The sequence below is a fragment of the Ambystoma mexicanum genome, chromosome 5q (genome assembly GCF_040938575.1).
Source record: "Ambystoma mexicanum isolate Mex_15411 chromosome 5q, UKY_AmexF1_1, whole genome shotgun sequence".
NCBI lineage: Eukaryota > Metazoa > Chordata > Amphibia > Caudata > Ambystomatidae > Ambystoma > Ambystoma mexicanum.
This window is the reverse complement of record NC_090933.1, coordinates 354988043-355060131: the sequence shown is the minus strand read 5'-3', so window position 1 is coordinate 355060131 and position 72089 is coordinate 354988043.

Here is a 72089-nt window from a genome sequence, read left to right as displayed (position 1 = left end):
GTGGATTCACTTTTCCTTGTCGCCAGTGAAATTAAGTCCCTTACACATGTAAATGTGTCATCAGGAATCTTTATTAAGAACTTCAGCACAGCAACCCCCTGCACAGGTGGTAGACAACTCTTCCATCTCCAACTGACACTTTCCTTTCACCAACACTCTAGGTCTGGAATGCATGACAGTGTTCCACCCAAAGGTTCAATGACCATGGCACATTACATAACACAGAGAAGGACCCAATATAACAATAATGTTAGCAAAAATGTTACTGAATGAGTCCAATAAAGATATGGGATAATAATTTGCTGTTTGTAATCTATCCCCTCCTTTAAAAATCAGAATCAGCACAGCACATTTCCAGGATTGAGGAATAACGTGGATCTTTAAACGTTCTTAAATAGATTTATCAAAACTTTGGACCATAAATAGTGATCAGATTTTAATATCAAGTTTGAAAGCCCATCGGGGTGTGGGGCATTCGACCTTTTACTTTTAATAATAAAATGAAGAATTGAATCCTCCTCAATCCGAATAAAATCAATCCAATTGGTTTTACCCAGATGTCTTCCCTTATTGGTTGTGCCTGCATAGAAGCGTCGGAGCCATACGGTTTAACAGGATTCCAGGCGGTGTTAACATTTTTGCCGATTATACTCTCAAACATTTTCTTGGCATCTTTGAAAATAATCTAATGCCTATGCAACTTCAACCAGATGGAATTTTTCAATTTTAATTTAGTAATTCGGTTTGCTGACTGAGGACCCTCGTTTGTGAGTTGTCTGATGTTCCAGCACATGCAACTTCATCCAGTTGGAATTATTCAATTTTAATTTAGTAATTCATTTTGCAGACTGAGGACTCTCGTTTGTGAGTTGTCTGATGTTCCAGCGCAAGACTCTTATCCTTTCTTGAATGGCTGCATCAAATGCCTGAGCTTGGGAGTGCCCATGAATATTCTTCCTTAAATGTTTGACTCTTGTCAAACCATACAAAATTGAGTTCAGAGAGGGGGCAAGATTAGTAGAAATAGTAGGATTATCTTCTGTCAAGTTTATGATGTTTTCTTTTTTACATATTTATATAAACAATAAACAGTAACAAATGGCATTGTACAAACAGAATTTCCTGGAGAGACCCCACCCTCCCTCTTTCTCAAATTGCAAACCAGTGGAAGGGAACACAGGGCCTCATTCCAACCTTGCCGGTATCCTGGTGGTAAATCTGCCACGATACCAGCAAAGGCTGTTACCGTTTCCGGCACTCAGTCCGACGACATTGCTGCCAGATTACGAGTGCTGGAGGGATGGAGTTAATCCCCATTCATGTAGTCCTATAGGACTCCATGATGGGATTTGCCGGTGCCCATGAGAGATTTCTTTGCCTGTAGGTGGCCTGGCTTACCTCTGCCTTTTAGCTGGAGGTAACCCAGGTGCCCCACCGGTAATCCCATAGACTGGTGGTCCGCTAAAGTGCTGGTATCCATGAATACCGCCACTTTTTTACCAGACTGCCCAACATGGAATGTGGCTCACAAAATGGCTACCGAACAAATCAATCCAATATCCAGTGATCAAAGTTAGCGGCAACGGTTGGGAGCGGTGTTCCACTACTTATCATTTTTTCTGTTTGCCATTCCGCTACTTTTTACGCCCATATTCACCATTCTATATGGAAGATTTGTCCATTCATGTCAACTGTAAAGTTGTAATAGGAGCCTTAGTTACTAGTCAATTAGACTATTTAAATGCCCGGCCGCGCCATCTTGTCATATGTTGCACTATGCTTCTGCCTACCCTCTCCCCTGCCAGAGACCACAGTTCCACTACTTTTTTCAGCACACCTCTACCACTGCCAATATCATATCAAGTTTGAGTAGAATGCATACTCAAAATTGACTCTGCTTCAATGGAAAGGGCTCATGTATTGTTTTCATTGAACCTTACTGAATGGCTTTTTTTATTTGGGATGCATAATTTATGCAGCTACTAATCAAAGTCATCCACGTCTCCTGACCCTGATGGATTTCCCAAAAATGTCTTTTAAATTTTCAATTGCATTGGATTGAACCAATTACTATCTTCTTGGACTGATTTGCATTTTGGTCTCTTTTTACAAGAAGGGAAATATGGAGGCTCCCCAAAACTACTGTTTGATAGCCTTAAAGAATTCAACAAGTAAACTGTTTTTTTGAGGAACTCACTGAATGGGTCCAAAAGTTAAGAATATAATGTCCGTTCTAAACAGGGTTTAGGATGGGTGCTTTGGTTACTCCATGTTGTTAATTATCCTGAGTGATAGAGCCTGCCTGGAAAGAAAAGCCTGTTTATATATTTAATTCACTCCAATTCTGTTTATTTTGACTCAAAATACTCATACAACAGATCAATCACAATAGAAATACTAAGATATTGAAATAAGATGATCATTAATAGCATGTGTAAATCAAAGATTTGATTTGTATACAGCAAAATACAAAGTGCACTAACAACAGTTACACACCAGTAACACACTATGATTATACATCCTAGAATAAACCAAATATGTCTTTAAAAAGAAATATATTAAAACAGCAAAACCAGCATGCTATTAATTTATTTTTTATATTATTTTATTGTGGATTTGTAATGCGCTTATAGAGCAAGAAATGTGTTTCAAAGCACCCACAGGGCTGGGGAGGGAACATGGGACAAAGGCAATAGAATACAATAATGAACAGGATAGAGGTGGTCCTACTAGGCATTGTGAGCATTCAGATCGTGCAGAGAGAGAGAAGGGGCAGGGGAAGGAGGCGGGGGAGTAAGTGCTAGGAAATTCTGCAAAGGGGGAAGTGCCAGGGAGTAAATTGCCGGGAAACAGGTAAGGGCTTGGCAGAGGTCAAATGGTAAAGTGTGGTTGTCTGACGATACAATAAGTGCAGTCCTGTGAGGGAACACAGGCAGTGGGTGCCCAAGGGCAAATTCTGGGAAACGGGAGGGCTGAAGGTTATTGGGAGGAAGGCCAGGACCCAGAAGTACATATAAGGGCCAAGGCCACAAATCTCAGTGCCTGAGGGGTTTAGCACATGAGGGAGAGGTGTAAGGAGAAGGTGAAGAGGAAAGTCTTGATGCGCTTCTGGAATTTGAGGAGATCTGGCTCAAGACGGGAGGGAGGGGGAGGTTGTTCCAGAGGAAGGAACCAGCCGAGGAAAGAGATCGGCTTCCAGCACACTGCTTAGAGATGCACTTGACACACAGAGAGTTACAGCCGAGCAAAAAGAACGTAAAGACCTTGAGGGAGAGTATTTGGTGAGAGCAAGTTGTAGATAGTGTAAGGGATCTCTTTGGCTATATTTTTGGCATTTTGTGGTATTTGTTGTAGTATAGTGGTATAATTGTTCTTATACCAGAATCACTAACAGTAAGCAAATACTGCACTTAGTACACTCTAAACAATGAACTCATCTCCTCCTGTGGTATTCTATCTACAATACCACATTATGCCCTAGTAGATTTACAAGAAATGCGATGTTTAACCGTGAAATCAGAAATTGTTCAGGAAACTGTTCTTGGTGAAGGGAACTTCCATCCTCGGTAGGTGGGACTTCCTTTTGGGGTCATCATCTTCACTAGCTTTTTCGGTCCAGGGGACTCCTTTCCAGTGGCATCCTCCAGAGATCTGGGGTTTCCAGGGATCCATCGAACTCTAACTCCCAGAGCGCTAACGGGATAATTACTTAGTTTCTAAGGCAATGAGAAAAAGACATACTTAAGAATCAAGTACATAAATCCATTTACTTTTCCCTTTTCATTTGGATAACTGAAATCAAAATGAATCATGCACACAAATAAACAAAATACCACATAAGGCACCAAGGACATCTCTTTAAGACCATCTGAAAATAACATAAATTAAACACACTAATAAAACACAGCACCTTTTCAGGCAATTTTTTCAAACACATCATATAATAAAAATCATGCAAATGTATTAAGCCTTTACCTATTAGTTATTTATATATTTTTACTAATTTGATTTATCTTTTCCCTTTTTATTCTTTTAGACCCTGATTTGACATTTTTGAACTAATTACACCTATTTACCTGCTATGGTAAGTCTATTTTATATGTAAGCGCTTTATTTTCATAACATCACATGTTTCACTACCTGTTAGTCTCAATTTGCTCTAGCCTTTTCTCCTCATGTTTCGGGCGGAAGGCCTTAATCTGATTAACATGGACAAATTGCTCCACTGTTAATTCGCCCTCCTTTTAAGCAACTCAGTAGACCACAGGTGAAACCTTATCTACAATTCTATATGGCCCGTGCCATGCTGCAAGAAATTTAGAGTTTTTATGCTTACCTTTTCCAAAGTTAAATTTGTAGACCTCCTATCTCATATTCTCTCACAGATGTGTTCCTATAGTAATATAACGTTGCACTTGTCAGTGACCTTTTCCAAATTTTGCTGCGCAAATGCAAAAACATATTGCAAGTGATTTCTCAGTTCTTCCTCATATTCATGGATTGTCTATGCATTTACAAGAACCTGTTCATTTGTTCTGTAGAGCAAGTGTTGCGACAAAACCATTTTCCTACCTGTCAAAACTTCATGAGGCTGATATGTGTTGATTTAGATGGTGTCGACCTGAGCGCCATCAATACCAAATTAAGCTTCTGATCCCTGCTATATCCTGCTTCTGCTACAAAAATGTTCAACATGTTAACTATTGATCTGTTACACTGTTCCACTCCCCCTGCAGAGGTTGGCCAGTAAGAAATGTGTAGCTTCCTCTTCACACCTAAGATTTGCCATATTTTTGTCATTACTGCACTAGTGAAATGAATTCCACGGTCTGATTCTATTCTTTAAGGTAAACCAAATCTTGAAAAAATATGATTCACAGGTAAAGTGGCCATTGTTTGCGCGCTGCTTTCTGGAGCTGGAATGCACTCGACCAATTTAGACATTAAACATATGACCGTCAACATGTACCTGTTTCCCCTTGCTGATCTTCAAACAGGCATTATGAAATCTACTTGTAGATCGGATCATGGGAGTGTCAAACCCCTTTTCATTCATGGGGCTATGTGAGCTGGTGACGCAGTTGAAACTGTGCACACACAAAACACCCTCTGGTGTAGAGCTCAACATCATGATACATGTGTGGCCAATAGGCATAATCTTTCAAAATGTCCAATGTTTTCTCTGAACCTCTGTGGCCTAAAGTTATGGCATCATGGGCATGATGTAACATCAATCCCCGAAATGAAAAAGTCACTACCCATTGGATTTGGCCTGTCACGGATTCTCTAATCATCAATTTATCTTGTAACCTAATTCTCTTTTTGTTTTTCAATAACACCCTCAATTCCTCTTTCCCTCTGAAGTCCTCTTCAGTCAGAGGATTTTGTTCTGCATCCCGCAGAATGGGCCTATAATGAGATCATTCTTTTGTGACTTAATCAAGTCTTGATCTGGAGTAGCAAAACTCCATTGTGCCACAGACTGTTGAACTGTTTTCGGAGCTTTGGAGCATGTTATCGCATTGACCTATATTTCACTAAGCAGGTTTTCAATAGAAAATAACTCCCCCATTACAGCTCCAATTTTGGCCAATTGTTCTGCCTTATCATTTCCTTTTTTATCCTCACCTGGTGTTTTCAAATGACCACGTATTTTCCTCTAATGGATTAGCTCTTTTTCTAGCTTGAATCATCTTGCCATGTTTAAGTAGCTTCCTGTTATATGTGAGCATACCTTTCACCTTCCAGCCAAGTAAATACTCCACAAAACTATTTCGCGCATAATCAGAATCAGTAACTAATACTATTTCTTTCAGTCTATTTATTACTGCTGTAGATATTGCCTTATAAATGGCAGCCAATTCTGCAACTTGACTGGTTTTGGTGCATATCCTCATGCTCAGTCTTGGAATGCCATCGCATTTAAACCACACATTTCCTATTCCCGCTGTAAGTTCTTTTTCAGTATAATTTTCTAAGTGGTATGCGCATCCATCTACATACACAGTTGGTAAATCCTTACATGTTTATTCATTGAAAGCCTTGTGTGGAGATTGCTCAAATTCATTTAAACTTGTCTCCAGCTCTGTGTCATCAGGTGCACAAACAGCTGCACAATCTTGCAATTCTGCCAGCCCTTGAGCTACTGGGCTCTTTTTATTTTGTCTATATCTCACTTCTACTGGAAATCCCTGAAGTGCTAATGTCCACAAAGTGATTCTTGACTGGGCCAAATTACCTGATCTTATCCTTTTTACTTTGCAAAAAATGCAGAGACTGGTTATTTGTTTCAACACCTGCTCTCCTTGAATTATGGGACGGAAATGTTGTAATGCCCAGACAGTGGATAGAAGCACCTTTACACATTCACTAAATTTGGTCTCTACTTGTGACAATGCCTTGCTAGCATACACAGTGGTTTTGTTTTTTGCATCATGTTTTTCATATAACACTGCTGACATACATTGATTTGTGAATCCTAATTCTACAAAGAAATCCTGTTTTATCATTGGATATGCCAAACATGGCGCTTTGATTAGACACCCTTTTAACATGTCCAGTGTCTCACTTTGTTCCTGTTCCCATTTCCAGGGTACACCCTGCTTCAGCAATCTTGTCAAAGGTTGTGTAATCTCTGCATAATTTTCAATACACTTTCTGTTGTAACTTGTCATTCCTAACAAACTCTTTAAACTTTTCAAGTTAGTGGGACGTTTTAGTTTCTGAATCGCTTCCACCTTTTTCTTTTGTGGGTTTAATCCATGCTCTGTCACTTCATGGCCTAGGAAGTTTACCCTTTTTCTGAACCACTGTGCTTTCTGTAAAGATACTTTTGCCCCAGCCTTCTGTAGCTGACTGATTACATGTCTAATCTCATTGAAATGGCTTTTCAAATCCTCATTTTTGATTAGCACATCATTCACATAAACTATTGTTCCTCTCTCAGCTGGATCCGGGAGTGCCTTGCTCAGGAATATCCCAAAATAACTCCCAATATTGACATACTCAAAAGTGGTCCAGGACCATGCATAATGTGATTTGTCAAATGAAAATGCAAAGACATTTTGAATGTCTCCAGCTAGTGGCACACACCAGTATCCCGGTGTAAGATCTAAGGTGGTAAACACCTTTGACCCGTGAACCTGTGCAAGGCCCTGATCAATAAATGAAAGGGGTTACCTTGAAAAAAGGTACCTTTTTGTTTAATTCTCAGATCTGCACACAAGCGCAATTGCCCATTGGGGTTTAGCATACCTAATATGTATTTGATGTACTATGAATAGGCCTAATGATTCATCTATATTCTAAATGTTTCATTATTTCAGCTAGTGACTCCAGACACGCCAAGGGCAAACTATATTGCTGCACAAATACTGCCTCCCTACCATGTCCTTCTGGTGGTATGGTAACATGCAAATCGGTCAGTCCACATTCATAGGCAAAAACCTATTTGAACTCCATAAATATTTTCCTCAATTGGTCTTTTTCTTCTTCATTTGTGCAAGCATCTGCAGCTTGAATCTGCCCCTCTACCATTTTAGAAAACTCTGGTAAATCCTCCAAAGGAGGAACCTCTGTACTTTCCTCTAACCATGTGGCAGTGTCTCTTTGGAGAGTTCTTACCATCAAATATTTTGGAATATCTACCTCCACTTCAATGTGCTTATTTTCTCTTTTGGATTCAACTAATTCGAATAGGATACAATCATCCCGATGACAGCATACCTTTTAACTTGTCTCATAATGGTACACAGACTGAACTTTAAAGATTCCCTTTGGCCTAGACTCCAATGATTCTGGTAATTCACCCTGTGCAGTCACATAGCTTTCAGGGATATTCCCGATCACTGGGTTACTGAGATCAGCAGTGTAGTAAGATGTCTGTGCTGCCGTTCCTAATGCTGTATTTTCTTCCAAATGAATGTCTTGACACCCGTTACTGTCCACCAGGATTTGAATGCGTCCATCCAGAATCTCTACCAATGGTGTATATTCGCATTCTAATACTTGCTGCTTTATGGATTCATGTAGGCACACAAAGGCAACAGAATCATTTATCCGTTGTCCTTTCCGGTAATTTAATGCTACTGTAAATTGTCTGGTAAATGCAGGAATGGTAACATCCTTTTTCACTTGAAGCTTAATTGCATATGGTGTCATTTGGGCACAATGGTAAGCTTGTCTCTTGTCTTCAAATTCAGGTTCAGCTCCACCCAATCTGGACCAGACATTTTGATTTAAAAAGTGTAATACCATACACATTCTGTGCATTATGTCATTTCCCAAATAGAATTTGTTTTGTGTTCTGCTCACGATCCACACATTGTGATGAATGCTTTTAGAGCCAATTGTAATCTTTAGCATGCATCTCCCTACAATTCTTTGTCCCAATTCAGGGTAATTGGGACAAAGTCGTGTTGGTTTTTTATTTTAAATTTTCTGACCTTTCTGTCAAGTATTTGCCATAGTACCTTTTCACTAATGAAACTCCTTTCATGCTGAAGCAGCAAAGTGGCCTCAATCATCTCAGAATGCCCACCGACATGGATAGGGATCCATGGCTGCCCTTCTTCCATGTATATTTCTGCAATTGTTGAAATGCGTTTTTCCTGATCTGACTCTGGAGTAATATTTGGTTTGCATTTTTCTTCATCTAGATAAAAACGCAATGTGTTTTCATCTATTTCTGTTAGCCAGTTTTTCTTAGGGTCCAAATAAATCTCCAAAGACTGCTTCTCTTTTTCTCCTAGTATTTCAGCCTGAAACATGTGAATGACAGTGACGCCGGGCACACAGCCATACTGAAGATATACTTCCACTGCACTTTCTGATTTAGCAACATTGTGGCCTTCTTTTACACTGTTTCTTTGGGTCATTATTTTCTTAGGTTTTAATGGCTTTTTAGCTAAGGACCACAGTGCCCCCTTTACCCCATCAATGAGGGGTGATAATTTCCTCAGGCAATGTGTCCCTATGAGGAATGGTATTTCATCAATGGGTGTGATCAACACTTCCTGTCTCATCCAATGCTTCCCTATCTTTATGTCAACCCCAGTAATACCTTTGATAGGTATTTCCCCCCTTGGAAATTGTGCACAGAGCCTTCACTTTGCCTCACATTTACATGATTTTTTGGGGATCCCCCTTCATTGATACTTTTCACCAGTTCTTTTGACATTATTGTTGCTTGGGCACCTGTGTCAATCATTGCAAAGGCATTACATTTTTCTTCAATAGTGATGAGCACAATACCTATACTCAACCTCTTCTAGTATGCATACAAAATTAGAATGTTTACTAATTTCAGGATTTACTCATCTAAGCTCATTTTTACTTTTTGCTAGGCAAATAAGCATATGAAATGGCATTTTACCAACCTTGTTGCCCACTTCATTTTGAATTTCTTTGTCTATTCTCCTGGGCTCAGAACCCATTTGGAGTGTAGCCACTGAATGCCTCTCTGACCTGGGACCACTAGTGTTCACACCCCAATTTCTCACTGTGCCTTCCTTATTGTCTGGGTCTTCTCTCCTTTCTTCCACATTGCATCCTATTGGCTGTGTATTTTCACAAGTGTCATGTGACAGCATGTCAGTTTCTGTTGTGTGATACCTACCTCCATTTTGTACGGAGCCTGTCATTTCTGTCCCTTGGAACATCTGTGGCTCAAAATACTCCTGACTGACCTGCACCAACCTTTTGGGCAATTGTTTTCTCTGTGGGGGTATCAACAGTATTTTGATCCTAATTCTTCATTTTGTGTTTCATTTTCACATTGGTTATTCTTTTTAAATCTGCTTCTCTGTTCTTTGGATTTTTCTTGTTAATGTTCCCCTTTTTGCTCTTCATCTTCACACACCTGAATGGTCTGGTTCAACTCCAAATAAAACCACACTCTCTTTTTGTGCGTGTTATAATTCCCTCTCTCACTTTCATTCATTTGTTTTCTTGTTTCTAAATCAGCTAGCAATTCAGTATTTTAATTCGAAGGTGATTCATGGGCATCTGTGTTTTCATCAGTGCAGAGGTGATTAGCTAGTCCCTTGTTGTTGCTATGTACAAGATCACTCCTATGACCTTATGCACCTTCACTTGGTTGTTGCTTTTGAACTGCATATCATTTTACTATTTGCTCAGACAACATTTTGACTTGGGCCTCTAAGCATTGAAACCTGTCCATGTCCCTGAATTCCATTCTCTGTGGTCTGGGCCAGTAATGATTACACTTGCCCTAATTAGGCCTGTTCTGGTATCTTTCAGGAGATTGATTTCTGTATGGGTTACCCCTGAATTCACATGACACAGGAGGTGGAGAATGTGGAGGGACCATCCTTTGACCATGGTCAACCTTTGGTAGGGATTGATTATATTGGCGAGGTACATTATACATATTTTGTCTTTCCTTGATGGGAACTGTTCCCTGTGCTGATTTCCATTCAATGAATCTATCCACATATCCTGGTCTTTCTTGGTGGCCATACAACATTGTGTTAGGGTCAAATCTACTTTGGGACTCTAATGTCTGGTATGGGCCGTTGTACATTTGATTTTTAATGTTATTTAGGCCTGGCATATCATGGCAAAACCCCACTCTGGGAGAACTACCAAGGTATCTAGGATTAATATAAGAACTTCTGTCACTGGGATCAATGGATTGGAACATAGGCGTCTGGGTTATTGTCCTCTGTGGAGCCACGCCCCTTTGATTAGGTGTCATGTCGTTCTTTGCCTGAGTTTGGGCTGATTCTAGTGGCTCTTTACAGACGTTACCTCCAAAATCGCTGGTGTGGATTCCTTAGACATCGGTTTTGCCTCTTTATTCTTAGGCCCCTCCTCTTTCTGACCAAATATCACTTCATGCAGTTTTGTCCCCTGTTCTATTATCCATTCTAGTGGGTTTTCCCTATCAAATTCATGGATTAATTGGGAGACAATTATTTTTGGAGCCCATAAAAGTATGCAGTTTTAAACTCTGCTGAGTTAGGGTTAAGGGTCACATCAAAATGTGAAAATGCTCTTTTTAAGTTTTGAAAGAACTGGTTAGGGGATTCATTTTGTTGGGCCACCATACTATAATCAGCTGTCTTGGATTACTGTAAAGACTGATAGGGTGGGAATTGGTGTCAAATCTATTTCTCAAAGTCTGCCCTTAACACATTTTTCTGTTCATTGAGACCACGAATGAAACCAGCAGACGCTGCATCTAGATTGAGGTGAAAATACCGTCCATATTGTTCCCTAGGAATCTGAAGAGCCTTCAATATACCATAAACTGCCTCCAAATGATCTTCTATGCAACATTTCCCTACCTTTTTGAATGGTTTAATCAACGTCTTGATAGATTTCATAATTTTTAAAGGACTACATGGTGCATTCTGTTATATATTATTTTGTCGCTCATTCCTGTTCTCTTGTGGGCAAGAATGTGTGTGAGTATTTGCAGGTGATTCAGACCCTAACATTGGGTCATAACCAAGCCTGAACATGTGAACGGCTGCTGGTACATTTCCTTGTCTAGGGCTGCGATTAGGTTCAGCTCCAATGAATGTGGTACACTTTTGTTTTTCTTGAAACTTGAGATTAAATATTTGCTGTTTCAGGTTTTTACACTGTCCATGAAGCTGTTCTGCTTCATGACAGATAGCAGATTTCTCATCCCTGAACTTATTGATTATTGCTTGTAATTCATTGATCTGTGTCTGACAATGATTGAGTGCTTTAGTTTTTCTCTCATTTTCATCCAGTAATTTAAATATCTCCTGTTCCATGGCATGGAATTCCTTATCTTTCTCATTATTATCTTTTCTAAGGGTTTGAATTTCAGAAACTGCAATATCTTTATCTTGCCTTATATCCTCCAATATTGTTTTAAATGGGTTAATTCATACTCACTCAAATTAAGTTGTTTTCTCTCTGAGCCAATCGAGCAGCAAGGTCGCTACATTTGGCTTACATTCCCCGTGTCTTGCTCTCTGTGTTTTAATTCTGCTTTCCATTGCTGCAACTGATCACATTCATTGTCTAAACTGCAGTATAATCTGCTAATAACATCACTCTCTTTCCCGTTCATCTTTATGGATCTGTGTAGCAGAAACCAATGTTTGCACACAGTCTGATGATGCAATTCTTCTCAATGCGTTCTGGTGCTCGGAGCAGTCTAAGGAGACAAACCTGCACAATACTTCCTTCATCAAAAATACCTCCAAAATCCTCTTTTTCCACTTCTGTGCCAATCCTATTTTTCCATGTTGTCAGATTTTCAGATGACCAGTTTGCTTGTGTATAAAGCTTTGCCTCGAGTTAATCTGATAATTCAGATAATTCAGCCTGAATCTGGGACATGACGGTACTATTGCCAATAACACTATAACAAGAGTCAAGTGAGTACATAGTACTACACTACTTCACAGTCTAATTTGGAAAATGAGTGCACAATATGGCTATGCTTTAAGATACAAAGCCACACCCAATAATTATTTTAAGAGATGGTTTAGGCTATATTTTTGGCATTTCGTGGTATTTGTTGTGCTTTAGTGGTATTTTTGGTACTTCATGGTATTACAGTATTTTGTGGTACTTCATGGTATAGTTGTACTTTTGGTACTTTGTGGTGTAGTGGTCAGCCTAACTTCAGCAGCCGACGTGGAAGATAGAGCATTCTGAGTAAACTGGTATTTAACCCACTATCATATCTGAGTGAATCGAACCGCAAAGGACTGATGGCAAACTATCAATAATACAAATGTCTAAATGACTATGCCTTGATTTGAGAAAGGCCATCGGCCGAAACATGTGTCATCCTAAAGTCACCGTACAGTGGAGAATAAATAGTGATAATTAAAAACAACTTGGTGCTTGTCTTTAATGGAGTTTTGTGACAATACTCGTTTAAGCGTTTTTTTGGCTTTTTTTACCACCATACTCCAATAAGACGCGACAACGGGAATATTCAAGACACTGTGATTGTAAAGTCGCCAAGCCAAAACAGTAGAGTTTAAAAGAGCTCTCTTACTTTTCATAACTTCAGAGTACCTCCTGATAATCGTTCTTATACCATAATCACTAACGGTAAGCAAATACTAGACTTAGTACACTTTAAACAATTAACTCATCCCCTTAAGTGGTATCTTACCTACAATACCAGATTATGCCCTTTTTGCCTTGCATCTCAGAATGCATTTACCATGTAAATGAAACACGAACATTGATCAGAGCCTCTCAGAGTAACACAATTTACAGTGACTAATTTTACTTTATACTTTACCATATGTTCTGCTTCCATCTGTATGCCTATCCAATAAAGCTAGGCACAGAATAAGTACACCAAGGCTAATTCAGCTTTTTTGAAATTGTTATTCTTTATCAGAAGTTAGAAATATGCAAGTTACACAGAATGACATGTGCATCCATGTTGTAATTCAAACATAAAGTAAACATTTCTTCCAATGGGTTTCAAAACAATCTATTTGTGATAATGCCCAGAGTTCTGCCAACATTGTCCCTTAACTTCACTCCTGTCACATCTCAGTTTTATCGCAACAAAACCTGGAGAAACATGAACACAGTTTTACATACGCGTTTAAAACGTCATTGTGCAGCACCTAAAAATTAAATGATTTACCCACTCTAGACTATCTGATCACTAATCATTCACACATCAGCTCACTCCTCACAGTTAAATGAACTCACCAATGATAACATCTTTAAATGTGTCCTGAAATGCTCGTGGGCCCAATCTAGTTGTCGGACAGAAGAACTCTTTATCTAGTCCACTCCCTTTTCGCCTGGAATGAATCCTCTCCCAGCCTTTCTGCCACATGCTTCTCCCAAAGTCAGTCAGAGGAAATGAGCACCTGGAACCTCTCCTTAGACAGCTTCCAGCTCCCAGGCCGGTAAGTGAGAGAAAAAAAAATCCTGCCCTTTCCTTCTTCAAGCCTATTTCAGCCTTTTTCTGAGACTTCATGTGTCATTCAAAATCACCTCCCTTTTTGTCAGTCAGCCAATCCAAGAATGTTCCCACTGTGTCCATCCACATCGCTTAGCGATGGAAGCAATAGGTACATCTCAGTGCTATTTTCCTGCTCTGAATGTTTTTTAATCTCTTTAGGAGAACAGATCTCACATTCCACACTTCTGAATTGTCACAACCCCATTCCGACATAGTGAAGCTTTAAGCCTGTACTTTTAGTTTATTTCATTTCCAAACTACAATGCATTTCCACCAATCTGCACCAAGTTAATATAAACAGCATGGACTGGTTTGCACAAAATTCTAGTATGGGAATCTGTTATATGTTAAATGGATAAGGTAAGCTAGTATGTTAGTTTAATGTTAGTTTTATTTCAAATCAACCCAGCCCACAACTGTGGTATCGTGGTGCAAAGTGATTATTTCTTCTAGCATGTGTTCAGTGCATTCCCAATGTTGGCATCTATTAGATTTAGCTTGAATCTCACACATGAGTCTTACACCCTTGGCCTTAGTTACCATTGAGATCTTTTCTAAAATGTGGATTTTGAAATGTGGAGCTACACTTGTTGAAATTCAGAATAGGGAAATGTATTTCCCTATTACATTTCTCTACAATAGCATGGTCCCTTTCCCCAGACAGCCTTATGGATGATGCAGCGGGATTTGAATTTGATCCTCGCAGCAACCGGTACCAGTGGAGAGATTTTAGGGCTGGAGTGATACTGTCCCTGGGCTTGAGGCCAAGGATAAGTCTTGCAGTCCTTTTCTGGATAAGCTGGAGGGGGCAGAGAGAGGAAGTGGGTAGATTTAGGAAGAGACATTTGCAATAGTCCAGCTTGGAGAGTACCAGGGCTCTAGAAACATTGAGATTCTGGGGAAAGGTGAGGAAAGGATGGGATGCCTCTGAGGGGGTGAAGTTGGAAGTGGGCATTCTTGGCAAGGTCCATGATGTGAGGGAGGAAAGAAAGGGAGGATTTGAAGATGACTCAGAGGGTTTCTAGCTTCAGATGAAGGAGGACGGGAGCTCATAGAGAGAGGGCAGAAAGAAGGGAGGAAAGTGGGGGCAGAACTCCCGACAGGAAGAATCTCAGTCTCTTGCTTGCATTGAGGCAGAGACCATTAGAGGGGGAACCAGGACTGGATAGCAGAAAGGCAGTCAGGAATGATAGAGGACGTTGAAAGAGGGTCAGAGGGAATTTTTAAGAAGAGTTGGGTGTCATCTGCATAACACTGGAAGTTGGGGAGAAAGTGAAAATAAGATGAGTAAGTGGAGCGAGATAGATGTTAAAGAGCCAGGGTGAGAGGTTGTAGCCCTAGGCGATGCCACAGGTAGAGATAGAGGTGGGAGAGGAGAAAGAGCCCAAGATAACCTGGTAAGGACAGTTGGTGAGGACGGAGCTCAGCCAGTCCAGTGCCCGCTCTGAGATACCAGGGGTATCTTGGAGTCGCTTTATGAGGATGGAGTGGTTGACCGTATCAAATGCAGAGGAGAGATTGAGTAGAATGAGAATGATGGGCGAGTTAGAGTCCAGAGATGCGAGCAGCTCTTCATGGGTGTTCAGGAGAGCAATTTCCATGCCTCTGGATGTTGGGAATCAAGATTGATGCTCATGTAGGCAACCAACCAGTTCAGTATGCTGATTCAGTTTTGGGAGGACCAGTTTCTCCACGAGTTTCCCAACCAAGGGAGGTGATAGAGATGGGCCAATAGTTAGCCGGACATGCAGGATCAGCAGAGGTTTTTTTAGGAGGGGGCACACAAGTGAGTGCATCAGGGAAGAGATGAAAGACCCAGTAGCAAGAGAGTGATTGCAAAAATCAACAGGGCCAAGGAAGCCACTGTTGTCCTTAATAGTTCTGGAAGAACAGGGGGGTGCCTGTTTGAAGGAGACCTTCATAGAGCAGATAACCCTAGAGACCTCATCCAATGTGATAGGCGAGAAGGAGGAGACGGAGGCTGAGGGAGGATGGGAGGCCAGGGGTGGCAGTGGGATTGGAGATGGGGCAGGGGAAGGTGGGAGGAGAGAGTGCTCAGGATGTCCTGGGTTTTTGCACTGAAGTGGCTGGCCAATGCAGTGCAGGGGGCCTGACAAGGAAGAGGCATGGTGGAGACTGCAAAGGGATTGGCTAGTTCCTTGCAGATTTTAAAGAGTTCAGCCATGTTGTTGGATGCACCCGAGATGCAAGCCTGATGTGGGCCCTCTTCTTGGAGCAAATGGAGAGATGATATTGCCTTTGGAGAAGGTGACAGGCTAGTTAGTTAGAGGATGAGCTTGAGGTCTGTCACTTCTGTTCCGCAGTTCTGCATTTGCACTTCAAGGCGTCTAGATCCAAATTTTACCTGGTGTTGGGCTTGGTGGCATGTTTCAGGCAAATCCTCACGACTGGGGCAAGGATATAACGAGTGTTTGTGATGGTCAGGTGAAAGTTACTAAGAGCAACATCAGCAGTAGAGTTTGCAGTAGGAGGAGAGGGGGGTGAAGGTAGATGAAGCTAGATGCGAAGGCAGCAGCTGACACTCGTTTCATAGGGCAAATGTCTGAGCTGAGGGAGGTGAGGGGGAGGAGGGAGTGGTCTGACTAGGAGAGAGGGCTGATGAGAGTGGGTAGAACAGAAGATCAGTGTGGATGAAGGCATCAAGACTGTGTCCAGACGAGTAGGTAGGACTAGAGGGGAGAATGGAGAGGAAGAGTGAGGTGCAAAGGTCATGGGAGAGAGTGGTAGCCAGATAGAGGAGTCAAGGTGGATGTTGAAGTCACCTAGTAGAACGAGTTTAGAGGTAGATGACAAGAGAGAGGCGGAGATGTCTGCCCATTCTGAGAGGAACAGTGTGATGGAGCCAGGTGGTCAATAGATAGTTGCAATGGTCAAGGAGGAGGTAGAAGAGATGCCTAGCTTGCAGACCAGGCTCTTGAAGGAGGAGTATGGCTGGGTGGGTATAAGGGAAGACGGGACCCACTCGGGAAGATCAGAGCAACCCCACCACCATCACAGCTAGGGTGTGGCTTAGAGGTGATCTTGTAGCCATCAGGGTGAAGGGAGTCAAAAGCAGTGACTGAGCTGGCCTTGAACCATGTCTCAGTGAGAGCGAGGATGTCGAGGTAAAGGTCTTCAAGGAGGAGGCAGATGTCATCAGAGTGTTTGATTGCAGAATGGGCATTTAGCATAGCCAGGTGAAGCAGGTCTCTGCCTTTAAATGTTTTCTGGTGAGGGGAACCCCAAGCAGAGGAGGGACAGAGAGAGAAGAAGAAGGAGTAGCAGGTGCAGGAAGGAAGTTGATGAGAGATGGCAAGCGTTGGTCAAAGAGGAGGGGTTGGGTTGAGGACCCTGAGCCATGATAGTGCCATTGCGATGGACACTAATGATGCATCTGGATGATGAGAAGCCCGCCAAGAGTACTTCCCATCTAGTGCCACCATTACAGCATGAGGGTGAGACAGGAGAGGGAGTAGAAATAATATGAGGAGTCCAGAGGTCCGGAGAGGCGACAGAGAAGAGGATATCAGCAGTGGTCGAAGTGTACGAAAAGAAGTAGTGGAGCTATGTTCCCTGCTGGCCTACCCCTGCTCCCCACAAACCCCATTGCCACAACCCCTCCAACACACAATACACCCCCCCCAAACACTTGCACCTGCTGTTTAAGGGAACGTTCAGTGCAGTACACTGAAAGTGAAGGTTTCAACTTCTTCCTACACTTTTATTTTAAAACAAAACCATTCCGGAACGGTTTCTTTTTAAAATAAAAGTATAGGAGCTGTACAAGCAAATTTTAAAAAGTATAGGAGCACCGCTCCCGACCGCTCCCGCTCACTTCGACCACTGGATATCAGTGACAATCTGTCTAGAGGTTGTGCTGACGTAGGTGTCTGCGATGGCTAGACCAAGGTTAGTGGTCAAGAAATCTTTTTAAAATGTTTTCCTTCCAGACTTTGTGAGAGGAGAGGGATGTGTGATAGTGTAGCAGTTAGAAAAGATAGGGGAGATGGTGAGTGCCATAGGGATGGTGGAGAGATACAGGATGGAGGAAAGAACAAAATAGAGAAAGAGGCTGCACTGCACAGACAGATAATCAACCAGGTGGCCTAGTAGCCTGGAGAGAGCAAACAGATACAGTGGGAACACTTGAGCACATGAGGAACACAATGCAATGCAAAATGGGGGTGGCGGGGTGGAGATCTAAATCACACACTGGATTCAAAATATTAAGAAAGGCACACAATACAATGCAAAATGTGGGGGAGATGGAAAACACACCTAGATTTGAAATATTTAGAAAGGCACACAATGCAATGCAAAATGCTGGTGGATGAAGATGAAAAACACACCTAGATTCAAAATATTTAGAAAGGCATAGGTCAGCGGCAACTTGCTTGCCTTTGAAGCAAGATGACGCAGAGCAACACAAATTTGATCCCTCGGTTTGCGCCTAGAAGCCTCTGTTATAATGCATGTTATAAATAATCAGTTATATGAATATAAATGCAATGCAAAATGGGGAGTGTGGAGATGGAAAACTCATCTACATTTACAATATATCTCTTAAAATAAAATTTGCCCTAAGTTAGAATGGTTTATGGCAACATCCACATTAGACTTTGTTTGGGTTAGATGAACCGAAATACTTGACAGTGATGACACAATAATCCAAAGACCCAATCAACCCTTTATATACAAATCTTGTGAGGTAAAACAGGAGACTGGGGAAAGGAGGACCCAGAAGACTGGTGTAAGGTGAATACAAGCTCAACGAGAGAACCAGGAACTGAAAACTAGGGTTCCTCGAATTTCCAAAGATGTGCCATGCTGGAAAATCAAGATTTTCTGCAGGCTAAGGGTAGCTTGATCCTTGGGATTTCCCAATAGCCGAAGCCAGTCATGGCTTTTAAGGTGGGGCTTGCGGCCCCCCACCAAATCCCAGTCTTAAGACTCATGAGGGTAGTTCAACAAGCCAATCAGACGTGCTGAGCCATTGTAAAACAGATTTGAGGGCTTTAAAGGCCCCAAATGTTTCCTGCTTCCTTTGTTTGGCTGTTGAGTTGGGAGAGGACAGGACAGACTCACACATGAGTGGTAGTGGAGATCTTTTGCAGTGCTTTTCTCATGTTTAGGTGAGTTTAGGAGTGTTTTCGGAGAGTTTGCTCATTTCTGGTGGTGCTTTTAATGTTTATTGATTCCTTAGGTCAGCTTGTGGGTGTGTTTAGCCTCCCTCTTTAATCTTCAATCTTTAGCCTTATGCCATTAAAAAAAAACTTTTAAAAAGCCAAATAAACTTCCCTTAGTACCTTTTCCTGGTTTGCGTCACCCAAACATTTCTTTTTAATTAAAAAACACCTTTCTTTTCTTGTGTTTGTAGAGAAACCTTTGTTTGTGAACCTAAAACATCGTCCTGGGCTGAGGTCAGTCTCCTTCCCCATTATTTCTGTGTTTAAAGAATCCATTTTCATCATGTGAGTCTTATGAGAATACCTTTGCTTGTCTTAGTCACCTGTCACTGTTTTGCACATGGGCACCTCACGCGCATTAGACACATTTGTGTTTTGCCCATTTGGACCTTGAGCAATATGTGCTTTTATTTAGAATAAATGCCAGGAGTAGAAGATGAGGAGCTAGAATACTCAACCACCATGTGAGAGGTTGAGGTTTTCAGCTAGCAGGAAGAGACAAAGTCTGAGATGGGGCAACAGAGGTTGAGGCAACGCATGACGTTTGTGAAACAGTGGTTGAGGTGGAGCAGTTGGCTGTTTGGAGCATGGGGGTGCTCGTTAGTAGAGGAAGATGCTGGTTGAGGAGCAGGAGAAGGAGCATGGAGAGGAAGAGGTAGCTGCCAATCTGGAAGTAGTGGTGGTAGAAGCAGAGTCACTTGAGATCCACACTTTCAGAAAAGTGGAGTCTAGAACCTCCACAGGCAGCCACAGAATAAGAAAGGAAATAAAACTGGCCTGTGGCAAGAGAGCACTCTAGTATCAGCTGCCAGAAAAAGATCCCGATAAGGGGGGCGTTGTCAACAACTGAGGAAGAGACTCAGTGGGATGTGATGAATCCTGTGTAGTCATCACTGATTCCCTGGCAGTGATCTTCTCCCATGTGGCCAGGGGAGGACAGCAGCTGGTACCTGATCCTGACCCTGGGGGTGGTATTATGAGGGAGGATATATGAAAGGGGACAACTGTCAGGGGAAGGTGGTGACTCCATCAGATGAGATGCAATATTCTCCCCCTCCTGATGAAGAAGATCTTATAATCCATATGTTTCTCTGAGGCCCTGTTATCACCTCACAAATCTTCCTCTTTGTAAAAAAAATACCTCGCTGTAAAACACTCTAAACAAGAACGCCTTCATACCTGAACATGCACCACACACAAACCTAATATCTCCTGCTTCTGATGTTTTTCTAAGTACAACTGCTAAACAGCTTTACTTTAGAAAACATATAAACATTAGGTACTCCAACTCCCATAAAGCCTCAAGTACTGAGACGAGGAAGAGGAAGAAACATTTTATGCAGATTGAAAGAGGGCCAAAGTTGAATATGCAATCTAGTTGTTTGACTGAATTTTTTTTTAAAAAAAGTATTTAGTTTAACGTGCTTTTTGGTTGGTTGAAATCTTAAACACGAATTAGACAAAAAGTGAACGGTAAAAAAAAGCATCATATACATTACTTATTGAAAATCCCCACAATAAAATCACAAAGTTTACATATTTCCATTTACAATCCTGCACAATTAATAATCAGCTATCACATCACAAAATAATAAAAAAGATACAAACTCATCCTACTACATACACCAATTAATGCGTCCCACCAAACATGAAGATTTATCGTTATGCCATTGTGAGGACTTTTTCCAAAGCTGCTCCTACATATATCAAGGGTTCTGCTGCATAGATGGAGATACATAGATGCATAGATGGTGCCCCAAAACTGATCAGTCTGTATCATTCTAATATCATGACCAAGTCCCTATACCCCTTGAAGTAACAAGCCTGTAAGTGATCACATGCAGTTAATAAGTGTCTGATCGTTTCCACTTCCTTCTTACAGAATCTACAAATATTTGTTCATATTGTACAGAAGACCAGGCCACCGCATACTCATGAGAGGGTAATATATTAAATAAGAGGAATGGTATAAATCTTTAAAAATCCTGATTACACAAATTTAATAAATAATTAAAAGGTTTTGCTGTTTTAATACCTTTCAGAACATGGCATTCATATAGTTTATTTTTCATCAAGTTATTGGACACATCCCACACCATAACCTTTCTTTTAAGTTGGGCATTGAAACTAGGTAATTCATTTTCTTCTTGTGGCAATTTCAGGTGGATAGCCTGTAGGAAAAACAGGGTACTGTGGTTTGTAAGCTCTGCATGAGCTGATTTTGCTTTTCCTGATCCTTGTTTGCGGCTATCATACCCATGAGACTTTCCTGGTTCTTCTGTTTTAGCATTATCTTAGTGTATAATTTACTACACCGTATATTCCACAAAGTGGTCAGAGAAACAAGACCCAGTTGACATCTAATCCCCTCTACTGGAAACGCCTTTGGTAAGCATAGCACTGGTCTCCATAATTTCCCCTCCAGTTTATCGAAACATATCTCCTAATAACATTCCACTTACTCACCATGTTATATTTTAATATAGTTTCATAGAATGTCCTAGGGGGTTTGTTCAGTATTGGTATACCCAAGTACAGATAGATATCAACTACTTCCAGTACTTCATTATCAAGTTTCCAATTAAATATGTCATTTTAGTTTCTGTATTTCCGAGCCCCATTTGTCATGTTCTAATTTTTCCTGACATTGATACACAGATTATTAATCATCACATATATGTTCAGTGTGCTGAGCAGTCTTTGCAGTCCAATCAGTGTCTTATCCATAATCACTGTATCATCAGCATATGTCATCCATCTTATTTCTCTATCACCAATTTTAGGGTGATGATTGTGCACAAGGCTTAGGCAATCTTTCATATCGGCTACATATAGGTTATAGAATACCGGAGAGATAGCACAACCTTGTTTCAACCCTCTGCTAGTAACCAGAGAGGGATTGATAATAGAGCCCTTATCCAATCAGATATTCACCGTAGTGTCCGTATAAATAGCTCTTAAAAAATGCTAGGCTTTCGGTCAAATTCCCCAACTCTGGAATTTGTAATAATCAATAAAGCATATGTACAAGTTCTGGCCCTTATTAGCAATCGTGTCAGAGATAATATGGTTCAGCATAAACATATTATTCATACTGAAGCCGGCCCTGAAGCCCGCTTGTTAAGGGGATAATACATTTTTTTCTCTAATCCAAGTATTAATCAAGATGCAGAAAATCTTGCAACTAGAGTCTGTCATCACCAGCAGACGATAGTTGGCCGGTGTTGTTCTGTCTCCTAGAGTTGCCTTACACCAGCTAACAGGTATTCTTCATGTTTGTCAGACCAAGGTGAACAATTTCATTAATAGCTTTGCCCACTTAGCTGGGTTTGTTTGATGACAGCATTTGACAGCCCATCTGGTCCAGGTGCTCTACAGGAGTACAAGTTATTAATTATCTGTAAAATATCCTCATAATCAAATGGGGGTTCTAACACGTTATCCTCCCACAGATTTGCACTTGGCCATTGTTCATTACACTTCACATAGTACAGGAGGCCAACATACTTCATCCATTCTTCGACAGTTATCACATTCAAATCCTTATTGCCATCTTCCATTAATTACTGTCTATGAAGGTACCAGAATTTCTTGGTACCATTGGTCTTATATAATTTGGTTATTTATGTATTTATTTATTTGGGTTAATATATGCTTAGCCTTTCTGCTTTATGTATACATAACAACATAGTAACATACACATATTTTAACAATATATATACTAGATTCAGTAAAACACTAAAGTTAAAACTCATGCATCAATTTCAAATCAGAGTTAAGACAATTAAGAACACTAAAAATCCAAGTACTCAATAACATACCCTTTCAGAATCTCTAACATTTCTGTACATTTCCAATAAATATTTACCATAAAACATATGAAATTAGCAAAATCGCACTGCATAATTTAAATATCTTTCTACAATTGGCATTTTTTATGTTATGCCTATATGACCACATCCAATTCGTAAATTTCATGCACAGTTTTCTTATTATTCAACCTTTCTGATCCAGTACAGTTCCAAATTCTGTTTAATACCCTTAACCTCTGCATTGATTATTTTTTATCATTATGAACCTCACTATCATATATGTTATTGTACTGTTTCCCCGTGTTTTGTATAATGCTAATTCTCTTCATGGTCATTAATATCATATTGAGCATCTTGATTATATCCATCTGCCCTAATTGATCAGTCTCCAGGGATACATTAACAATAGAGTTGAACATATTTTCACAATTAATCAAATTTCTATCCGTGCATACAATCCGATTGCATCCTGCTGTAAACTGAACATGCATTTTCGTACTTTTTTGTATTGCTTTCTATTATATGTTTTCCGTAATGTACATTTTAACACTGTATCATCACTAAGTGTAGTAAAAATATGTAAAAATATGTTCACATTGTTTCAATTGTCCTCTTATACCCCGGCTAGCAAATATGTAGTCAATTTGGTAATAGAATTTCCCATGGGTCCAGGTATATTCTCGCTTTTTCCCCTTGGTGCTGTTAGGGTTCAGATAAGATAATCCCCAAGTTTGGAACAATTCACACCATTTTAGGCCACTAGTTACTTGCACAGAGGAAGATCGATATTTCCCACCTCTACCCAATTCTATAGGTGCAGTCATCTCAAATGTGCCACATAATTCCTTCCACTCCTCCACTATATTAGCGGCAATGTCACAGTAGGAATAAAAATCTCCCACCACCATGATTTGAGAATTGGGGGACTCCCTCCTCCAGCCTTCAATGCTATCCGAGATCACTTTAGTTACTGCCTCCATGTAGGTCCCCCCAGGATGGGAATACACATGAATCAGCAGGAAGTCATCAAACTTTCCCATATTTCCAACAGTTGCATATGGCACAAAAGGTGAGCTCCCGTATTTATCATACTCCTTTACGACTAGAGGGGACTTGGCTCCTATACAAAGCCCACCAACTGGTCTTGCTACTCCTATGGTAGGTGCGGGTCTTACCAAAACATTATATCCATTAATCATGATAGTTCCACTGACCCAAGTCTCCTGGAATACAAAGACATTGCAGTTATCTATAAATTGCATGCCCTCAGTATGTAAGAAGTATATGAACCCCCTAGGGTTCCAGGAGATGACTACAGGTGAATAGCCTTCCCCCGTTTCTCTTTGAATTTATAATGCATGGGACATTTAAAACCAGTGTCCGCAGCAGAGGCAGAACAAGAGAGGACCGTGCCAGAGGAAGTTAAGAGGACAGGCACATTCATGCGGCAGCCCGCCACTGCCAGGATCACTTACCAGTGTGGCAAGAAGGCAGAAGAGATGCAGCTGGCACCTTTGGAGGACCTTCATAGTATTAGGAGCACCAGAGGAGCTCCCTGAGATATGGATCTACCGAGAAGCAGCAGTCTGCAGCACAGGTCACAGTGAGAAGCCGGAGGGTGAACGTGGAGCTTTGAGGAACACTGGAGGCAGGTCCGCAGTGCAGAGGAGGCTGCCCCAGAAAGGGGGCGCCCTTGCAGAGACACAACACGGGTCAGTAATGCTACAGAATACCAGTGAGTCGGCCCAGAGCCATTGGGGACCCTGGAACGTACGGACAAGTGTGTAAACCAATAAATGAATTAAGAACATTTGAATACTGACCAAATAAAGTGCAACTGCAACATTTGGAAAAGTCCATATGTGTAAAATTTCAATTTGGGGAAAGCTGGAGCAAGTATTGTCTTAAGCCAATAAATGCTGGCAACAAAGAAAATGACAAAACCTGAATGAACCCCTATATGTGAAATTACAATGTGGGGAAATTTGTAAAACCCATTATTTTAAGTAAACAAATGAAAATACAGCAAATTAATAGTACTGTGATATGTTTTGAAGAAAACTGACATTTATGAGAAGTACTGGTGAAAATAATGTACCAGGCAGTTGACATTCAAAAGGGGCAGGATACCTGCCAGAGAAGTATACAGGGGGATCTCAAAGCCAGTAGAAAAGGATTCCAGGCAGGGGAGTATACGGACAATCCACCAAGAGAATAGAATGTTATAAGACATTGTTGTGACAAGATTCCTGGCAGGGGAGTATACCAGGAGTCTAAGAAGTCTATAAAGAAAGTCCTGGCAACGAAACATACTAGGCAGTTTTTAAATTAAAAATAAGATCTTTAAAATTGTGGGAAGATACCTAGCAGGAGAGAATACCAGGAGATCCATCAAAGGTGTGAAACCGAAGTTTGTTGTGGCAATGGCGAATAGGGACGCCAAGCATTTGAAGTTGTGAAGTTGAATAAAGACCTTTTGTAACAAGATACCTGGCAGGAAATACACGAGGAATTTTAAAGAACTCATAAGAAGATTCCTGATAAAGAAGCACATCAGTTAACCCATTAAAATACCAAAGAAACTGAATGACAACGTTTGTGAATTCAGTACAAAGAAACCAAGAAATAGCTGAATGCTATATGTATTGTTTATACAAGAACCCTTTTGGATCGGAATTAAAGACCGAGGGAGATTGTTGTTTGAAAGAGACACTTTTGACATCCTATCTGAACATTAAGAAACTGTTGTTCGAAAAAGTTATTTTTGCTGTTCTACTGAAAATTCCAGAGCAAGGAAATTACTCTCTGAAACAAGGAATTCTCCTTGGAAAAATACTTTTCTGTTGGATTTACTTATTTGCTTTTTGATCATGAACACCTTTTGCCAATTATTGGTCAGAGACATTAACTTGCACCCTTAGTTGTTCATTTATTTTTAGTCTGAGGGCCAGATTACAATGTTTTTGGACACAAAGACATCTTTTAAGTTTAAAGACTTGACACAAACTGTTCTTTAGCTTTATCTTCTTAGGTAGGGAAGCTCTCCTTAGGCTAGGGAAATAGAGGCTTTTATCCAGACCATTTCAATTTAATAAACATGTCTGATATTGAGAAAACTACAACTTTGTGCCCGTCTTGCATTTTTGACCCCTCACAGGGAGCTCTGATCAATAAAATGATGGAACCATCAACTATCTAAGCCTCATGAGTGAGACACTGCTGAAGCAGAGGATATTTGTTGTGGACATTGGTGGATTATGGTTTTGCTTTTATGCCAACTCTGATGCCGAGAGACGCATCACTTGGCACCCTGAAGTCCACATCAACATTGCAACACTTAACATCAAAAAACCCAGAATAAAACATCTTGGGGCAATTGAATGGGCCAGATGATCCTAAATCAAATAAATAGAACGTTATTCCGATTGTATGCTTTGTGAGAGGACACAAAATGAACAGAGCGCCTTACCTTTCATTTCTCAATGGCTAAAGAAGAGGCCATTAAGCATTGAAAGAGGTCTGTTGCTTTCTGGAATAAGTCAGTCCATAACTTTATTTCAGCCATAAGGTCATAAAAGTACATACAAACACAACAGTTAAATAAATACATCATTCCAAATAATAATTTAACAGTTACATCCTCGAGGGCTCCAAGGCCCAACTATTACCCATCATTTGTTTGCCTTAATTGGGTAGTCCTCCAGTCTACTGAGGACCACCGGACCCCTGGCCGGCATGGCCTACCCACTGACCCTTTTCCCAGTGGCACAATGTTTGCACCAGATAACACAAAGCGCTGGCGCTTGTTTCCAGGGACATGATCATTATTATACTGGGTATAGTCGCCAATTTTAATCATGGTGTTTGGTCCCCAACGACATCTCATGTTGGTGGGTAGAATAAAATGGGCCACTCTCTGGTCCCAAAAGTCTATCTGCAGAGAATCAAAGACATTACCCTGTGATAGGGCCGTCTAGTGCAATTTGCAATATCTTCACGAATGACAGAGTGGCAGCCGCATACTGCACGAACCCAGTGGATGCATTTGTTAGTGAGTGCTTCCTTATTTTCTCAGGGGCAGTTTGGGTACCTTGTAGAGGAACATTGTGCCCGTAATATATGATATGCTATGATATGATATTTTATTTGTATCGCGCTCATACACAAGTGTGTCAGAGCGCGTCGAGGCAAGGGAGGGGAACAAGGGAGGACAAAACAATGATCTTACTAGGTCCATTGACATTGAGAACGCCCAAGTGCAGGAGAGAGGGAAGGGGGAAAGTGCAAGGGAGAGAGGAGAAGTGGAAAGTGCTGAGCAAGGGATAAAAACAACAACAACTGGTAGTGCAGCCAGCAAGGTGGCAAGTTCAAGCTTTAAAGTGCAGACAAGGGATGTCTGATAAGTGCAGGTAAGGGGACTGTAGGGTAACAGATACAGACCCAAGTGCAAGGGTTGCCAGGAGGCAGTGTGGGTGTGTGGCTGGGTGGGTAGGGACCTGGCCCGAAATCAGAGGGTGACGAGGTGCACGGTGCTGAAGCAGACAGATCAGCAGGAGACAGGACGAGCAAAGGCAGAAGCAAAGAGGAAGGTCTTGAAGTGCTTCCGGAACCTGAGATGATTATCCTCAAGTTTCAGAGCTGCAGGGAGACTGTTCCAGAGGGAGGCCCCAGACAAGGAAAGAGATCTACCCCAAACTTGTTGCTTGGAGTAGCGACTGACCCTGAGGGAGTTGGAGGTGGAGGAACGAAGAGTTCGAGTGGGTAGGTATTTACAGAGGGAGAGTTGAAGGTATTTTGTCCAGACCCCAGAAAGCCTTGTGGACAATGCAAAGGGTCTTGAATTTAATCCTTGCAGCCACTGGGCACCAATGAAGAGATTTCAGGGCTGGAGAGATACGATCCCAGATCTTGAAACCAAGGAAAAGTCTTGCAGTCCTGTTCTGGATGAGTTGCAGAGGGCACAAAGTAGAAGCAATCAGATTTAGAAAGAGGCTGTTGCAGTAGTCCTGCCTAGAGAGAACCAGAGCTCTAGACACAGTAAGCTTCTGGGGGAAGGAGAGGAAGGGGAGAACACCTCTGAGGAGCTGCAGTTGGTAGTTTGACTTCTTAGAGAACTCAGAGATATGAGGAGAAAATGAGGATGTGGAGTCAAAGATTACCCTGAGGTTCTTAGCCTCACAGTTGGGAGCAGGAAGAGGGCCAGGGTAGGCCGGCCAGAAAGTGACAGGAAAGGAGGGTGCAGGTGTGCTGATGAGGAGAATCTCCATCTTACTGGCACTGACCATCCGTCGCCTCATTATATATCATACTTTGCCCAGGGCATGTTGTACATCCCCTGGGACAAGCAGCATTCAGAGCCGGGTTTAATGCTACATTGTCAGCCCTACCAACTGGCTTCACAAACATTGGGCATTAGTCAGTATGGTTATACAACAGTTTATCAGCTTCTCCTTCCTAAACAGTACTTTAGTCAAAAGGATTATATAACAGTTCATCAACGTCTCATTCTCAAACAATACTTTTGTCAGAATGGATATAAAACATTTAATTAACACACAGTAGTGGAATTGGCACTTCCTTTCCACCACAACCTTCTACCATATTGCAATACTTCAAATGTTCTTCTTCCTGGTTCACTCGCCAGCCAGGACTAACCACTATTTGTCCCTTTCCTGGTATGATCGCCTGCCAGGACAAAGCTCCTACTACTACTACTTGTATCTGAGGTGAGGCTTGTTCCAAACTTTCCACACTTAAATCCTCAGTGGGGAAAGTTGAATCAACAACTGCTTCTTGATTCAGTCTCTTTACTTTCAACACAATTGGTTCACAACTTATTTTACTTGTATATTGCACAAAATGAAAATGCTTCTTATATTGATCTGTTTGCCATAGGCAATACAGGTTACACTTTTCTCCCCTTGATCCTTCTACAAGGAGGGCCTTCCTCTTGCAGGATCTGATTTCTTTCTACACAACCTATTGACTGCTGGCAATGTAGTTTACAACTTTCTCCCACAGGGTATCTTGTTCTGGGACTGCTACATTTAAATGGGCTTGATGACACTCTCAGTTTTCTTTGGCTTCGGCAATGCAGGTTATAGTGTCCCCTTGTTGGATATCCATCTTTAGGCAAGCTGTATCCCCTTTGCTCTATTATTTCCTCCTTTTGAGTTTGGCAATGCGGGTTACAATATTCTCCTATTCAACCTCTCATACTAGGAGAGTTGCACCCAGTGTGCTTTAATTCACTAGTTCGGTATTCAAATTGTGCATTCTTAGACAGCGGTCTACTTCGGAGCACCGCAGGATCACCTCTACCAGGCCAATTCACCGGTCTTTACTGGCATCTCCTTCTGACTGGCTGCTTCTGCTTCTTCGTGCGTCGGGACTTCCCTGGTATTTGACAGGTCTGGTCAGCCTTCTGCTGCTCACATGATCGGTAAATTGAGTTGTCACTGCTCCCTACACACGCTCCCATGAAAACCTCACACCGAGGCGAGATTCATGACATGGAGAGATTCTCTCCCCTTCGGGTCAGCTGGGCTCAACACTGCTTCCTGCTGCGCATACTCTGCATCTTCCAGGAACTCCAACCTCTGCCACATTCTCTGCATGATGTACAGTAGTGGCTCCCACTTCTGCTTTTTCCTGCTGCTTCTGCTGCTCCCATTGCTTCCTCTTGACCTGCACCTGAAAGGCATTTAAATGTTTAAAGGTCCAGCTCAGGTGTAGGTCATTAAAACAACTAGACCGCTCACTGCAGTTTAGCAACTCTGTATCCCTTCTTGTCATCTCAGTACTATAATGTTCTTGGTTGTTTTAAGATAATTTAATCCACTCTGTTTGAGTGATTTATAGGATGTATTTTTAAGGGACGATTTTAAAGCAAGTAACGGTTTCTTTTAGGTTTTTCCTAACACAATGTAGAATCATAACTACTAAAAGTAGTTGTATTAACTCCCTATTACCTATATCCATCATTTTCATGTTTACAAAAAGGGATCTCATAATTGGCACCCTGGGTACGTCTGGGAGGGTAAGCCCTACCATGACAACATGCCATTAGAGGTTCAGGCATCAGGGTAACTTCAACTTCACAAGCTGATGAATACACTGTCTCTCCAGACGCTCGTACCTCATTTCCTTGATGGCCTTCTCCTCCCATGTGATCCACCCATCTAATACCTCCCCCGGGTTAGGATCAGGTAGTTTCTGCCTTCCCCTGGTCACATCGTAGGAGACTTCAGGCTGGAATTCTGTGATGACTCTGCACGATTCATCACATACCCTTCCCCTAAAGACCTGGCCTCCCATTCCAGGTTCTTTTCCCACATCTATTCCATCAACCTCCTCCATATTCAAAGGAGACTTCTGACTTTCCCAGTTCCAAACTGAGTCTTCTGAAAATCTCTCTTCTTGATTCCAAGAATGTAGGGGGGAATAAGAAGAAAAAAATGTATTCTTCTCTTTACAGGGAACATATGTTTTTTTAACATTTAGATGAGCCACTCTGAATACCCATTGATTAAAATAGGCAACATCACTACCCAAAATCACTTGAGTTGGAAGATCAGGTATTGCTTCCACTAATAACGAGACTGCTTTCCCCAATATGATAACATCAAGTTGGGTTAAGGGATGCCATGTACACAACCTGCAATTATGTGACCTATGGCTTTCCAATCTGAAGTAAGAATAATAGCACATCCTCTACTTCCTGTGTCCAATTGGGCCCAAATTGTCTCCCCTTGTATTATCACTGGAATTCGATAATGTTTTTCTCCCCCAGACAAAGCATGATATCAGGTTTCTCAAAAGATGTTGCTTTTTTAGAAGGGAAGGAGATGGTACTTTCAGTAGAAAACCTGACATTTGCTTTTATTTGCCTTTCTTAAGGGGGCTGTGGAAAATATAATGGACATTGTTAAATAGAATGTCTGAAACGCCCACAAATAAAACATCCTGTCTCTAAGGGAGAAGTATTCTCTGAGAAATCTAAATCTTTAAAATATGAGATTTCAAGGTTTCTATGAGTTCCTTTTAAGAAGTCTTGAGATCTATTGCTAATTGAGTGTAATATGTCATAGGATTGCTTCTGGAGAGGATTATTGGGTATTTGAGAACCTACCTCTTTCCACTCTTCATTAGAAGATTGGTTGTCTATGATAATATCCTTCAAACGATCATCCGTTTTATCAGAGTTCCAAGAAGGTTCTAGTTCCTCACACTTTAGATTACCATTTGGGGAGTAGTAAACCTTTCTGAATTCTATGTGTTGCTGTTCAAACGATTGCATCATTTTATGGGATTCGCCCACTCTTTTGTCATGACATTTACAACTAGACTCATTTGTCAAACAAGCGGGAGAAAATGTTTCTGTTGAATTGTTAAGTGTATACTTTTTAGATTTCTCTTTGCTCCATGCCTCCCAAGCAACATCATATATCAATCTTCCTATTCTATCACCTCTTTATATTTTACATCAACTTGATGATATATTCAGGAATATAAATCTTAATTACTTTCCACAAAAAAACTAAAGGACATATTTTCAGTCCTTTTTTGTAATGGCATAATGTAGACAGATAAGTAAACTGGAAACTCCATCTCCAACTTTAGAGTAAAGAACTTCCCAGGAATCACATAGTGTTGAGGGCAAACAAGATGGTAAATATTTCCCTGTACAGGTCTTCTGTTTGGGGTAATGGCTTGACCTGGGAGTTTTGAAATGTTTACACCTACATTAACATGGAGAGGCCAACAATAATGATAACCTTCTCCCAATGGTCCTGCTCTCCTGATGAAAATGGGATCTAAGGTAATTTCTTCCCCGGGGGGATGGTATAGACTTATTTTCTATAGATTGAACATATGACCTATTTAGGGAGGGAGTATGTCCATGCTAGCCTTCTTCTTTTGATTCGACATATGTGGAGTTTGTATCTACCCTGCTTATGTGGGATCCCCAGTTTTTATTAGATGACTCCAATCCCACTAATGACACCATATGTGAGGGGACAGAAATGTGAGATGGACACATAAGGGTTTCTCACAATTCGCCATTTTATCAAAGAATAAATGGTGAGATGAATGCCTATCTTTCCTAGCACGGCAAGGATTTCCCTACATAACAAACTAAGGCCAAAGGAAAATGACATAATGTCCAAAAGTATCAGTCCCTAACACTAATACACACAACAAAAGCATACAGTAATTATCTGGTGATTTAAGTTTCACAAAATAACATATGAATTCAATCACAAAAGCTATAAATAGGAATCCTTGTAACCAGGGTTGGATTCCCTTCGCCTGGATCAATTCAGAATGTTTCAAACCAAAGTTAAATTTCAGGAAAGTTCTTTTCACTAGCCAAGTTCCACTCCAGGTAGAATACACAGTTCCAACATGTCTTTCAATTGGCAAAGTGACTAACTCAGTTCCGAAAGGTTTTCTCAACCTTGAGACCATTGTTAAAGTTTAACAACCTTCTGTTTGGCAAACCAAAAGGGCTCTATCTTCATAGATTAAGTCACAAGTCAATGTAAATGTTCTTTTCACTGATCACTGGTCACTTGGTCACCCCCTGAACTCGGTCATCTTGCATGTCCAGTTGCCCTTGCACTGCCTCCGGGCTCCCCAGCACTTAAGGGTCTGTATCTGCAACCCTACAGTCCCTTCTCTCTGCACTTATGAGTCACGTGCTGGTTTCACTCGTGAGTTAACTGCACTTACCACATCACCTTCAGCCTGGCACATCTCCCTTTCCCTCTTCCTTGCACTTGTGTGATCTGAATGACTCAAGGCATAGTAAGATCGTTATTTTGTCCTCCCTTGTTATCTCCTCCTTGTCTTGTTGCACCAAGAAACACTTGTGTATAGGCGTGTTATAAATGCCACATCATATCATATCAAGCCAATCTCTTGTTATGTTGTAATTCTACTTCATAAACAATAGTTTAGTCAGGATGGTTATACAACAGTTCATCAAGTTCTCCTTAAGCAATACTTTTGGCAGGATGGCTATATAGCATTTCATGAACACACAGCAGTGGAGTTGCCACTTACTTTCCACCACAACATTCTACCACATTGCATTACTTCAAATCATCTTCTTCCTGATCCACTCGCCTGCCAGGACTAACCACTTTTTGTCCCTTTCCTGGTATACTTGCCTGCCAGCATAAAACTCCTACTACTTCTACTTCTGCTTTGTGGTGAGGCTTGCTGCAAACTTTCCACACTTAAATCCTCAATTGGGAAAGTTGAACCAGCAACTGCTTCTTGGTTCAGTCTCTTGACTTTGAACACCATTGGTTCACAACTTCTTTTACATGTATATTGCACCAAAGGACAATCATTTTCATATTGATCTGTTTGCCATAGGCAATGCAAGTTACATATTTCTCCCACTTGATCCGTTCTACAAGCAGGGCCTTTCTCCTGCAGTCACAGATTTCTTTCTATACAACCTATTGGCTGCTGGCAATGTAGTTTACAACTTTCTCCCACAGGGTATCTTGTTCTGGGACTGCTATATTTAAATGGCCTATATGTCACTCTCAGTTTTCTTTGGCTTTGGCAATGCAAGTTATAGTGTCCCCTTGTTGGATATCCATCTTTAGGCAGGTTGTATCCCCTTTGCTGTATTATTGCCTTCTTTTGAGTTTGACACAGTGAGTTACAATATTCTCCTATTCAACCTCTCTTAATAGGAGAGTTTTACCCAGTTTGCTTTAATTCACAAGTTCGGAATTCAAATTGTACATTCTTACACAATGGTCTACTTCTGAGAGCCCCGGGGTAACCTGTATCACGCCGGTCTTTCCTGGTGTCTCCTTCTGACTTGTTGCTTCTGCTTCTTAGTGCATAGGGATTTCCCTGGCTTTCACAGCTCGGGCCAGCTTTCTGCTGTTCACATGGTCTGTCAATAGAGCTTTACTGCTCCACACATGCTCTGGTGAAAACCTCACCCTGAGTTGTGATGCAGGACATGGAGCGCTTCTCTCTCCTTCGGGACAACTGGGCTCAACACCACTTTCTGCTGCACGTCCTCTGCATCTTACAGGAACTCCGACCTCTGCCATGTTCTCTGCACGGCATACAGTAGCGGCTCACACGCTTGCTTTTTCCTGCTGCTTCTGCTGCTCCCACTGCTTCCTCTTGACCTGCACCTGAAAGGCCTTTAAATGTTTAAAGGTCCCGCGCAGGTGTGGGCCATTACAACAATTAGACAGCTCATTACAGTTTGCAAACTCTGGATCCCTCTACCTCGCCTCAGTACTAAGAGCATTATGTGACTTGATGTCCATAATGTTCTTAGTTGTTTTAAGATCATTTAATCCACTCTGAGTGATTTATGGGATGTACATTTAAGGGAAGATTTTAAAGGAAGTAATGGTTTTATTTTAGGTTTATCCAAACACAAAATGGAATCAAAGCTACTAAAAGCAGTTAAATCAACTCCTTGTTGCCTATATACAACGTTTACATGTTTACAGAAAGGAATCTCATACTTGACAACTTGGCTAGGTCTGGGAGGGAAAGCCCTACAATAACAACATGCCTTTAGATATTCAGGTATTAGGTAAACTTCAACTACACAAGTGGATGAATACTGTGTCCCTCCTGATGGAGTTACCACATTGCCTTGATGGCCTTCTCCTCCCATGTGATGCGCCCATCTAATGCCACCCGCAGGGTTAGGATCAGCTAGCGTCTGCCTTCATGGAGTAGACTTTAGGCTGGGATTTTGTATAATGTCCTGAGTTGCCTGATAATCCTGTTGTGTAACAGGTTAACATTGATTTGTGCTGTGCTTCATGCTCATGCACCTTACCATTGGTTCTGAATGCAGAGCATAGTTTGCATAAACCCTGTATCTTTTTTCTTTACCAAAATGCAGAAGCGTATCACACCTCCATGGATAGCCAGGAGCTTTCGAGACCTAAAGGGAGGGTTGTGGACTGGCAAGGAACACATCATGCATGCACATCCATTAGCATCTCAGAACCTATACATCATAATCCAATCATGCTCGCCTGCGACTTGACATCTGATGGATAGGGATCCTTGTCCAAACTCCCCAGGAAGCACTGTATTTTTGTATTCCACTGCCTCAGGTTCAGGCACTTAATCCACATGTGTGTAACCCTACCCAAGGAATGCCTGGATATGGAAGCACATTTCCATAGCTGTCTAACCCCGGGCCACCTGTCACCAGCAAAACAGGTACAAACTCCTAGAACTGAGCACATCTGTTTGCTGAACCTTTGAAATATCAGCATCATAGGTCTCCAGGCAGGAAGGCATGACTATCTGATCTGCCTTAGCCATCGGGTGGGTGGGGGAGGGTGGCGGGGGTGGATGAGAGTGACTGAGGGGAAGAGTATAAAAAACAAGGCCCGTTAGGGGTGAGAAATAAGAGGGTGAGAAAGAAAGACTTTGGGAAATTGAAGGAAGGAGGAAATAAATGGAAGGAAAGGGAAGGAAGAAAATGGAAGGAAAGGAAAGGTGGGAAAGAAAGGAAATGTAGAAAAAAAATGGAAAGGAGGGAAAGGGAGTAAAAGGAAGGGGGAAAAGGGAAGGGAAGAAATAAAAGGTAAGGAAGGAAAGGGAAGTTAGGGAAAGGAAGGAAAGTAAAGAAAGGGAAAGAAAAGCCACAGGAAGGAAGGAGACAGAAGGTAAGAGTGAAGAGTGAAGGAAGGGGCGGAAAGGAAGCAGAAGGAAGGAGAGACAAGGAATGGGAAAGAAGTAGAGAGAAGTAAGGGGAATGAATGAGGGAAGAAAGGAAAAGGAAGGAAACGAAGGAAGGAGAGAAAGGAAGAAGGCGGAAATAAAGTGAAAAGCAGACTCGGACTTTGAGATCTAAGCTGGGAGCTGTAACTGAAGTGTAGACCCTGACTTCCCTCGGCTGGCTGTGAGGTCGTGGAGAAGTGAATGGAAGCGCTGGCATTTGGGGTGCAGTCTCCGAACATGTTTGCCTAGAACAGCCAAAACCATAGGTCAGACAAGGAATAATTTGCACCCATAGTTTCAAAATAGATACGTGCCAATCTTCTTCGTTATACATGTCGGCTATTATGCCGTGCTGCACCTCCCTTCCGTGTTCATACAGTAATCCTTGATTGATAAAGAAAGTAACCTATAGCTTAGAGAATCAATATCGGGTACTCTTAAAGCAGCACTGTGACCTTTGTAGTGACGGCCTTGCTTTTCTTCACTGTTGCCTCTAAGACACAGATCTTGTGTTTCCTTACACACTGGCCCAGTGTACTGCAGTTGCTTGTTGATTATAATTAGCTGAGCTAAGACGTGTGTGACGAAAAGCTAAAAAAATAATGAGCGCCCTAGACTCCTTTCCTATCCCGCCATCGCTGCTCTACACTCACGCCATAAATCCCTACCATTTTTTCATCAATCCCTGCAGTTGTTGTGAAAAATGTTTGGAAAAATGTATTAGGGCCTCATCACAAATTGGGCGCTATCCTGGCGGTAATAGCGTTACCGCCACCCGGTCCGGCGTTATTAGCTCTGGATCAAGGGTTGGGCGGTAATGGGTATTCCCCATTCCACATTGGGTCCATTGGGCCCAATCGGACATTTTCGGCGCAATTAGTTCACGCGAATAGCATCTCGCTAATTGGGCATTATGTTGCTACATGCTGCTAGACGTGTGATTGGGCAGATGTTTAAATGCAGCAGTAATAGCGTTACCGCCGCATTTAAGGGCTACTACCCAACTCGTGATGAGGCCTTTAGTGTTGTTCATTAAAATGCACCACCGAGTGTGCTGCTCGTATGACATCACCCCTTCCCCTATTACTCGGAGAGAGCGGTAATTCCCAACCATGCATGTTTCATCCAGGGCCGGTCTTACAACAGATTGCACCCCAGGCGGGAAGCATCGTTGGCGCCCCACCCTCCCCCATTACCGCGGAAGAGAAATGGCAGTTCGAGTATTGGGGTTTGTTTCGCTCTTGTGAACTCTCCAAATTCTTAAAAGTTTCCTTTGTGATCACTCATTTTAGCTCCTGACAGCACCATGAAACTGTAAGATCGCAAAGAAAAACGATGTCTACCATCCCAACATAAAAACAAAAACAATCAAATTCTTAAAGGGTGGAAGATGACCTTTTCTTGGGACTCGTTAAGTTTACTTTTTGCAAATTACTAGTCGCGTGCTGCTTGAATAACAGTGTCCCCATCAGCAGAACTGCCATTTCTCTTCCGCGGTAATGCACTGCAGTGTGTTTCAATATAAAGTCCACATTGCAATGTCATAATTTTAGAACGCCACCTCTCCAACATTAACATTGGGAGCTATGTTGAATTGTACATGCATGTTAACTCTCTGCATATGTTTAGAGTAGACTTTACCACTCACGTGTTTTCTGAGTTTCATGAAATTCAGCAGATGCCAGCATTGACAATTTTGTTAACTCATAGTCCACACTCCCACTGCTCAGCCCATGACATATGCATGAGATCACAGGTCGGGGGAGGGTGGGGCACCAACGATGCTTCCCGCCTGGGGTGCAATCTGTTGTAAGACCGGCCCTTGGCTGACTGACGTCAGTTAGCCGCTTGGGCTGCCTGATGCAAAGACCGGCCCTGGTTTTATCCTCCACTCAGCAAATCATGTTTTCTTAAATTGCATTTGCTTGGAATGTGGATTACTGAATCGGATCGCTAGTCTCATTATAATTCTGTTTTCATTCCTTTATGTTTTCATCAATTGGATTTGAAATGGCTGCACGACTATTTTAATATTAGTGTTCGAAATTGTTATTTGAAAAGAAGAAATCTATAATACAACGTGTTTTGCTTCATTTCTTCTGAAACGTCCTACTTTAAAAAAAAACATATATTTTTCCATTTGGGCACTGCAAAGAAGCCGGCAAAATGTGTGGCACTAAAAAACTGACGTTGTTCGCCAGGGCAAAAAAAGCCTTGAAAAAGTTAACATTGCGACTTAATTCCCTTATCTAAACATATGCGTTAGGTTCATGGGCATTTGTAAGGAGAATATGTCCAAAAGGCATCAAAATGATCTGCCCATGGCATGCTTCCCTCAAATGCGTGAGGATGGATTGTGAGGATGGATCGGAAAGGTGGGGGCCCGGTAGCACGACCCCTGAAAAGCTTGAGCTAAACTGCACAAAAAACCCACTTGACAGGCTACAACTGCATGCTAACCTAGCTCAATGGCCTTACAGACTACCAAACCATTAACAAATGTATCAATACAATGGATTAATTAACTCCCTCTTAGCACCCCCTCATCCTTCCCTTCCCCGTACAACGCTCCTCACCATCCTTCGCACCTTATTTCCCCATCTGCTCCCTGAGCCAACGCCCGTCCTTCTTCCATACCTCATCCCCATTCTTCTACCCCGGGCTAACTGTCGGTTCAAACAGCTCTAACCCCCTCATTTAGCACGCTAATAACTTTGTCGGCTTCCCCTGACCATCCTTCCGAAGAGTATGAAGTGATAAAATTGCGCCAAAAACCAGTTAAGGGTGTACCCCATTACACCATTTAAGGGGGGGAGCAGGGTTTGCGAGGGTGTCCCCCGCTCCCCTTAAATGGTATAATGGGTCCAGGGGTTGCGGGGGTGCCACAATATTTTGTGTTCACAGCAATTTTTGCTGCGATTTAAACACATGGAACCCCTTCAAAGGACTGTTTACATGGCTCCCTCCTAACTACTGCTGCCCTCTTTACTTTACAAGTCCTCCTCATTCCTACTCTGAGCCACTCAACAATGGCTGACCTGCCATATCAGCAACAAATAGATGCATCATACGCTATCAAGTTCGCTACTGCCCCAGCCTGTCATAAAAAAGTCACCAACTATCCCTTTGATGCACCTTCACTTGTCTCTTTTGCACTCCCAAAAGTTGACCCCTGTCCCAAAACACAAAGGCCCTGATTCATGGAATTATTTCCGTGTAAAACTGGGATTTGTGTGCCATTGTGCTCGCAAATCCCTGTTTGACGAATGAGGATTTGTGGGCAAAATGGCATGCAAATCCCAGTTTTAAATGCAAGTAATTCCTTGAATCAGGGCCTTAGTCTTTAAAAGACCCTTTAACTTGCAACGGTACTCCAACCAACATTGTTTCCAAACCTACCCCGTCCCTTCTTAGAGGGAGTACGAATCTATCCTCAAAAAGCAGCTCACTGCTTCCTAATGCAGTGCCCCTGGGGACCCCTTTCGGCTAAACTGCATACAAAACTGCACAGAAAAAAGAGGCTCTTTTATAGTGGAAAAGGCCACTTTAATGTGACAGGCCACAGTTTACAAACCACGCTAACCTGGCAGCTTACAAACCACGCTAACCTGGCTCATTGGCCTTACAGACTACCAAACCGTTAACACATGTATCAATACAATTAATGAACTCCCCCTTCGCTGCCCCCTTCCCTGTAAAACTCCCCTCACCGTCCTTTCCACCATGCTCCCCCATCATCTCCCCGAGCCAACGCCTTCCCTTCGTCCATACCTCTTCCTCATTCTTGTACCCCTGCTCTGGCCTGTCTGTCTATACAGCACTAACCCCCTCCTTTACCATGCTAATAACCCTGTCGGCTTCCCCCAACCATCCTTCGAAGGATGTGGCCCCGGCATACAGAAAACCCCTCCCCAGAGGTATTCTTTCTGCCCCACCCCTTTCCCAACTTCACTTCGAAGTCTTCAATACCTCCTATACCACAATATTTGTTCACCATCATGGTCAAGTGAACACTGTCTTCTCTGAACTTGTCAAACTCTTCATATCTAATAGATGTATGCTTCAGCATGAGCACCCCCAAACCGTGCAGAATGTCTCTAGCTCCCTATTAATCTTCTTCCTTGTTTTCACTAATGCCCCTTCTCTAAATGCCCCTCTCCACACTCTCCTTAGCAACAGCTCCTTTAAATATAACTTAACCTATGGCTAGTCCTTCCTCAAAAATGGAATCCGTTGGAAAAAAATAATGGGATATTTATTCGAATTTCGGCTAAATGAAAATTATGTATAGCCCAAAATTTCGAATAAATATCTCATTTCGTTCGATTATACACTATGACCGCAACGGGGGCTGCGGGATGGCCCCCGTGACCTAAACAAGGACTTTAGAAAAAGTAATAATAAAAGACGCTGCAGCGCCGGTTCCCATGCACGTAAGTGAAGGGAAACGGGGGGCCCAGAGGAATGGAGCAGTTGGCGGCACACAGCGAAGTGTGCCGGCAAAAGGTAAGTAAGTGGGTGTGGGGTGTGGGTTGCCAGAAATGTCTGCAAGAGGTAAAACTGAAAGTCATTTTCGTTTTAATGGGCCTCATTACGAGTTTGGAGGTATCCATGCCATTTTTACCAGCATGGCTAGCCCCAAACTCGGGTCTGTGTCCCAAAAAATGGGAATTACAGGGCCATTCTGACTTTGGCAGGCCCGGTAATTCCTATTCACGGGACCCGGACCCGGTACGTCCCCATTCACATTTGAGCCCCCATAGGACTCATTGGGAATGGAGAGGATGTTAACAACGGTCCCGTTACAACGGGGCCGTTGCTACCATCCTTTTCTGCTAGCGGGTGCCGCTCTGCACGTCTGGTTTTACCAGGTGTAAAGAGCGGCCCCGCAAGCTGAACTCGTAATGTGGCGGTAGAGTGATAACGGTGCCAGCAGCATACCGGCGCCGTTATCACTCTACCGCCAGGGACGTAATGAGGCCCTATGACTTTTGTTTTTTTCTTCCTCGGAAATCTCAAATTCAAACAAATCAGAGTCAACCCTCAAAAACATGATGTCCCTTTTTATTTTATTTATTATCGCCACCCCTGGCTCTTTCACAAGATAATTCTCCCCAGCGTGAATCACTACAGCCACTGGCATACCATTATCCCTCTGCAGCCCGCTATCATGGACAACAATTGGTCCCCCCTTAGACAGTCCAACCTCGACCGTTTTACCAACACATAATTATAGCTGCACCCCAATGGCATCTCTAACACCCTCTTCCTCGTTTGTTTACCTGCCCATTTCAACATTGAATGGCCACACATCCAAATCTGGGGAACCTTTCTATTCCCTTGTGCTGCATCTACAAAAAAAGAACATTGTGATCGTGAGATCTATTCCGTACCCCCTACTTCCCTACCTCTTAGCCTCACATCTGTCCCATTCCCAGGTGCCTGATATAAGCACTGTACTTGCCTGATTTCTATTGCCCCAATCGCTTAATGTCCTGTTCACTCATCCCAGTCTCTTCCCCTCCAATGCCACTCTTATTCTGAATGAATGTGTTTCAAATGCTCTCCCGTCATCCCCCAAAGATGTAAGAACTTTCCTCATTATCCCCCTAACCTGCCCTACAGTTACACCTTCCCCATCTTGTGCCTTAAAACAGGGCCCTCACTAAGGCCACACTGCTCCTGCCGTGCTCTTCCTAACTTCACCGGGCACAAATCCGCCCCCTCTGCCCAGCTGAGCCTAAAACCTTCTGCCCTGCTGCTATGCTTTTGACCTCTTAATCCTAATCTTTAAATTGATTTCTGACAAAACCACATCTTTTCCACCATAAACCCACCCCCCTTCCTCCGCCACCAATTCTGATAGCCTAAAAGGGACAGAAACCGACCATTTAAAACATACCTTGACCATTCCTACTTCCCATGACGGCCATCAAACTTCACCCAGCACTCCACATAACATTATTAGTAAATCCACTGTCACAGGCTTTCTTCTAACCCCTCTGCCCCTCTCCCTAGCCCAACCCTCAAGTATCCTTTTTGTCAGTTCGCCCCACTTGGCTTGAAACCCCCAAACCTTTTTTCAAGAAACCATATCCCTGACAGTTTCCCCACTATAGTTACCCTTGACAAACCTTTCTCAATTATGTTCATTATATATTTCACCACATCCTCTCTACTTTTTTGTTATCAAGTTTGCTCTCCCACAGTGCTAGTACCACCAACAATGTAGCAAATTCCAAGAAGGCTATACTGCTGCACCCTCTCCTCCACTGCGCGGGCCAATCCTCTGTGCATCACCTCCCTTGCTAGTACACCCTTAAACCTCCCGCCCCTGCTGCATCCGAAAATACCAGAACCTCCCAACACAATGGACCACCTGGGAGCCACATGGAAACACCATTGAAACTCTCCAAAAACTGTAACCACGCTTTTAAATCTTCTCTAAGGGCTCCTGTCAACAGTATTCTGTGTTGTGGTGGCTTAGCCCCTGGCGTGGGTCTCGCTATATTCCTGAGAAATGTGTGCCTTGGAGCAATCACCCTGCATGCATCCACATCCATGGCGGGACGACCATGAAAGAGCCAGTAAGGCACGGGCAAGCCACTCACTGTGTACAATGTTGGAGCCAGGCACGTTGGAGCCAGATTGTAGCCATAGATGCATATCAATTCCCCCCCCCCACAGCACTCTAGTTTTCTCCCAGTCTTGCTCTAAACTCCTCATCGAATCTCACCCACACAAATCCCCCCGAAACTCACAAATGCCTTTCTAATAACATCCATGTACTTAAAAACCACTACACTCCAGGCACGTTGGAGCCAGATTGTAGCCATAGATGCATATCAATTCCCCCCCCCCACAGCACTCTAGTTTTCTCCCAGTCTTGCTCTAAACTCCTCATCGAATCTCACCCACACAAATCCCCCCGAAACTCACAAATGCCTTTCTAATAACATCCATGTACTTAAAAAGCACTACACTCCCCTCTGGATACTTCACGTAATATACGCTGGCATATATAATAATTGCTGATGTCCAATTCTCAATAGTCACTGGTACCCTGGCTCTTGATACCATCTCTGTCTTCCTCTCCTTGAAACATTCTTTCACCCTCACCTCACCATGAAGCATCTTAAAAATGTCAACAAACTCCCCATTCCTAAAGTTTTCTTTCATTGATGTCATTAGATGAGCCCCTAATGGTTTAGTTATGCCCATGTAAGGTAACTTCTTTACATTCTCCTCTACCTTACCTTCCTCCTTCTTTTCCTCCCTATCATTTCTCTTGGGCTACCTGGCCTGTTTGTGCCTCAACTGTGCTTTGCCCACTTCCCCCCATATGTACCAGTGCACCCTCCCCTTCTGCCACATCCGTTATTCCCCGGGCCCCGATCCTCACCCCCTCTCCCCCGAGACCTCACCTCTCCCCCAACCTTAGCAAGGCTGCCGACCAATCTCTCCCATGCTCACATCTTAGCACCATGCCGCCCCCTCCATCTGCACCATTGTGGTTCCACCACTTCCTTTCTGCCTTTCTTTTTCTGTGATAGGACTCCTGCTGCAGGAATAAAACACATTAGCAGACCTACTCTGCTTGGTAGCTTGAACCGTAGGCCAAATCTTCCCCCTTCTCTCCCTTCCCCATGCCCTGCTTCTGTCCTCTCTCCCCACCACCTCCTGCTCCTCTACTTCGATACTCTCCACATCCTCCCACCCCCCTTGAGCCCTTTTTCTTCCACAGGATCCACTCCTCTTCTCCCGAATCCCGCCCTTGCCGTATACAAGTCATCTTCTTCCATACTGCTTGGTTTTGGTTGCTCCTCTTCATCGCAGGTTGGGACATACACCCCCAATGCTTCTACATCCTTTGGCACGGGGTGCCGTCCAAGCTACCTTCCCAGATGTGAATACCGGTAAGGGCGCCCTGCCCTTTACCCCGCTTTCTGCTGCTGTGGGGGTAGTACTGCACCCTCTTCACTGTCCTCTTACTGTACTCAGATAAGGTGCCCGCACTGCTGCACTTCCCTCCCCTGACCCCACTGCACTTTTGTGCAGGAACTTCGTCCTTTGCCCTGTCTTTACCGCTGAAAGCTGTTGGGATCACCCTTCACTGCCCCCTTCTCCTTGTTCACCTGCATCATCCCCTTTTTGCACATTTTCACCCCCCCACCACTCCCCAAAGTGCCCTGGCTGAAAATGGTTTCCCCGTTATTACTTTTCCCCCTAGGCTTACTGTTCACCTGGCCGAGTAAGGGGTCCTCGACTCCTGGAGGCCCTGCAGGGAATATCCCCCTGCTTCTTCTGACTCTCTCATCACCTCCTTAACCTTACCTCGCTCCCTGCCTGCCTCCGAGTTGCAAGCAACCACCGCTGCGAGGATCCCGTCCGAGACCGCCCTGCGCTGGAATCTCCCTCCACGACCTCCCTTTCCCCACCCTCTGTAATGTACAGCACTGCCTTCAACAATTGTCTCTTGCTTGACCTGCTAGTCAGGCTCAGGTCGTTCTTGAGCATCTGTGCATCTAGCCGATACCTCGCCATGTTAAGTTCACCCACACTTTTACCCAACACCTGGCCCCAGCTACTGGGAGCCCTGAAATAACTGACCTGAAAACTGAGTATTGATAAATATATCTATATATATCTATATATATATATATATATATATATATATATATATATATATTATTATATGGAGTTAAGTTGAGTCAGAGACACATAGGAACTTTTTAAAATTCTATTGTTAACAAATTTTGATTTGAGTAACGGATTTGGCCGAAGTTTAGAAGGTGATTAAAAGTCTGCAGACCCCCCCCCCCCAGACTGCAAAGTTTTGTAAGGATTTGTTAAAAAATACAAAAAGTTATTAAGCTTCAAAAATATTTTATTTTCTCCAAAAGTGTGGCTTACTTCCCATTAATTTTCCCATAGACAAAAAAGGTAATTTTTTGCCAAAGTGCACTGCCTAAACCGCTGGCTGGATATCAACCAGGTCCAAAACAACTTGGGCACGAAGCATTGACTGGCGATCCATGTGTGGTTTGGGGTTATTTCGTGCTGCAGGTTTTTTTTAAATTTGACAGAGAAGGGGGTGCCCCTTTCCCCAAAAATTATAGTTACATATCCCATGGTGCATTGCAGGATCATGGTTTTCAGAAATGAAACAACCACCATCTTGATAATATGTCAGGAGCTGCATGGGCACTATACAAACATAGGATAATAGAATTCATATAAATATGATGAGCAATCGCTGCTGCGATTCTAGCAACCGTTCTGGTGCTTCAGTGACCCTTCCCGTGGAGTTCTAATGGACTGCACAGGAATGGGAACTTACCGTTCCTCCGCCACCAGTAATATCCCAGTATTGCCGGGACATCAGGCAGCTGAAATGGTAAGCCGAGGTTGCTGGTAGGCTGCCGGTAGCACCAGCAGCCTACTGGCAACCTTGTAATGAGGGCTTAAATCTTTAGAAAGGCAGTCTTTCTTCCAAGTCAGCAGGCATTATCCAAGTTTCCAGGAAGTGTTCCACTCTAAAATCAAATAGCCACCATGGGAAGAATTTTTCAGAATGCTGTATTGTAGGGGTTTTGACTCCAACTCTCTATCACTTCTTCCTATTCTTTCATTATTAATAGAGGACTCCCTCAAGGGCTTGGCTATGCCCAATCTCATGATGGAATGGTCAGTAATTAAGACCCTTTGGTTTCCTTTATGTATGTGTCAGAAACTGGATACCTTCACCACATTGTTTTTCAGAGGTTTTTTTCCATAGCAAATCCTCTTTCAATTAATTTTTACCAGATTCCCTCCAGCCCAGCCTTTCTGCCCTTTAAATCCCCCAGCACAAAACCTTCCCCGTGACTTGTCAGGGTGCCTGTCTCAAGTCAAACAGGGCACTCTAACAGGGCAGGCTGTTTTTTTTCCTTCCCTTTTCTTTAGTTCCACTAACTCCTGACCCACTTAACACAGTGTACCATTTAGACTTTGAAGATTGCAAAATATATAGTTGCAGGCGATGCAGAGCTCAGTTACCTTGTTTCTGGTGGATTTTGCAGTCACTGGTTTTTGGAGATTCGGGGGAACTTGCGGCTGGAAGCAGGCGAACATGGGAGCAGAAAGCTGGCAGGGAGATCCATTTAGGTAAGTAGTTGTTTGTTGCTCGTCCAGAACGCAAAGTCTTAGGCTGCTTGCTGGCCATGGTTTAAATAGCCCAGGAAGCATGGCGCCCGAGACATAGGAGTCACGCGTTATCGTGTGGCTTCCTGGGAGTTACAGTTCCTGTATATGATCCCTCCACTTATTCACCAGTTCCTCCCATGTTCCTTCTCCAGGGCCTATGATGAGCTTGCTGGGCCTTTATTTTCCAATCCAGTCACTGTGGATGTGGTGTAGGCCGTTGTGGCAGGGATAGGGGCAGAGGCCAGGACATAAATTAGGTTGCGATTGAGAGTGTGATTGACAAATAATGGGGTTCCTCTCTGGTGGTAGCTGGGAAATAACCTGGTCAAGTGTGTTTGTGTGTTGATTTCCAAGGAGTTTGCGGGAATGTGACCAATCAAAGATTTACATTACCAAACATAAAATAATGAATCAGTGTGATTAAATGCTATAAATTCTGCCAATGCATATCATCAGATCATGTTAAACCCATTGGCAGGATGTTACTATGTTTAACACTCACTCCTGATGTAGAGAACCTATTTGAACAGATACCAAGTTGGATTAGGCTCAGTGGCTTTCATTTTTGATAAAGCAAAATCTATTGTGTTAGGAAACAGAAGGGATTGAAGCTTCCAATAAAATGTTTTAATCCATACAAGAGGCTAAGAAGAGCTTGACAGGTGATTGGAACAAATGTTGAATATTTCAAACAAGGCGGGTTTGACATTGGAGGAGGAATTGTGTTTTAGGTTAAAGAGCATTGAGTGACATCAAACTAACCAAGACCTTGTTGCAGTCTCCTAAAGGCTCTGAGACCTAACAAGAGAGCTAGAACATTTTAATTCCTGAGTGTGGTGGAGCTTAACTTCAGATTTGTGAACAACGGTGCAGATAAAGCATGTGAGTAAGTTAGGGAAGAAAAATATGGTAATTTCCTGTGACGATTTATGTGATTAAGAGTTTGAGGATAGGAAAATGTGCATTAGTTTGGCAACTGTGTTGATGAGGTTCTACACCAGTTGATTCTTTGCATTGTATACACATGCTGCTTGTGAATATGATCATGGTACTGTGTTATCTCAAGTGCATGGCAGACAGGAAAGGAGTGTGGCCTATGCTTCAGGAATTCCGAAAGCAGCACAAATTAGCTATTTTGTTTAAGAAAGGCAGCATTGGTATGGGCCATTACATAGTTCAAGACCTTTTTTATGGGGAACTGACTGTGTGGTCAAAATGAATCTCAAATCTTTAAAGCCTATTTTTGGGGACAGGGGGATTGACAGTGTAGCACACAGGGGTGTTGCTAGGTCTAGAAAGGTTTGGCGGCTATGCTAATGTCGGGATTGTCGGTACTCAGGGCTAGTTAGCCGGGGCTACAACCAAAAGACCCATGGCTATCGCCCCCTAGCAGCGCTTCTGGTAGCACACAGAACTGTGGGTTGGATCACAACACATTGGGTCACAATTCTCAAGAAATACATTTCAAGACAATAAAATGAAGTAGCAGTTTTTGGGACAAATAAACCAAGGATTGGAAGTGAGAATGTTAGGGTGGATTGTGGTGAGCAGGTGTTTTAGGTTTCTGACAAAGTTTATCCCAAGAGTAGTGGGTAAAGCTGTTAAGAGTACATATAATTCAAACTGTTGAGTAAAGACATTAATTGAGTAAATGCATTTGGGAGGGTCGAGGGGAGGTACCGGTCATGCATGTTGTCCAGATTTGAACTCACTGAAGCTTTCATTAGTAATATCAAACTACTATATGAAATCCAAATGGAAAGAATTCTATGTTATTGGCACATAATAGACAACTTTAGAATAGCCAGGGGAGTGAAAAAAGGATGCCTGTTATTCACATTACTATGTTTATACTGGCAGTCAAACCACTTTCTATAGCCATATACAATATTGTTGCACACAAAAGTGCCAAAACAGCAATAGGGAACATGAATATTATGTTACATGATGACAACATTCAAATGAACAATTACACATTCTGAGAGGCATTGTAAATATTGATGAAAATGGTGGAAGGTTTTGTCCTACTTTCCAGGACATAAAATAAATTGGTTGAGATGTGTGATGCACTCCCTATCTTGAAAGTATCTAACTAAACTGATATCAATGGCTTTCCCTTCTGTTGGATGAAACATAGCATGAAATATCTAGGCATTATATTGAATAAAGACCTCCAATTTACATTAGCTAATAATCTTATTTTTTTATGACAGGGAAATTGCTGGATGGAAATCATTACATTTGTCTCTGTGGGGTAGGGCTCAGATAGAATAGTAATCACCCCTAACCCCAATTATATCTCTAACATGCTCCCCTTACTTCCTGCACATAAATAGTTGCTAATGATCAATACAAAATCAAACCATTTGTTAGGGGACCTATGAAGCCTAGACTAAATATGAACAAATATGAACAAGCTTTCATGATCTGACATGCCTAGCAGAAGAGGTATCTCTGTGGACCTCTTTGTTATGGCCGTCTGGTTTGCCCATTCCAAGATGGCTGCCAACATTGTTTGCATTAACATTGGTGTCCTGATGACTGATGTCATCAAAATGATGTTGCTGTTTCTTCTGAGTTTCGCTACGTGTCACAACACTCCTGCTCCCTGGTGAGCGGTTGCTTCCCATAGCCCTGTGAGTACTAATTGCTCTTTGCTCTTTCCTATTTCCCCTCATGTTTGGTGTCTCCTCTTCAGCCGTGTTTGCATCTTCCTTGGAGAACTCCATGTGCCCCTTACCTTCCTTTCTCTCTGTGACTCTGCTCCTTCCCTGGCTACCTCTTTCACAAAGTTCCTGGAATTCTTGCAACTGCCTTTTTGTCTCTGCACAACTCTCCACAACATTCCTGGATTGCTTACCACAAATAAGGCAATCAGCAGATATATATTCTTACATGTTATGTCCAATCTAGCTGATAAGTCTTTGTTGTTATGGGGCACCTTGATGCCTATGGGCTTTGGTGCAATACCAATAGCTAAAAAATGTTTTTTTTTTTAAAACAATTGCCAAACAAAAGACGTGATGACTGGAAGGTTTAGAATTAATCTTAACCTTTGGGGTGGGACCAAGCCTGATATGCATATGGTCTTCATCCTTTTGTAATGCCTTTGCAGGTGAAGAACGATGGTCCGGAGGGTTGCCCGGAGCAACGCCAGAAGTTAAGATTAATTCAAAACCTTCCAGCCATCACCTCTTTTGTTTTGCTTTGTCACCCCAAGTGGACGGGTATGCCCAGACGCGAGTCCTGTGCCTGCTTGGTCTAGAGACCCAAGGTACTCCTCATTGATGAGGCCCAACAAGGCTGAAACATGGTTGGGGATGCTTGTGGTCTCATGCAGAAGGGATGTGACCAAGCAGTTTGGACTGGACTGCCCATTTGGGGGTGGGACCAAGCTTGATTTGCATATGGACTTTTCCATTTTGGAATGGATTGGCAGGCAAAGAAATATGGTTTGGAGGGTTACCCAGGGCAATGCCAGAGGTTAAGATTAATTCAAAGCCTTCCAGCCATCATCTCTTTTGTTTGCTTAAAAAACAATTACTTATCTCAGCACGATGCCACACAAAGTTCCTGGAGTACTTTGATAACACGCTGCTGGAGATTTTTTCTGCTTCTGTTTTTTTCCTTAGCCCTGCGCTCTTACCGACCTACAACATACCTGCAGGTGTTTTATTTTAATCCCTCATAGGTACATTGCTGAGGCTCGGGAGGAACAGCCTTTTCTCTCATGAGCATCCCGGCATCACGACATTCAGGTAAGGGTGGTAGTTGATAGATGGAGATACCAATGTTTTCAGAGACAAGTGGATCATATAGAGGAATTGGTGTCTGTGGAGCAGACATTGACTACTAACGTCCATCTCTGTAAATCAGAAAACACTATTGTAAAGGCAATGAGTGACGAGAGAGGCTACACTGAAGCACCATCCCCTCCTCTAAGAATTGGCCATACGACAAATCCCCAAAGAAGTTTCAACAATCTTTAAATGCCGTGGCACCCACTTTAGGTTTCAGCCCTTGATGTTCTTAAAAGATTGCTTTTTTAAATCGGACCGCAGCTGCACTGGGCATGGGCCACCCTGCTAGTTAACACTAGAAGTCACTTCTTGCATAACTATTATGTGTTTTCTGACAGGCATTAGCAATGTTTGGCAGACAGGAGCTCTCTTACACCATACAAGAGGTGCTGTTGGCTTATAACCAAGGGTTCCAGGATGTGATGACCTATATAACTAAATTCAAACAACAAACCTCTGAAAAGAATTGGCCAGAGGAAATGCACTTCACGTAATTCCATCAAGGTCTAAACAAAGACCTGAAAGATGAATTGGCCCATGTACCTAGGCCAACATCTTTGCCAGTGTGTATTACGCTGGTGCTATAAGTAGAATACATTTTACAAGAAAGGAGAACCAAAAAGAAAATACCTAAACACCCTTGTAAGAATCAATACAGTTGGGTGCGATGAAGGGTCCATCGACTCATGAACAAAGGCGAAGGCAAAGACAACACTGCTTTGCATTTACTGTGCTTCAAACACTCACTTGGTGTGTGAGTGCTCGATTCTACAATTTCAGTGTTCAGGAAACGCAACCTCCCTTTCTTAGGAGGGCTTAAAGAACGAGTGGAAAAAGTAGGACCAACCTCAGCTTTGGTTAATACCACTAACAAGCACAACTGTCTTTTGGTATTGCTGATGGACCTAATAGTGGCCATAAAAGGGTGCTGCAAAGTGCCTGCCTTGGTAGATGCAGGTGCCGCTGGATTGTTCATCAATATGAATTGGGCCCAGGCACATCAGTTAGAGCATCTTCAAAAATATGAGACCTTTGCTCTAGAAGGAGTGGATGTCAGGCCCTTGCTTTCTTGATCTATTGTTGAACACACCACACTCATGACCATGACCATTCCAGCCCATATGGAAACACTTTCCTTTGACATCATCACCATGGCGCACTTTCTCGTTATTCAGCGAATGCTGTGGTTGAGACAACATAATCCATACATCAACTGGATTGCAGGTACCATGTTACTTGGATCCGAGCCTTGCGGTCTTCATTCTTCTACTTCTATTATCAAGGATGATCAATCAGAGACAGCGCAAAGACCAGTTCCCCTACAGGTTAACACCATTCCTGCCAAGTACCAAGAGTTTAAGCCTCTTTCTGTTTCCCAAAGAGAATATGTTACATCCACATAGACCAGAGGATTACTCTATTAACTGTCTCTTTCACCAGTGGACAGATTTATGCCCTGTCCGATGTTGGAAAGAATGTGCTCAAAGAGTATCTGGACACCGATGTAGATTAATGTCCTTATTAAAGAATCAAAGTCCCCAGGTGGGGCTTCCTAGTTTATTGTTCCTAAAAAAGATACAGACAAACTGCCACCTTATCTTGATTTCTGACTTTACAAAATCACCAGAAGGGACAAATGTTTGCTACCCCTTATAAACAATATCCTTACAGCAATCCAAGGAGTTGTTGTATAATGTAAACTTGACCTCAGGGGAGCCTACCATTTGATAATACACCAAGGGGACGAATGTAAGACAGCCTTTTGGACTGTTTGATCATTACGATTTTGGAGTATTGCCTTTTGGATTGACCAGTGCTTCAGCTGTTTTTCAATGGTTTATGGACTATGTGTTTTCAAATCTCATCTGTCGCACCACCATTGATACCTTGGAAAACATCCAGATTTATTTGAAAGATCTGGTCCAACATACTAAAGATATCAACTGTGATGCTGGAAATGCATCGGAGGGACAGGGCCTCCGTATCCTTGTCCTTTACTGCTTTTTATTGTCTGTTCTGTCGTGTTTTCCGCGCAGGAGTTTATGTGAGACTCCTGGCGGTGCAGCTCTCTCTTTTGGTGAACGGACCCATGGGATACCCTTATGGCACCCATGGGTGGGGGTACAACCCTGTGCCCCTAGTGTATGTTTTTGGGCACCTGTGGCTGGCCCGCAGAGCAGGGTATGGGCTGGTGGCAGCTCCATGCTGAATTTGACAGGTGCGCAGAGTATCCTCCATGGCCCCTGTGGCCTCTTGCTTTCTATTACCCATTACCCTGTTTTCTCAAAGTCCTGGGAAGCCCTGACTCTGTCCCTTCCCCCTGACTGGCTGTTGGATGGAAGTGCCATATATGGTGTTGTTGTGAAGGCCCGGCCAGACTAGCTGGAGCCTTCCCGGTGATGTATGTTGTGGGTACCTCCGGTGGGTGGGACCTGGGTGAATAGAGTGTGTGACGAATATGCATTCTGTGTTGTGGATGTCTAGTATCTGGTGGTTGACACAATGACTGAGACAGCCCTGCCCGAAACCGGTATGAATGCAGCTTGGAGTGTTGAATGGTTCATTATTTGTCCAAATACACCTAACTTGTTGTGAGTGTCTGGAGAGAAGTGAATGACCTGAATACCTTGTGTGCCTGATTGGCTGCCTGACTGCCTGAATGCCCTTAGTCGTGATTGGATGCTTGAGTGTGACCCAGCGGAATGAATGGGAGATCAACAATATATCTGGGGACCTCTCACTGCTAGGAATCCTGTTCAGAAGCTGAAGTCCACTACGACGAGTAACTGGAGTAACTGAAGCTTGACCTTGAAGCCCTGCTGGATGAGAAGAATTGCTGTTGCTCTCCTTCACAATCGGAAAGCTGCTGTGCTTCCAATGACTGACCCAGAGAGGACCTGAAAGGGCACCCTCTTCCCGAGCTATGAGGGACCATCGTGCACAGTTGATCTTTGCCAAAGCTCCCTGGTAGACAGACCTACGACAGGCTGCCGACCTGAGACAGGGACTGCTGTGGAATCTCAAGGAGAAGCACTCGGACTGTTGTCTGCCACTGTCGACGACCGCCGTCGCCGACCGGACCGCCGTGCTCCCGTTTGCCTAAGAAATTAGTTTCATCATCGGACGCTCTCGTCTGCATCGTCGCCCGCTTTATGCCGCTGGAGAAGGCCCGACCGTCGACGCGCCGACCAGCATCCGCCGGTGGTTTTCCCGCCACCTGAGGACCACAGAGACGCCGACGACTCGACGCCCTTGCTGGGCCACAGTTCTTCATCTCTTTGCGGTCCAGAACTATCATCAACGAGGTGCCCCACATGCCTCTTCCTTGCAGGACGCCAACGCTCTGTCGTCGATGAGCACTGCTAGGAATGAAGCTGCCACTTCACTGCCGTAGTTCAACCTGTTCGCCATCGGACGTTCGACGACCCGTGACTCCTGCCATAAAGGGAGGGCACTCAAGAAGTGCCGTCGATTCCCCGACACCGAACGCCGAGTTCCTCGACGCCTCTCGACGATCCGTGGCTCCTGCTTTGAAGGGAGTCACTCAAGAAGGATCGGTCGACGCATCTTCGGAGAACTCTACTCCACCAGGTACATTGGGGGGGTAAAATCTTAATAGGAGGAAATAAGACTATTGAACATTACATGGACTGGGCTTGTGCTACATATCTTTATTTACAGGTTGCCCAGGTGGGGGGGATCTCCACACAGAACTGTGCCTATTGGTAGGGGTCAGCATTCTGCCTATTGTTTCAACCATCTTGCGTTCCTTCCTATTTCTATTGCTGGTTTCCTCGTTATTGATCTATGTGACATTTTAACCGTACAGTTGATGCGCTTTAATGAGATTTGATAACATTGGTGGTACCACTTTAGAATTGTATATATTTATCATTATTGACTTCCGCGTACAAAGTGCGTTATTGTGATCGTGTACATACCTTTGAATATTAATTATATAAAGACTGTGTTTTCAGTAATACAGTGTGTGGACATTCCTTTGTCGGGGTTCGGGGACTACACTGTACTTAAGAACCAGCCTGCATCACCTCCTGAGAAGCTAGGCCTTGATTGCTCGACCACGTACCAATAATAGAGAATCTTGGCTGGGGTCCTCTGTGCCTCTCCTCTACCATATAGAGAGCGGAAGTACAGATACCCCCTACCAGTCTTTACATCAAGGAAGCACTTTCTAAGTTGCTGGAACATAAGCACTTTGTGAAACCTAAAAAGTGCTGCTGAAACGTTTCTTCTGTCCTTTATTTAGAATACTATCTCCCTTCAGAAGGGATATCTATGGGTCTCAGAAAGGCGGACTCTATCCTCGAATGGCCTTTTCCTACCACTGTTAAGGAGATACAGAGTTTTTTAGGCCTAGCCAATTTCTACCACAATTTCATCTCCGATTTCTCCTCCTTTGCTTTGCCTCTTACTGAGTTACTCAAATGAATAAACGTGGTTAAATGGTCAGAGGATCCAACTCATGACTTTCATAGATTTAAGCACTGCTTTATGACAGTTCTGATTTTGAGTAAACATGACCCAGACAAGTCATATGTCCTTGTAGTGGATTCATCAAACTATGCCCTTGCGTGTGTTCTTGATCAGGCTCAAGAAGAATCTCTGAAACACCCTTTGGCCTACAACTCCTGAAAACTGAGTGAGTCAGAACAACATTATTCTGTGATTGAGAAAGAACTGATGGCCATTAAATGCACCTTAAGAAATGAAGACAGCCTCTAATCGGAGCCTGATTTTTCCTTCAAGAAATGTAATGTACCAAAAACAGTGAAGTGAGGTGGGCATATTTATTTTCCCAATACGACTTTACAATCACCTAATTTCCTGGCTCAGCTAATGTCATGGCGATGCCCTTTCCCAAAGGATCGAGACTGACGGGGGTGAGCCCACATCTCCAGACAAGGTCATGGAAGGGACCCTCTTTACTTACATCACCATTATGTTATTTGGAACAGATTAAAGATGATCAAGGTCATGCACTCTTTTCTCATCTGGAAGAGTAATTACGGAACTATCAAGGCCTTCTATTTAAGGGCTGGAACCGTTTCATATCCAGAGAACAGCTGCATTCCGGAGTTCTGTCCTGTCCTGATACACCTGTACCTGGACAACCAGGCATCCATATTTCATGGGATCTCTTACAAAATATTTCTGAAGCCCTATGATACAAGCAGAAATCCAGCCGTATGCCGTTTCTTGCTCTGTTTAAATGCAAAACAAGACCCCATGGTGTCTGCTAATTGGTATACTGCACCCACACACCACATCAACTGCACCTTGGAGAAACCTGTCAACAGACTACATAGTGGGTCTACCTCCATCCCAACAGCACTCGGTGACCAGGTGATGATGGACTGTTTCATCAAACTAGATATTTATCTCTGTAACTTCAGTTATCTTCAGCAGATGAATTGGCTCAAGTCTTTCTATAAGGCATTTTTCATCTACATGGTCTCGCTGATTCCATAATTTCCAATGGGTCCTCTACGTACATTTTGATTCTGGAAAACCCTTTGTGAAAAAGTGGGTGTTTAATGGCCATTGTCATCTGGATATCATATCCAGACTAATGGATCCACAGAATGCATAAACTAGACATTAAAGCAATACCTCCAGTGATTTGCCTCAGCAACACAAGATAATTGGTACCATCTACTTCCTCTAACCGAGTTCATCTACAATAACAGTGTGCACACTCCCTTAAAAGATAGTCCTTTCTTCTATATATAAATGGGAAACCTCTACCATATCACATATGCAATATACTGTGGTACTCTTAAAGAGCAAAAGTGATGTCATACGAGGTTACAGTTAATTACCCCAAAGACATGGAACAGATAATCTGGGAGACATGGCATGCTTTTTTAGCCTATATCAACATGTAAAAAATACTCATCTAAACCTCAGGCAGGCGATCTATCAATCTGCAGCCAGAGCCAGCCCTACCCTAAGGGTGGTGTGAGGGAGCTGCGAGGCACCCCAGTCCCTGTCTCCCGAGAGTGCTTGAAGATGTGCAGTGGTGTTGGTACCACTGTCCCTGCCACAATACTTATCGCCTTCTGTCCTGGCCAGGTCTCTTTTGCCATTTTTCAGAAAATCCTACGACATGTGAGTACCTACCCCATGCAAAGCCTGGTAGAAATGCTAGAGCCGAGGAAACAAGAACAAGAAGTGGGAGACCACAAATGTCGCTCAGAAAATGCACCTGGTGCATCATGAAAAACCTGGCTGGGAACCAGGGGAATGGAGTTGTGTCAAAAATGGGAATTTATTGGAATGTTCCCTTCCCACAAGGAATGAGACTTGCAACCCACCAATTCCAAACAGACCCCAGCGAAAGGAAGGACAACAGCCAAAGGGTTGAGATTGTAAACAGACAGCAGAGGAATAGGGGAGACCTCAACATCCTCCCCAACCACAGTTGGAAGAAAAGCTCACCAAAGCTTGGAGAGAATCCCAGGAGAAATTAGTAGGCTCCACAATAATGGAGGTTAAAAAGGGAGCCGGCCAGAAACCTTCTTAAAGACTTATGGGGGAAGTCACAGCCTCCTTGGAAATATCTAAACTGGAGATTGTTCAAGGAGAAACGGCTGACGTAAAGGGCCAATTCAAACCAGAAGGAACTCCTTAACAGGGTAGGCCGGGCTATAAAAAGCCAGCAGATCCAGAGGAGTGTGACAGGTTTTCCGTTGAGGTGGGGGGCAGAAGTGCTCTGTGAGATTTAAGTTAAGGTATTGAATCTGAGAAGGTGGTACCAATTGTGTCATTTGTTTATATGTGAATGAGGGATTCACTGGAGGAAAGATAGAGAGAAGGGGGAGGTAAGAGTAGGTGTAAGATAACGCGTGTGTGTGTGCGCGTGTGTGTGTGCACGCAAGCGTGCCTGTTTCAGAGAGAAGGAAGTCAGAGTCAGGTGAGTACCAGAGAGTAAAGGCAGGCATAGTCGTGGGAGTGAGGCGTGTTGAGAAGACCAGGAGGGAGTTGGTGAGTGGTGACAGGAGAGTAGATATGGAGAAAGAGAGCAGCAAGATCAGGGGATATAGTGTGGCGAGAGTGAAAGAGACATAGAGGGAGAGAAGAAAGACCAGGAAGTAGAGCCTAGGGAGAGGGGAGAGACCAGATGGAGGATTAGAAAAAGAGGGATAGCCCTTAGAGAGTCCCTTGACTACTCAATAAATAAACCCCCTTAAAACTGTATCGGAGAGTTGGTGTGTTCTTGTGGCCATCTGTGACAACATGAAGACTGGCATTATATCTACCGAGCCATTTTATTGTTTTTGGGTTTCCTTGCTTTGGCACTGTTGAAGCTTGTTGGGTTTTAACTCCCACGCTGTCCAGGTTGTGTGTAGTTAGGTTATTCTGATGTTCTGGAATTTAGGATTGGACGAGCAGGAGGGATAGTTCTTTCATTAAGGAGTCTTGCTACAGAGGGAAGTTATTATTGCGGTTCATGTCTTATCTATTCCGTCTTCTCTGCAACGTTGCTTCTGTCGTTGGAGATCATGGTAATCTCGCTGATCCTTTTTTTGTTACTCCTCTTGGCATTTTCAGATTCTTTGTGCCGTCAGGCCTTCTGCACCATTTAATGCCTCCAGAAAGTAGACCAGAACGGAACAGCTGTGGTGATTGGTGAAACGGAATGCACACATGTCCACGTGTAGAACCTGACATGCAAAACTACTTTCAATAATCTTGTGGAACAATCCCATTCCAAGTTGGCTGCGATGATGTTATGTCGTACATTGCAGACCCAGGGAAACCAGTTCAAGATGGCTATACAGTAACTTATTTCCCCAGGTTATGAAGGTCAGGTAGCCGTTGTGTTGCTCCTGTTGGGCTAGTGTAGTGATGACTTTCAGATGCATGGGATGGTGTGTGTCACACACAGGGAAGGAGTTTGGCAGGAAGACGACTGGGATTTATTTCATGCATGGAGCAAGGGAGATTGGCAGAACCAGAATGCTGCTGTGTGGCAATAATAATAATAATAATAATAATAATAATAATAATAATAATAATAATAATAATTTTGCATTTATATAGCGCTACGAACCCTCAGGTATCTGAGCGCTGCTTATTATTACCCACAGTGTGTGGTGCTCATTTATCGAGCTCAGAAGGATGAAAGGCTGAGTTTGGCCCTGCCTGGATTCGAACTTGCGGTAGCAGGCTCTGCACGCGCTCTACTCGCTCTGCCACTTGACCGGCAGTGGCAGAGCGAGTATTGCACACCGTCATAAAATGAAGATCTGCACATGCTCATTAATGGCAACACTTAGGGACTTAACCTACCAGTGACTGTGGATTACCTTCAGCTCCTAGATGCTCCGCAGTGCTGCTGCTTGTGCCTTGGCGAGGCTGCGCATGTGCACCTGCTGTTTGTTCTTCCCCGCCAGCGCCCCCATCTTGCCACTCGGGCCGGGGTTCAGCCCCTACCACCCACCTGTCTACCTTCATCTTCACTTGAGGAATCATGTGAACGGCATTAACATCCAGACCATTGCGTGTGTCCTCGCCCTGGCCGTATGCTCTCAAAGGGCAGCAGTCTCAAAGGGTATTGTCATCCCTGTTTGGTCCTGTTTGTGACTGATTGCTGCCTGTAATGCCATCATAACAGCACCTCTCACCAAGATGCCGCTTGTGTTCTCTCTTTACTTTCCACCACCCTTTCAATAGGGATACCTTGTCCACTTTGTGGCAATTTGGCGTATCCTCCTTGATCTGTATTTCCTTGTTTTTTTCAATTCTTACCCGTTTTTCCTCTGCTCCTTCTATGTTGTTTACTATTGCTTCTCTCTGCTTTGCCCAAAGCGCCAGGCATTTCTCCCCTCGCCCTTGCAACCTGGACAATTTCATATCTAGCCCACTTTCTTCTCCTCGCCAAACCTTTCTTTCAGCTATTCCAATTGGGCTACTAAACGCATGTTCAGTGTGCAACAAGTCTCACTCAATATTAGACACTTCTCCCGACTCAACTTACTCTTTCTCTACATTACTGAAACTTTGATCACTCCATCTGACTCTACTACTACCGCGTCCCTCTCCTGCTCTCTCACTAACATCTCTCACTCCCCCATGCCTCTGGTCAAGGTAGTGGAACTGGCATTCCATACCACTCTTCATACATACATGCTTCCTGTTCTCTTACATTACTTCTCGTTTCCTTCTTCGAATATCACTTTATTTCCTTCTCCAAGCCATATTCTCTTACATTTCTTATTATATACGATGCCCCGGCCTCCCCTCTACTTCTTTTGTGAAAACTTCAATTCCCTATTTTCTGTCCTTCTTCCGACTTCTCTCCCCTTTTTTCTTACTGAATACTATAATCTTCATCTTTCATCTATTCAATCTTCCTCGTCTTTCCTTTCTCTACATGAGTCCTATTATCTTACTCCACTTTCTTCTCCTCCTTCTCACATCTCAGGTTCCTTTTTGGACTGAATCTTCTCATCTATTAGTTTTCCCTCTGCGATTATCCCTCTTTCTTTCCTATCACATGATTCTCTTCTTTACCTTCTCTCCTCCTCTCTGTTGTCCTATTCCTTTGTCTCATAGTCTTCTCTCATCTCGTTGTAATCTCTTAGTCTTCAATAGTACAACTTTTATTTCCTCTTTGCTACCTTCCTTGTCTTCACTTTCTGACTTTTCTGTTTTCTCTTCTACAAATGACCCGCTGTTCTATCTTATCTCTGGCCTCCAAATTATACTCAACGAACTCCACCCTTCTAAGCTCCTTCACCCTTTGCGAAAGACCCCTCCCCTCCTCTCTCTTCACTCCTCGCTGGATCCGAGACGAAATGGAAAAAAGACCTGTCCTCAGCCAACCTTTCCCATCTTTCATTCTTGCACTCCACTTATCACTCTTCGCTACACCTGGCTAAAATATCTTACTTTTCTGATCTGATCCTCTCATACTCTACTTATCCCCCTCGTCTTTTCAGTCTCCATAATCAAATCCCTTCTCCCTCCTCCCCGGGCCTCGCCTTGCTTTCTCTTTTATCTTGTCTGACATTCTTTTCTGACAAAGTCACTAAGCTTCGCTCTTTTCTTTCAACTTACCACTCCTCCCCATCCCTGCTACCCAACCTGTTTCCGTACTGTCCTCTTTCTCACCTGTTTCATAAGCCAACACTGCTCACTTACTGGCCTGTGTTCATCCCACTGCTTCCCCTTTATATCCCATCCTTACTTATTCTCAGAATCTACCCTTTGCTTCTTCCGTTCTTGACCTCCCTCATCAGGTCCTGCCTCTCTACTGCTATTTTTCCTTCTTGATTTAAGAAGGTTGGAGGGTCAGGAGAAGGAGTCAGACTTACATTGGCCATTTTAAGAATTGTATTTAAATAATAAGAAAAATGCCTAACTCACCATATTGCTACAGGGATATTCCCTACATAACCAAACTAACTATGGGTGCTTGTCTGTCATCAAAAGTCCAAAGAATAATTTCCTCAGTCCAAAACCTACTTCTGTCTGAGCCTACCACTAAAACTAACAACTAAAGATTGCCAAAATCTATATCTTCTGGCATCTTCCTTTAGAGGTTTGTCTTGGAGCTTAATTTCAGACTTGTGCAATTGCCATAAAACTGATTTTGCCACTAACTGGAAACAAGTTAGTAGAAACTATTGGTCTTTGTTCCCAGTCTCTCTTTCATGAGCTTCTTTAGTTCATGCTGTATTTTCATAGGTCGGCTATCCCAGATTGTGTGAGAACTATCACTATCCTTCTTACCATCTTTCTGGGTGGAGTTTTTCACATTCCTTCCTCTGTTTATTAGTAATTTAGACTATTTATACTTGACTCTCTTTCACTTGGGGTTTGGTATACTCTTAAAGATGGCAGGGTAGCACCAGTTCTGGGGCCTCTCTACTGGATTCACTTTTCTCTGTATTTGATTTACAAGATTGATACTTGAACTAAACTCAGAGCAGTTTTCAAAGTTTCTTAGTAATGGCTTCCATTGCTCCTCCACAATTATATTTGCCAGCTATCTCACTGTTTCCCATATACACATGTGTGCTTTCTCAATGTTCTACACTCCTCTTTGCTTTGCGGTTCCATTCAATTAATATATGTGATCCCAGTTGCATTCCCCTTCTCTCTTTCTCCTTGGTACCTTCACTTCTGGCGGGTGGATTATCGGGGTTTGGCACTGGCATGGGTTGATTTCCTCGACTCTCTCTCCTCTGTCTCAATTCCATGGAGGACACACTCTCTGTGTCTCACTGTGTCAGTGTGCTTGGCATATGGCTGCTGATGGGAGGTTTTGTCTCACCCGTTCTCTCTGGTTTTGGCGTTGTTCTTTGGGCCCCATGCCCACCACAGCTTTTCTGTAGTCATGCCACCACGTACGACTGTCTACAGTATTCTGTCCTGACAGCAGCTACCCCACTGTCCATTGCACCGGTCTCGAGCATCTTTCTCTGGCGTTATCTCCGTTATCTCTTTTGTGGGTTGACGTGGGCTGCACCGCTCCATATTGCTTTGACCCTTCCAGATGTGGTTACGTCACAAGGCTTCCCCTGCGTATGGCTCACTCTCTCTCCAATCTATCGGGTCGTCCCTGTTACATACAAGTTCACATTCAAAGTGTCTAATTTGATCCAGCATGACCTGCAGCCAAAAAAAGGAGGGAACATTACTTGTGGCAGAAGGCAATCCCATATAGACAGATAGCATTCCTTGTGGGAATGAGAGTTAGTGTCCCATAGAGGAGAATCACTCCCAGTGAGGTCCCAGTTGCCCAGACACCTACGATGATCTTGCAGAGTGAGCTCACCTCCCTAACGTCAAAGGGGGTGGCTCCTTCCTTGGGAGAAGGGATGAATATTCTAGATTCAGCACAGAAGTCAATAATTACTTCCCTCCTAAAGAAACCTTCTAATTGTCATCCCATTTCTCCTCTCCCATTCCTATCTAAGACACTTGAACGGCTGGTCATTACCCAGATTTCCTCTTATCTTGATTCTAACTCTTTACTTTCTCCTTCCCAGTCAGGCTTCCACCCTCTTCATTCTATGGAGATGGCTCTACTTAGTGTTTCCAATTCACCTCTTTCGGCTCAGCATGCTTAGCTTTCCACAATTCCTATCCCTCTTGGTCTATCAGCTGCTTTCAACACTGTGGATAACTTTACTGGTCTCTCTACTCTCCTCTTTTGGTTTCTGTGGTTCTGTTGCACACTGGTGTTCCTCCTATCTTATTGCTGTTCCTTCTCTGTGTCCTGGGCTGATAACATTTCCCCATCCTACTCTCTTCACCCTGATGTCGATCAAAGCTCAGTCCTTTTCTCTCTACACCATTCCTCTATCTTCTCTGATTTCTTCATTTGGGATTTCAACCCATTTCTATGCCAATGATTTATTTTTCTTCATTCTCTGACTCTCTTCATACGACTTATCATCCTGTCTTCTAACAGTTCCGTCTTGATTGAATGATCATTTCCTTTAACTCACTGCTTCAAAAACAGAAATTCTGTTCTTTCAGTTCTCTTCTATGCCCCTCCTTTACACCCTCTTTCTATCTCCTTCCTCCCTCCCTCCGTCCTCTCTCTCTTGCATCCCTTCTGCTTGCAGGGTAGTGACCCATCAAGAACACAGATCCAGCACGTGGACTTCAACAGAAGAACAGAACAGAGCAGTCATCATGTGTGCCTGAGATGCAAAGAGGAGGCCAAAAGATAAACACTTTTGCTTGAAGTGCAACTAGAAGGTGCAACTCTACAAATGTTGGCTGATTCAGAAGCTGACTATTCCAGTATGTGGCTGGGCACTTGCAGAGTATTTTGGCAGAATTAAACATACAAAATCCAGAAAACCAGATGGCAGCCATTCAGTTAAAATGGTGAGGCCATCATGCTTTTAAAATACATAAAATGTGAAATAGGATTTAAAGCCAGATACACGAATGGTAGGGCATATGTTGCAAAGTGCGGGTGCACAGTCTTAGCGTCACCCCCACCGACAAGCCTGGACCGAAAACTGTACCCCAACACTGATGAGAAAGCCATGATAATCACCTGAATTGGATGACACACTGGGAAATCATAATAAAATCTTGAATCCAGTTATAGGTGCACTACTGCCAGATCGTAACTCAGAGCGGTATTAGCTGATTTGCTCAAAGAAGGCGTAATTTTAAGTATAGATAGTTAATAAACTTGATAATAGATTTGGGTGCATGATTTTTAGATAATCATCACTGGAAGAAAGAGTGGATATCAATAGAGATTGGAATTAGGTTTAACTAAAGAGGAATTCAACTACTTTTTTCAAAAAGAGGTAGTTAGCATTAATTACTAAGTAATCACTAATACATCTAATGGCAGGGGATATAACTACCTAAATGGTTTATTCAATGACATAATTGCTTTGCAGATAACCAATAGATCAATACTCTATGGCAGAATACATATTTGAATTGATGGCATGCATTACATTGATGGAATATACCAACTGATACATTTCGAATTTAGGTATAACCATCAAGTTTCAGTAAAATCCATGACTCAATTGGAAATGAGTGAATTCCAACAGAATGTAATGAAACCCCCACCAATCCACCCTACCCCTACTCTCTCTATCAATACCCCCTCCATCTCCCCACACACCTATCCTAACCCCACTCTCTCTACCCCCACCTGCCCTATGCTCACTTTCTCTACCTCAACCCACCTTACCCCTACTCACCCACACTACCTCCACACACTCTCTCCCACCCACCCTACCCCCAGTCAACCAAAAGAGAGTGTGTGGGGGTAGTCTGGGTGAGTAAAATGTATTGTACAACCAATGAATTCCTACAATTAATTGGGGTTGTTTTCCTATTGATCAATTAGTGTATCTTATCAGTTTAGTATAGTCCATCAATACAACCATATGTTTAATCCTAGAACATCCATCTACTGGTTATCTGCAAAACAGATTTACCATCAGATATTAAGTAGGTTTTTTCTCCTGCTATTGGTTGTGCTTGTGATCGTTTTGTTGTTCATTCTAGCTTACTTTTAACAATAAATATTTGCATTCCTCTTTAGTTACTCTGTCTCCAATCTTTGTTAGTGTTTACATCTGTTACTAGTGCCAATTATGGAAAAAATAATAAATCATATCCAGATTCCCCTCCTGTACCTTTTTCATTTGTTTAAAAAAATATATGCTTTGTTAGCTGCTGGAGTATTATCAGTTGCAGTGTTCATAGTTGTCCCCTCCGATGTGACACCTCTTTTCTATTGATCACTATCACATCCGAGCTGCCCAGAGATGATGCTAATGGGTTGTCCCTTGAATTTCCCTAAATTGTCTCATCATATTTTGGTTGGAAGGTATACACTCGGTCCTCTCTAAAGCCCTATCATCAAATATTGCCTGGCTATTCTAAGTTTCACTTTAGACTGGTGTACTTTTAATATGTCATACATTGGCTTATAGTTGTTTTTTTAATTTCAGGGGCATTCATCTATTCTTTCTCTTTATTGAGTATATATCTGTGTTGTCACAATCCTAGCATATTCATCATTCTAGAAACACTTGTGTACAGGTGCATTATAAATGACATATCACATCACTTGCTCTATTAAAGGTTTGATCATTATCTTGGGGCCATAGTTAAGGTTATCGTCCCATTTTTGTGCTAGGTCTGAGTCTTTTGTGTTGTTAAAGTCCAGGCAGAAAAGGATTCTAATTATCTTACCTTGCTCCAAATAATTTCTCATTGTGGCCCTCCCCCTATACCTGTCAATTTCCGTTTTAGACGACCTTTCCAGTCTTATGAATGTCTGTCTCGGAGTCTCCTGTATTGAAGTTGGATTTCTGAAAGCATCCTCTTGGTGCAAAGCGTACTCTAATATCCTCAACTCTTTTCAATTAATATTCTTTCATTATCTTGTTTTTGGGTGTATTCTTACTCTGGCGATAGACTAACAGAGGTAATCTAGTTGTTTCTGTAGACATTAACACAGTTCTCTGTGAAGTTACAGACCACTATTTTCTGATACCTTGAGAACTTTGCCCAAGGCCCAAGATCATTGTGTCTTCCTCTCTTGTATGGTGATGGACTCGTATATTGTTTTGAAAGTACTAGACGACCAATATTCCTTTGGGTGTTATTGTGATCAGATGCTGCATAGCATAACCATGATGGCATCCATGTGTATCAAAAAACTGAAAAAGGAGTGTTGAATGGCGGGAGCTGCTTGGACTACTGGTGCAGTTGCATCTGGTGCTAGGCACTTCTCATGTCAATCTAACCACAGTTAGAATATCCAACATTTCCAACACTGACTCTAATCTTTGTTAGCCATGGCAATCCCCTCATGCAGACTTTGTTCACTGCATATTTAAATGTACATTTGCATTTCCATTTTGGGGAAAGACATGGAATTGCTTACAACAATTAAGGAGCAAGTCACACTAGTGTTGTTTACCTTTCATACTGGATCCAAGTCTTCAGGTTTCATCCAACTCAGCTGTTTTGAATAATGGCACAGAAAGGTTTCCCAAGAAAGCCTGCTGAGTGAATGGTATAAAATTGACAGTAGGGAAAATGGCAATCCCATTCGATATAGTTTCCACCCACCCTACCCCCAGTCAACCAATCTACCTCCACCCTCTCTAACCCCACCCACCCTACCCCCACTCACTCTACCTCCACCCTAACCCCACACTTTAAACCCCACCCTTCCACCCTACCCCAACTCACCAACCCAACCCCCACTCCCTCCCTCACCCTCTCTATCCCTATCCACCCACCTGACTCCCACTCTCTCTACTGCCACCTGCCCAACCTATCCCCACTCTCTCAAGACCAACCCACCCACTGTACCCCCCTCACCCACCTTACCCCACTCTCTCTACTCCATCCACCGCTTTCTGTACCCCCACCTTCTCTAGCCCCAATTCACTCACCTTACTCCACTCTCTATGTCCACTCTCTCTATTCCCACCAACCCTCACTCTCTGTACCCCCATTTTCTCTATTACCACCAACCCCCATTATCTCTACTCCCTCCCACCCCCACTCTCTCTACATATACCCCTCTCTACCACACACCTGATCACCCTTCATCCACTCTTTACCGACACCTACCCTATCCCCACTCTTTGTACCCTCACTCAACCCCTCTCTCTACCAGCAAAAACCCACTCCACTCTACTCTCTCTACCACCACCCACCCTACCCCCACTCTTTCTATCCCCACCCAACCAACCCCAACTCTCTCTACCCTCACCCACCCAACCCCCACTCCCTCTATCCACCCACCCTACTTCCACTCTCTCTAACACCACCCACCAACCCTACCCCACTCTCTCTAACCACACCCACCCTACCCACTATCGCTACCCCACCCACCTACCCTACCTACTCTCTCTCTATCCCCACCCACCAAGCCCACCAACAACCTCTAACCCCACCCACCTAGCCATCTAACTCTCTCTACCCACACCCACCCTACCATCTCAACCCCACACATCCTACCATCTTTCTCTACCCCACCCACCCACCCTACACTCACCTTCTCTACCTTCACCATCCCACCTGCCCCCTCTCTCCCTAAACCCCCACAGAGGCCCCTTCTGACACTCTACCACATTCACCCACCCTACTATCTTTCTACACCCACCCACCCTACCCCCACTCTTTCTATCCCCACCCAACCAACCCCCACTCTCTCTACCCCCACCCAACCCCCACACTCTCTACCCTACCCACTCTACTCACACTCTCTCTAACACCACCCACCAAATGTACCACACTCTCTCTAACCACACCCACCCTACCCCATTATCTCTACCCCATCCACCTACCCTACCACCTCTCTCTAGCCCCACCCACCTAGCCATCCAACTCTCTCTACCCCTACCCACCCTACCAACTCAACCCCACACACCCTACCATCTCTATCTACCCCACCCACTCACCCTACACTCACCCCCTCTACCCTCACCATCCCATCCTGTCCCCTCTCTCTCTAAACCCACACAGAGGCCCCCTCTGACTCTCTAGCCCATTCACCCGCCATACTATCTTTCTATCCCCAACCACCCTGCCCCCTTCTCTCTACTGCCACCCATCCTATCATCTCTTTCTCTACTCAACCTACTCCCTCTCTCCTTACCCCACCATGCACCTTACCCCTCTTTTTCTAACCCTGCCCACCAGACACCCTTTATTCCCCCACCCACCCTACCCCACCCTAATACCTCTATTCTCCCACTCACCCACCCACCCCCTCTCCGTATCCCCTCTCATATTTAATCTTGCACTCTCACTTTATTTCTTACCTTCTCAGCCTCATCCATTCTGGCTCATATTTCCTCGTGCTCCTCATCAATGGCACCCTCTATCAATGGTTCCTTTTTTTTGTTTTTCCTTTATTTGTGTTGGTTATACATAACCTTTACAAATTCATTTCAGTATACAAAACGAAACTAAATACATATAAACAATTCAACTTGCAATACATAAATCATTTAAAACACAATTAATATATAGCAAAATACACAAATTTAAAAATACAAAAAATTGTATTTACAAATACATTCATTATCTGTGGCTTTAACTTCTGCAACAACCCACTGGTGCAAGCACTTAGTATACACTGAAAAACTTCAATTCATTTACATAGTTCGTATCGTGGTACTAAAAAACAAATCTTTCTTAAAAATCTAACTACCGCAAGCTGCAATGAGAGGTCACTCCCATATAGCATTTCGAGCCATAATCTTTCAAGATCCACGTCATCCCCGTTCACAAATTTTAAGAAGTAATCTATACGATCACTTTGATATACATCACAATAAATTAAGAGGTGCTGCAAAGTTTCAGACAACCGAAAGATGCCACAGAACCTACACAATGATGGTATTCCACTCCCCCTTTTCCATAGGTCTGTGATTTCCCTGGTCAACAACACATTACATTTAATATGCATAAATTCATTGTGCCATCTTTTGTCCGGAAACTTATTTGTATTTTGTATTTATTTGTATTTATTTTATTTATAAAGCGCAGCCAGGCCCGGGGGCATACGGGCGCGTAAATTAGATCTGGTTACAGTTACATTTGAGTGCAGTGAACAAGGGTTACATTACAGTTACAGATAGGTACATACTTAGCATTACAGATACATACATACATAGTCTAAGATAAATACATTAATTACAAGATGTGCCGTCAGCAGTCAGTCGATCTGGGATCTGGAAGGTTAGACTGTCATAGAGTCCATGTTGTGAAGCCAACGCTTCGTGTTGCGTTTGAATAGGTTAAATGAAGGTTCTGACCTAAGGAGCGCGGGGAGTGTGTTACATAGTTTAGAAGCTTGTACAGGGAAGCTAGCTCCACCCGAGTTATGGAGTTTGAATCTCGGTATGGACATGGTGTTAGCTTGTGCTGCTCTAAGTGGTCTTGATGATGTGTGAGGTGTAAGTTGGTTGGTAAGGTAGGCTGGTGCAAGGTTGTCCCTGGCTTTGTGTGTGAGGGCCAGAGTTTTGAGGGATATTCTGTGCTCTACTGGGAGCCAGTGTAGTTTGCGTCTAGTCTCAGAAACATGCACCTTTTTAGGGATGTTGAGGGCAGCCCTGATGGCATTATTTTGGATTACTTGCAGTTTGTTGATATTTTTGTGGCTAGTGCCTAGGTAAAGGGCATTACAATAGTCTATTTTGGATAGGACTAATGCTCTAGCAAGAGTAATGCAATTAGGTGAGGAGATGAACGGCCTACATGCAGTGATCAATTTGCAGGTGTAAGCGGCTGATGATCCTACTGCATTAGTTTGTTTGGAAAAGGAAAAGGTGGCATCAATGTAGATACCAAGGGTTTTAGTGTTATTTGAAACGGCGATGAGATTTCCATCTATAGTGAAAGATTTGAAAGCGGAATTAAGATTTTTGAGTTTGGCTTGAGTGCCAAGGATGATCAACTCAGTTTTTTCGTCATTGAGACACAGTCCATGATGTGGCATCCATGCTTGTATTACTGAGTATATTTCATTGAGGGTTTTGCTGTCTGTTTCATAGTTACCCGAGATAGGAATGAGTATCTGGGTGTCGTCCGTGTAATTAGTATACGTGACACCCAGATAGTCAAGGATATCAAAGAGGGGCTTTGTGAATACATTATAGAGCGTCGGGGACACACAAGATCCTTGCGGGACTCCACAAGATACTGGTGAGGGTTCAGCAGAATCAGTGGGAGAGAAGACCCTCATGGTTCTGTTCGCCAAGAAGGAACTGATCCAAGCAGTGGCTGCGTCTGAATAGTGTGCTGCAGTTTTCAAGTGGTGACAAAGTGTTTGGTGGTTAACCAAGTCAAAAGCTGCTGACAGGTCAAGCAGTAAGAGGAGTGCAAGTTTGCCATTGTCTTTCAGGATTTGGATCTGGGTAGTGAGATCTATTAATGCAGTTTCCGTACCGTGTCTGGGTCGGAAGCCGGATTGCCTTAGTCCCAGGAGATTGTTTGATTCTAGGTAGGCCTGTATTTGTAGATAGGCTGCTCTGTCCAGTATTTTTAATATGAAAGGTACGATAGTTATCGGCCTATAGTTAGACGGGTTGGCTGGGTCAAGAGTAGGTTTTTTGAGAAGTGGAATGACCCACGCGTCTTTTAGGTTGTCAGGTACTACTCCGGATTTGAAGGAGGCATTGATGAAGTTGGTAATAAATGGTGCCAAATCGTGTGCGGCGGCTTTGATGATCGGGGCCGGGCAGGGATCACCTTGGCAGTTTGATGGTTTAAGTTTCCTAATGATGTTTTCTACTTCCCAGATTGAGAGGGGTGAGAAACTGAAAGGTTTACAAGTTGACTTAGAGGTAGGTGATTTGTTAGGTAATTGTTTGTAGTCAGGGTCAGCTAGTAGCAGGTATTTTTTCGCGTTGATTTTAGATTGTAGGCGAACTATTTTATCTAATAAGGCCTTCTGAATATTACTACACCATAGTGCGTCAGTAACACATTTGTCAGTAGGGGCAATAGGGGATTCTAATTCTTTTAGAATCTTAAAAAGTTCTTTTGTGTTGGATTCCGCTTGCGTAATCCTTTTATTATAGGTGCTTTTTTAGCAAGAAGGATGGCTTCTTTGTCACTGGTGGAAGCTCGGGTTAGCTCAGTCTTATTGGTTGCTGCGGGGCACTTTTTCCAGTGTGCCTCTGCAGTTCTCTTAGTTTTGCGTAATTCTCTTAGCTGCAGCGTGAACCATGTATTAAGGTGACGCTGTGGTTTAGGTTTCCGCAATTTTAGGGGGGCGATGGTGTTCAGTGCTTTGAGAATAGCCTGGTTATAGATATCCACTAAAACTGTGGGGTCAGCGTCTGAGTCAATATTGTTCAGGATGGGGAGTAATATAGGTAGGAGTTTGTCAGGTGTAATGTCTTTTTTATTTCTCGTGCTGGTGGCTCGGGCGATGATGGGAGCTCGGTGGGTGTGTTGGCTTTGATAGAAAAGGTTATTTTATGATGATCCGACCAAATGCATGGGTCATTGGATAGGAGATCAATAGAGCAATTGAGGTGAGTGAGCCAGTCCAGTGTTCTACCTTTGATATGAGTGGGCTCATGAATAATGTGGGTGTTACCCAAGTCAGATAAGGTGTTGGCTAGATCATGGGCGTTAGTATTCTTGGGGTCGTTAAAACCAAGATTAAAGTCCCCAAGTAGGATGGTTTGTGAATTAGGTTTAGTGTCTGTGGTTATGAGTGATGCAATGTCCTCTATAAAAGAAGAAATGGGACCTGGTGGTCGGTAGATAAGGTGCATTGTTGCCGTGTGGTTAGGTGATAGAGGTAGTTTGATGGACAGGGATTCAGCAGAAGGGATTTGAGCGTCCTGGATGACTTTAATGTCAAAGGTATTTCTGAATATGAGGGCGAGTCCACCTTCCTTCGTCTGAGTGGTGTTTCTGTCGCATATAATAATGGCATATTCATTAGGTATAGCAAGGGCCAAAGATGGACCGGAGGCAGCATTAAGCCAGGTTTCCGTGACTGCAAGGAGATCAAGCTTTTCGTGAGTTATAAAGTCAGCGATGTCCAGAGCATGGGCAGGGAGAGACCTAGCATTCACCAAGGCTGCTTTAATGAGTTTGTCTTTTGCGGGGATTTTTTCTGGTGGTATGGGTTGGTCATGCAAAAGGATATGGGCTGATTTGTCTGAGTCAATGGCCGAGTTGTGGTCCATATGCAGGTGTTTAATACTACTGTAGGTGTACAGTTGGGGTTTTTAGCCCACAGTCAGGCTCTTGATCTAGAATTTCTGGTTAAAATGCTAGGGTGGTGAGAGCATGGAGAGGTGGGTGGGCTGGTTCTAGAATTCAATCTAAGGTTTGTATTAGCAGTAGTACAAGGTTGGTTTGGTGTAGGTCTGGTGGCAAAGTGGCGTATCCAGAGTGCTGGATCATCCAAGTGCGGGTTTGCAGGTGTCATGGTGCTAGGCCACGAAGTGAGGGTAATAGTTACCATGCGTGTGCTGGTGTATGTGTCTTGGTTGGAATGTGGGTCAGGTTGATTGGTCCAGCGTCTAGTGTAAATGTACAGAAGGTGGAGGAGAGTAGTTAGGCACCAATACATGGTGTGGGTAGCATTGCTAGTAGGCAGGAGTTGCAAGTGTGGTCTATTAGCGACCATAAGGCACAACACAATCAAGTGTGGTCTGTAGGCGACCAAAGGGCACAGCACAAGTCAATCAGATGTGGTCTATTAGCGACCGTAGGGCACAACACAATCAAGTGTGGTCTGTAGGCGACCAAAAGGCACAGCACAAGTCAATCAGATGTGGTCTATTAGCGACCGTAGGGCACAACACAATCAAGTGTGGTCTGTAGGCGACCAAAAGGCACAGCACAAGTCAATCGGATGTGGTCTATTAGCGACCGTAGGGCACAACACAATCAGAAGTGGTCCGTAGGCGACCAAGAGGTAGTCCAGGCTATTAAACTATAGAGGGTTAGGAAGTTGTGGGCTAGGTTCAGGCAAGTGGACACAATAAGCCTCATATGTAGAAGCAGGTGTCTGGCGCAAAGTGAAAGTGGGTTAGTTTAACAAATTATCACAATGCAGGAATAGGCTGTTTCCATATTGCTGTGACAGTACAAGACTAGGCTAAATCAACTAAATTATCACACTGCAGGAATAGGCTGTTTCAACATTGGAATACTATTTATCTAACTACAATAACAGGTGTGGGCAAACGAGGTAGGCACTCATTACTTGCATGTTATGGGCTACAGTGTTATTACCAAACATGAAGGTGCAAACAGCAAAGGTTATAATGTTCGTATAGTGCTAGTATACGTTATACAATGGCAGGAGCAGAGCATTGAAACTGTTGACAGTTGATGCATGAGACGTTGTGAGCCATTGCAAGAGACTTATGCAAATGTAGTTCGAGGGCGAGTGGCC